Here is a 72,089-nt window from a genome sequence, read left to right on the forward strand (position 1 = left end):
CTTCTTTGCTCACATCGCAGTGCACGTAAGTTGCCACAGCGGGAGAAAGGGATTCCTCAAGCTTTCTGCCAGCTTTCTCCGCAACGTCTGCGATTATGACTTTGGCTCCATGCTTAATGAACAACCGAACAATGGCTTCTCCTATGCCCGCTGCCCCGCCCGTTACTATTGCAACCTTCCCCTCCAATCTGCATGCACCATTCAATTCAACAAATACATAGTTTCAGAAAATTAATGTTACCAAACTGAAAGAAGAAAAAGCTAGAAGGTTAGCATGATTTTTTCCAATGTTCTGATTACCGTCGATCTCCAACATTGGTCAGATCACCAACACAGTCAGTGCCTGCATTAAGCTGTCCGTTAGACGCCATGGTTTTGATTAGGAAGAGAAATAGAAATGGAGAAAGATGGAATTAGTCCCTGCTCTTCTATAGACGCTAAGGAGATGGATAGATACCTATTGTGCCGAACCTGGCGAGCCTTATTTATAGCCTTACAGAGCAAGTTTCATTCCATCGCGGACTAATTTTTCAAACATAACTCTATTCCAATTTGTTTTAATATTTCAGTATATAATATAATCGTCAAAGTCGTAAATTAGGTTCTCGCGTGCTTGACATTCAAACCTAACGGATTCCGGGCATGTCGCCGACGGTATATCGATGGACCGAGGAGAAGACCATATGTAACGACGAGTTATTAATAACATTAATTGAAGTTTCCGTGATCGGAAGGGGAAGAGTGACCGAAATTCTATGCACGAGCTTGAATCTATGTACACTAATAATTGGATTCGAATTTATAGCTTGGTGAACAACATCTAACTACCAGTCAATAAGAACAATTGAAATAAAGCTGAAGTTTCCTGATCCGAATGGCAAAAGTAACACGAATATCTACGCACTACGTTGAATCCATAATAATAATAATAATTGGAATAAGAGTGAGTGAAATATCTCTGCACGAGCTTGACTCGGTACATATTCAAGTCACTTTCAAACATGAAACTTAAAGGGCGTGCTATTGTTTGCGGAACAATATCCATTCACGAGCTTGACTCGGTACACATTCGAGTCACTTTCAAACATGAAACCTTTATCATGTTTCATGTTTAATGAATGTTGCTAAATCCATCCTCATCTTTATCATGTTTTCCTAGGTTTCTAGTTGAATGCTAGTCTTGTTTTTAAAACAATTCCATAAAGCTTAGCTAAATGAAGGCTAATCATAATGCCCATAAAATTAGATGGATTTGTTTTTAAAAATAGTATTAATGAGACTTTTAGTTCATGTTTATAAACTCTGCGTCTAATTGACAAATTAAGCAGCGTGTTGATGAAAAGGGATTAGGCTATGCCCTTCATTTTTATTTTTTTTTCCATGGTAGCATTTAATGTCCCTCACTCTCCCTTTTGCAACCCACTTAGCCCCAAACTCAATGTATTCTATAGAAAGACTTCAAGTTCCTCTATAGAAAAGGTTTGATCGTTGTCCACAACATGATGGATTTGTAATTCTTTTTAAAGTATGATTTTTAATTTGTTATCGAAAATATAATTTTTTGATTTACTTCTAGAATTTCTCAAGACCTCGCTTAGAGGGGTGCAAAAGATCTTACTGCATTGTTTTTTCCCATGGAAAAAGTTCAAGTGATCTCATCTCAAAAAATAAAATTACATCTGTAGATTCCTTTGAGCCTTCAAGTTGGCTAGGCATTTCGAACTCATCCTCAGAACAATAATGAAGAAAACATCTCTTAAGGGCAAAGTCCAAAACTAAATCTATGAGGCCTAAAAGGTCCTCAAATACATCATCAAGTCTCCAAATCATGTAAATATCAAAAATATATAGTAGAGAGGAGTTCAATTTAGATATACTATATAACTAATGTATGATGCTTAGTAAAAGATGAAGAATGTATAAAACCTTTATGTTAGTTGAAATCATGATTCATAATGATATTTTTATAAGTCGCCTTGATTCTCTTCTTTAGTTTTAAAACTATTCCAATATGACTCCAGTCAATATATAGACAGGGAGTTTGCATCTTGGTTACTCTCCCTGAAAACATGATCAAATGTGATATTAGTGAAATGTTCATAGCCTAATTTAATGTTTTGATATATAGGTAGAAGGAGGTATTAATGAGACAATAAATACTAATAATCAAATTTATAGCCAATTGTGAACCCATACACGTGAACCTAAGAGATTCCCCTTTCCCTCTCCAAATGAAGGAGAACATTAGATGTCATCAATTTAAAATAATTGTTGGTGGAAATACCCATGCCAACTTCAGAAGAAATTGAATGGAATCCTAAAATATATAGAATCTCCTTTGCCCCACCCATGGCTGGGTCCCATTGAGCTACCCCACAAAAATATCCAAGGAAAGGGAGTTTTCTTCTTAGTGACACTCAAGAATAGAATCAAATGTGATATGAGCGAAATGTTCATAGCATAATTTAATGTTATAATGTAGAGGAAGAAGGGTGTAGTGATGAGAGGATAAAGGCCAATAATCTAATTTATAACCAATTGTGAATCCCTAAATATGTCAATTTGAGAGATGTCCCTTTCCATATCAAAATGAAGGAGAATTTTAAGTGTCATTAATTTGACACAATTTTTGGTGATACTACCGAGGCCAACTTCAAAAGAAATGTGTGGATCCTAAAATATATAGAATCCCCTTGGACCCACACATGTATGGGTCCCATTGTGTTACCCCATCCAAAAAAGTCAAAGAGGGATCATTAATAATATTTCTTGTAGGTTAGGAATTGGAGATGGGTTTAGGAACTAGAAGAGGTAAAAATTCCAAGATAGCAAGGATATTTATAACTAATAATTGTGGGGATGGAAACTTGTCTTCAATTTTTTTGGGTATTGACGTATCCAATACCCCATACCATAGAGATAGGAAATGCCTTAATCATGTATGGTGCTTAATCAAATATCAAAAAATTATAGAATATTTATGTTAGTTAAGGCCATGATTCATAATATTATTTTCGTAGGCCACCTTGTTCCTCTTCTTTGGTTGTCTAACTCTTGCAATCTGTCACCAATCCATCTTTGGAGAGGGATTTGCTTCTTAGTTACTATCCTTGAGAAAATGATGAGATATGAGATGAGTCAAATGTTCATAGATTAATTTAATGTTCTAATATAGAGGAAAAATAGTATATTTCTAAGAGAATAATCATCAATAATCTAATTTATAATCTATTGTGAATCCCCATATATGTGAATATGAGAGATGCCCCTTTCCATACCCAAATGAATTAAAGATGTAAGTGCGAATAGTTCAACATAATTTTTGGTGGCACCATTAAGGAAAACTTCAAAAAGAAATTGAGTGGATTCCTAAAATATAGAGAATCCCCTCTCGCCCCACCCATGGATTGATCCCCTTGAGTTGCCTCATCAATGAAATTCCAAGAGAATGATGAAAAATATTTCTTGTAGGTTGAGAGTTGGATATGGGTGTAGGAACCGTAGCAGGTACAAATTCCAAGATAGAGAGGATTTATATAGATGACAATTCTTGAGATGGAGACTATTCTTCAAAATTTGCTTGGTTTCAACAAATCCAAATACCCTTACCATCAAGAGAGAAAGAGGCTTCTATTTTTTTGGGTGATGGGTATTCAATAATATTTTAAGAGTCTTATATGGAGATACCTTCCTAGATTAAAAAGGCTCGCATTAACCACTGAATTTCCTTCCTTAGTTGTTTAGTGAAAGAGACGTCTCAGAATATATGATAATTTATTTCACAATGCATGCAATAGATGTTGCATTGTCTAGGAAAGAATAAATATTTCTTTTGAATAATGTCCCAATTTGGTGATTGTATATTCAATAAAACCCACATGAATAACTGGGCTAGGGAGGGAATTTAAGCTTACATATTTTTTTCAACACTAAGGGGAAGGACCTGTCTAATTTTATTGGAAAAGAGTAATATATCTTATGTTTGGAATATATCCCCGACAAGGTTTTTGGGGCCATATCAATTGATATGAGTGATTAATTTCTGAAACAAAGGATTTTTGCAAGCTTTAATATACAATTCTGATAAGGAGGTGAAATACCCTTCAAGATTAATTTCCCTACTACAAATCCAATGAGTTTGACCTATGATGAAATTCCATATCATGATGTGATTGAGGAAATAGAAGCCTTATATTTTGAGCCTTTGAAAGAGATCAACGAGGACAAGGTGATTGTTTTAACACCCATTCCATGGATATTTCTAAATTTGAACTTAAGTTCCATCCTTAATGCACCTAACTAACTATCTTCTAATGATGAGATAGTCTTAAAGGATGGCTTTTAAGATGATGGAGAAATTTTATGATTGTTTTCAAGTTCTCTAAGCCAATACCCTACAGAGTCATTGAGGATGTACTTAAACTTTGTGATAAGAACACATAAATTGTTTACCTACAATAAACACCACACAATTTTCGTAGCTAGGGATTTTGAGAACATGAAAATGCTTTTAGGAGCCATCCCACAAGTGCTCTTGGAATTCCATTTTTTTTTCAAGACCAAATGATGGGGAACCTGAACCAGAGTCCCATCCAATGGACCCCGCATGTTTGGACATATGCCACATATATTGGAACCCGACTTAGTGCTCGTGCAAAATTTGGCACCCCAAAAGGTTACCTATTTCGAACAGATATAGGTGACATCATCCAGCTCTTCTGATAATTATCAAGGGCCTCATCTTGAAACGTGACTATTTTTTTGACACAAAGGTCAATACACCACTTTTGTGTCCTCAACATCTGTTCTCTATTTCCTTCAATATGTAAAAAGGTGGTGTGTTTATTATACATAGCCACGGACCATTCATGCTCCCCTCTCATCATAAGAGACTTCATGTTTTGATTCGATTCAAATGTATTAGAAACCTTTTTTCCAGTTTATCTGGTTGTTAATACAGGACGTAAGAGCCCTTAAATGAATGTCCCCCACATATGGGACTAGGTTAAAATCTTTGTCCATGCGTAGGAAGTATCCATGCAGATAAAGCTCACACATCAGATGTTGGGTTACCAAGTCATGGATTGTTAGTATATGGAGGAACTGTACAGAGTCCTCGATCTCATGACTGACCTCCTTCTTAATACTTCCCAAATAGAAGAAAAGAAATTGTTCATGCAGGAACAAGGCATAACTAGAAGCAGGAGGGTGACATGCCATTACTTGTTGTGCTAAGCTGAACATCTGTTCTTCGTCTGTCTCCAATTCCAGCAGTTTCCCTTCCAATATTTCTACTTTGAGTTTCTACTTCGCATACCTCAGTGGTAATATGTACACTCATTCTATATACTCAAATATATTCTTGGACCCCTTTTACCTCATTCTGGTAATGGATAATGACGAATTTCCAAGTTTGAATCTTGGTTGTTAAAGAGAATTCACGGTCGTTAAACAGGCACTCGATGGAATCCGTTTGGGTGGCAGCAAAGGTTGTAGGCACATCATCCATCTGTGTTGTTTCTTTGGCCACCGTAACCTTAGGCTTCTTAGCCCACCGTTTATACTTTCTCACCTGCTTCTTAAGTCGATGTACCTGTCTTCTCAGCCTTCAAACCTCTGTTTTCAACCTCATCGTGTCTCTGAACTGTAGCTGATATTTTTTTTAAGGGGCGACCTCCTCTATTCCAAAAATTCTATCCATTCCTACTTAACAATCAATTCTTCCGGCCCTGCAGCTGGTTCAACAAGTGGTGGATTACTTGGAGGAGTATCCACTAGCCCATCTACCAGCATTTCCTTACTCGGTTCCCCTTTCTCGGAAGTAATTTCTTCTTCCTTAACAATCAATTCAGCTGGCCCTGCAGTAGGTTCAATAGGTGGTGGTGGGTTACTTGGAGGAGTATCCATCGATCCATCTATTGGGCTTCCTTTACCCCATTCCCCTTTCTCAGAAGCATTCGCTTCTTCCTCCCTTCTAGGCTCCAAGACATCTATTGCCTGAGCAACACCTCCTTCATCCATTTGTTGTTGCCGTTCTCCTACAAGGTGTTCCTCCTCAATCTGTTCTTTGGAATCGCCTTGCTGAGAATCAACATCCAACAAGGTAGCAACTGAACCTTTTACCGAACCATCAAACTTCAAAATGGGAGGGACATAAACCTCCTTTTCTGAACATCGGGGAGAACAAGACACTCTCACTCCTTTTGGTATGCTGGCACAAAAAGGAGAATAAAATATTTTTTCTTCCTGGTCTATATCAGTCCTACCTGTTACCTCGAGTTCCTTCCCTTTATCTACGATAATTCTGCTTTGGTTCGAGGCTCCTTCCTGTGTTTGGTCTTGTCCCGTGGTTGAAACTGGTTCTTATGGGAAAGTGTCAACCTCAAGGCTCGTTATTTCAAAAAATTTCTGGACCAAATGGGTTGGTGGTGGTTCTTGTGTGGCACCACCACCCATATCTAACATTTCCTGAATAGGTGATGCTAACATTGCTCCCTCTTGCACTTCATTAATGAAAGTGGATTCTTGTATCACCGTATCAGTGCCATCCATCGTGTCCATAATTTCCTCCTCCATTGGTTCCACAGTTGAGGTTGGTTCTTGTGAAATAGCCTCGGCTGTGGCACTCACCATTTCTTCCATTTCAAGTTTTTCTTGCTCTGACTCTTCCTCTTCCATTGGCTCCACAGTTGAGTCTGGTTCTTGTGTGATAGCCTCGATTGTAGCATTAACTGTTTCTTCCACTTCAAGATCCTTTTCTTTCTCCATTTCTTCTTCTTCCATTTCCATCTCTTCAGGCTCTTCTTGGTCTACATATTCGTCCTCTATTAGTTCCTCCTCCGCTGGTTCTTCCTCCATTCTCTTCGACTCTTCTTCTATAACAGCTATAGCATCTGCTACTTTCTCTTCTGTTGATTCATGGAACATCACCCAAGGGATTTGAAACCGATTCAATGCATGCATGACCAATAATCGAACTAGCCCATGATTGGTGATGACTGCTACAACCTGTCACGAACGCTGGGTGGACTGTGCCATCAATTGGAGGCTTTTCACCAAAAAGAAGGGCATGTTCAAAGAGAAGACTTCTGACTATGGAAATCAAAGATGAGCTAACACCCTGAAATGGTATTTGAACACAGTGGTGAACGGTCCTTCACAAGTTATGTATTTCATAAAAAAACCCGCTACATTGCCCCACGGATGTGGCAAAGAATTTCGGTCATACCCCAAACCTTTTTGAATGACGCTCTCGCCAGCTTGTAGAAATAATTCTGGGAATTCTAAGAGGGAATTTCTTCGTGAAAACTAGCTCTGTCCTTGCTGATGCAATCCACTAACTTCTACAATAATTTCCTCCATGACAAGGATTTCTAACCCTCTGACTCGAGAGAAGTTCTCATTCAAATTGAGTGTGAATTCCACTGTAATCCCCTCATCGAATCCCTGCAACCTATTAAAGTAGAAATCCTAGCCTGCATTGACAAAAATCTTCCACACCTCTTCATTGTTACGGACCAAGGTGGTATACTTCGGCTCGTGACGCACAACCAACCCACCCATTGTTGTAGAAACGGTAACAACACTTGGACGCAGTCGACTGTTTGGGAGAGAGTAACAACAACCAAATTAACAGTGATGGTAACAACATGGTGGAATCTGGGGTATAAAGGCGGTGAATGCGGTCGATGATTTTTCAAAAAACGTAAAGGATTATGGTGAATCATGGTAAGTGTAATGAAATGATTATGGTAATTAATTCATCTGAATTGAAAAGATTGATTGGTTATCGAATGTACGTAATTCAAATTCCAATGCATCGAGGTAATTAGTACGAAATCACGAAATTTATGGGTGTACCATTCAAAAAAAATTTAATAATGATATATGATATGTCATTATTGTGGTTTTAAATATTCCATCATTTACTTATGATGGGACCCCCCCAACTTAAATGTAGTCATCCACGACATGTAAATGTGTCATCGATGGAGTATTTTAATTGAATCCGTAAAAGTCAATGAAGACATACTTGGTGACCTACCTAGTGGTGGAGTAATGGTAGAGTAACCAACGGAGTAATAGCAGCGATAGAGTAACAACAGTGATGGAGTAACAATAGTGGTGCAGTAACAACATTTGACACTTCGAAAAAATTTCAGGAGTAACAGCAGCGGAGGAGTAACAACATTGACGGAGTAACAACAATGGTATAGTAACAACATCTGACACTTAGAAAATTTTTCAGGAGCAACAGCAGTGGCAGAGTAACAACATCCGACACTTGGAAAAAATTTCAAGAGTAACAACAATGGCAGAGTAATAGCACCAGCAGAGTAATAGTAGTGGCAGAGTAACAACATCTGACACTTAGAAAAAATTTCAGGAGTAATAGCAGTGGCGGAGTAACAACATCTGACACATGGAAATGTTTTCAAGAGTAATAGCAATGGTGGAGTAACACCACTGGTGGAGTAACAACAACAACGGAGTAACAACATCCGACACTTATAAAAAATTTCAAGAGTAACAACATTGTTGGAGTAACAGCACCGACAAAGTAACAACAACGACTATCACTTGGAAAATTTTGTCAGCTCCTCATCATCGAATTTCGCTCATTGTTCCTACAAAAAGACAAACAAGTAAGTAGTAACAGCATATATTTCCTCTTCTTCTTATTCATTTTTAAGAAAAGAATGTAGAGGAAGCATTATCTACACCAACAACCATCAAACCAGATTTATTAGAGAGATGTTTGATGAAGGCATCCTTAGAAGTTGGGCAGTGGTATAATTTCAGACGATGTCCATTCACTAAGAAGGAAGCACGAGTATCATCTATTGTAACCAATCTGACTGTTCCATTGTCAAACACATCATCCACTTCATAGGGTCCCATACAATGAGTGCGAAGCTTCCCTTTAAAATCTTTAAAATGGGAGTCATAGAGTAGTGCCCAATCTCCTTTATGAAACACCTTATTCTTGATAAATTTATTATGCCATTTCATTCTCTGCTGTTGGATAGTAGTATTTTTCTAGACAACCACTGAAAAAATTTCATCCAACTCATTTAGTTTTTCCAATTAGTGTTTCCGGGCCTTTGATAAGTCCAATGATAAGTCCAATCCTACTTCCAAAGCTGTTATGAGTGTGATGATCTCAAGTTCTACCAGAAACAAGGGGGATTTCCCATAGACTAACTCAAATGGTGAAAACCCAGTTGTGTTCTGCCATGTTGTCCTGTATGCCTGGAGAGATTCAGGAAGTTTCTGGGACCAATCCCAACAATGGCTTGCTACAGTCTTTGTCAAGATAGTTTCCAATACCTTGTTTGTAATTTCTACCTGTCCATTCACCTTGGGGTGGTATCGAGTTGTCACCTTATGTTTCACTCCATATTTCTGCATAAGATTTGCTATCATGTTGGATGTGAATTGTGCTCCTCCAACTAAAACAATCTCCTTTGGAGTCCCATACCAAGCAAAAATATCCTCAAAAAAGAAATCTAAAACCACCTGTTATGTTTCTTTCACAATAGCTCTAGCTTCCACCCACTTAGTCACATAATCAGTGCAAACCAGAATGTGAACCTTTTGATGAGAAGGTGGGTTAAAAGGTCTAATGAAGTCAATTTCCCATTTCTCAAAAGGCTTGAGGACTACCTAGCACTTCAATGGCATTTCATATAATTTTCCAGGCTGCCCCATACGTTGACAAATGTCGCATTTTCAGACATAATCTCGAGCATCCCAAAAAATATAAGGCCAATAATATCCCATTTGCAACACCTTGTGGCCTATTATTTAATCTGCAAAATTTCCCCCACAAGAGCCATCATGGACAACCTTCAATATCTCATAAATTTCATCCTCAGATATGCAGCGCCAAATCTACTGATTAGCCCCTGTGTGAAAAAGGTATCCTGCCATCCATGAATATTAGGTATTGTGATGAATAATTCTCTATTGTTCCCTGTATGACAAGTGACGAGGTACCTTCCCTATAGCAATATAGTTAGCAATATCTTCATACCATAGAGTGTTAGCAGAAATTGCAAAAAGATGTTCATCTAGAAAACTATCTGCTATGGATGTACTTTCATCATTATTATCTGGTCTAGATAGAAAATCAACAACCATCTTGTAATATGACCAGGAGTAATGGGTTTATTCATTAGATACCTAATTGTTGTGTAATCAGTGTGTACAAAGGAAGGATACCCAGTAGTATAATGTCGAAACTTGTTGATGGCATAGATGAGAGCAAGAAATTATTTTTCAGTCACTGTGTAGTTTAATTCAACAGGGACCAAGTTCTTTCTAACATAATAAACTGCACATGGCACCTTGTTTACTTATTGTCCCAAAACTACCCTGAATGTTGTCTGAGAGGCGTCATCATGGAGATGAAATGGTAATGTCCAGTCCGGCGCTCGAAGGATCAAAGCTCTACAGAAAAGTTCCTTGATCTTCACAAAGGCTGCATCATAGTCATCTATCTACACAAAATCTACATCTTTTGTCAGTAATTGAAAAAGTGGATGTGTTATCTTAGTAAAATTTTCTGTAAAGCACCTATAATAACCAACGCAACCAATAAAGATGCGTACTTGTGTGGGTGTTTTGGGTATTGTGAAGTGCAATATTACCTTTATCTTAGCTAGGTCCATCTGAATTCCAACAGCTAAAAGAAAATGTCCCAAAACTATTTCCTCCTACATCATCATGTGGTACTTCATTGTACTAAAAGAGACATGCATATGTTTACATCTTTCAAGAACATTTTCTAGACTTGCCAGCCCTTCTTTGAATGAATCCCCGTATGGAGTAAAATCGTCCATATAAATTTCAACACTATCATCTACTAGATTAGAGAAAATCCATAAAATTTCCCTTTGGAATGTTGCGTGCACATTACAAAGACCAAATGGAAGGACTCAGTATACGAAAGTTCCCCAAGGGCACATGAAAGTGGTTTTATCCTAATCCTCGAGAGCTATCTGGATTTGGTTGTACCCACTAAATCCATCAAGGAAGGAGAAGAATGATCCAGGTGGATGTTGGTGGCCACCCACCTATCCCATTTGGACCCCCACAACTGTCTCTTTCAGCTTTTTCAGTTTCCTAAATTGTAGCCCAGTTTACTATTTTTAGCAGTTTTTCAGGTCTTGAACTTCCGGAGCCGTTTTGAGGCCCTAAACAACGTTTTTTTGGGAATCTGGGGCAACATGGGTCCATGGACCCATGTTGCCTCCCAAAGTGGTAGTACTCGGATAGATCTTTCTAACGAGCTATTGTACACGTCAAACGAAGATCGTATGCCAAAGTTACGACCCCGGGAAATTGATGTACCAATTTACCCAAACGGGGCCCACAATTTGGCGTTTCATCTTCTAGGGTTAGGTTTCGGGATGTGAAGGGTTTTCCATTGTTTCTCAACAATAAATAGGCCTTCGAGCCTCATTGTAATACAATTTTTAGAACAGTTCAGAGGCATGTAGCCGCCACATCTCTTCTCAGAGATAAGCTACCATCGCCCTAGCTGGTTTATTTCTATTTTTGTTTGTAAGCATATTTCAGTACTTTCCATTAATGACATGAAGCATTATTTCCACTGTATCTCTGTGTTTATGGTTATTGCATCTCTGTATTTATGGTTATCTCTGTAATCTATTGCGTTCCTGTCTAAATCCAGATCAGTGGTATCAGAGCGGTCTGCTTTTTCTCTGTTTTTCTTTGCATGTCCCCAACGAGGTCGAGATATAAGGAGTTAGGGCTTGAACTGGTCGAACCTTTGCAAGACCAGCCTCGCAAATCCCGACGGCCTCCCATGGCGGATGAGAAGAAAGATGAGGGGGCAGGAGATCCTATCAAAATCTTGCTCGAAGAAGCGCTCGAGCGGCAAAGGAACGTGATGATGGATAGCTTTGCACAGATCCTTCAACGGCTAACCAGAGGCGACACATCGGCTTCCAACAACGACTCTGGAAACGCCACACTGTTTAAGGTACAAGTGAATTTTGAAATCCCCATCTTCGAGGGTCAAATAGACGCAGATGTCGTAGATAAATGGTTAAATCTGCTAGATGGGTATTTTTCTGTTCATGAATTTTCAAATCGGGAAAAGATTGTTTTCGCTCTTCTTAAAGCAGCCCCCCACGTCAAGGACTGGTGGGAAACCTACTGCGAGCAGAAGGATGAAAGTATAGGCTCACTATCTTCAGCCGCACCCACTTGGAATGACTTTCGGGATGCCATCAAGGAGCAGTGCTACCCTGTCGGAAGCTATGAGGACAAGTACATCAAATGGACCACATTGCGGTAGGGACAAGACCAAGATGTGCCAGAGTTCACAAACATTTTTCATACCCTTCGCACACAGTTGGGTATCAAAGATTCTGAGCTGCATCTGGTACTCAAGTACCGTGGCTGCCTGCACAAATACATCTAGGAAGAGATGGTGTTCTTGAACATCTCCTCACTCGGCATAGCACCGATACGCTGTCAAAATCGAACAAAAGTTCAAACAGAAGAAGCGAGACTTTGGATCTGCAAATCCGAAGCCCAAAGGAAAAAGCCAAGGCGGGGTGACCCCAGACAACTCGTTGAAGCCACAGGAAAAGAACAATACCACGAAGCCGAACAAGGACACAGGGAAGTGGTGTGAGTTCCACAAGAGTCCCACTCATAACACAAGTGAGTGTCGGACCATGGAGTCGCTGGTGGCCGAGTTGAAGGCTTCCGAATCAGATGCATGTTCTGACCCTGAGCCAGAACCTGACAAGGGGAATGGCAAAGGGAAGCAGATCATTGATGCAGATCCCAGCGCCACTGTTGCCACTGCCAAGATCCAAAAAGATGAGCCCGAAAATCCAGAGTAAGGGGAGCGTCTTTTCCACTCACAGATGTGGGTGAAGGGTTCGCCGCTACAATTCATTGTCGACAGTGGCAGCCAAAAGAACCTCGTTTCAGTAGAGGTCGTGAAGCGGTTGGGCCTACCGACTACACCACACCCGCAGCCATACAGTATCGGGTGGCTTCACGAAGGACGAGATCTGAAAGTTCTCCAGCAGTGCCGCCTTCCCTACAGCATCAAACCCTTCACTGACGAGGTATTGTGTGATGTTACACCTCTGGATGTTTGTGATGTATTATTAGGCAAGCCATACTTGTGGAGGCGACATGCTGTGTATGAGTCTGGGCCTCGTGCTTTCATTATTTCTTTGAATAATTCATTATACAGGATATCGAAGGTAGCCCCACGTACCGCCACATCTTTGATCACTACCAAGAAAGGCAGCAAGCTCATATCACAGACCAGGAAATTCATTTTTCTGGTTCACTCCCAAAATAAGGGGAAGATCATTGCTACATCCATGACCCCTGCAAAGGATTCCTCCATGCAGCAGCAACAGCAAAGGGATACGGTCATGACAAAACATAGAAACAACTTCTCCTCACCCACATGGGTACCACACAAGTTTCAGGTGGGCAACAAAGTCTGGTTGCATCGACAGAAAGAACGCCTTACCAGAACCCATCAGAAGCTCAGACCACTCCGACATGGTCCTTACAGTAGTACCAAGGCTATGGGGAACAATGCTTTGGAGCACATCATTCCTCCATTCCTTCACTTGCACCAAATGTTCAATGTGGACCATCGTCGACCATGCTTCCCACCATCACTGGACACATCAGAGATTGCAGGACAAGTTCAGCAGATGGAGGAACTCAATGCAATGGGGACGATTGCTTCCTAAGGGGGGAGGAATGATCCAGGTGGATGTTGGTGGCCACCCACCTATCCCATTTGGACCCCCACAACTGTCTCTTTCAGCTTTTTCAGTTTCCTAAATTGTAGCACAGTTTACTATTTTTAGGAGTTTTTCGGGTCCTGAACTTCTGGAGCCGTTTTGAGGCCCTAAACGACGTTTTTTTGGGAATCTGGGGCAACATGGGTCCATGGACCCATGTTGCCTCCCAAAGTGGTAGTACTCGGATAGATATTTCTAATGAGCTATCGTACACGTCAAACGGAGATCGTATGCCAAACTTACGACCCCGGGAAATTGATGTACCAATTTACCCAAACGGGGCCCACAATTTGGCGTTTCATCTTCTAGGGTTAGGTTTCGGGATGTGAAGGGTTTTCCATTGTTTCTCAACAATAAATAGGCCTTCGAGCCTCATTGTAATACAATTTTTAAAACAGTTCAGAGGCATGTAGCCGCCACATCTCTTCTCAGAGATAAGCTACCATCGCCCTAGCTGGTTTATTTCTACTTCTGTTTGTAAGCATATTTCAGTACTTTCCATTAATGAAATGAATCATTATTTCCGCTGTATCTCTGTGTTTATGGTCATTGCATCTCTGTATTTATGGTTATCTCTGTAATCTATTGTGTTCCTGTCTAAATCCAGATCAAAGAACTTCTTCCCAGCCAAAGTATCGAAGACTTGGTCAATGAACGGTAAAGGGAAATGGTATTTTTGTGTCACCTTGTTTAATTCTTTGTAATCTACACATATCTTCCATTTACCATTTTTCTTGGGAACTGTCCCCAACAAGGAGACCCATTGGCTGTCCGAAATGGGGTAAATAAATCCTACATCCAACAACTTTTGAAGTTATTCCTTGACAATGTTTTTCATAGCAGGGTTCATTCTCCTTTGGGGCTATCTCATAGGATGACAATCCTCTTTGATGTATATATGATGGGTACATAGATTGGCAGGAACCCTCTTCATGTCTATATAGTCCCAGGTGAAGGCTTCTTTGTGATTTTGGAGAACATCTAGAAGCTATTTTGTCTAAGACTCTGACAAATTTGGGTTAATATTCAGGGTCTTTCCTAGCTCTGTCTCTACAGAAATGTTGTCATGGGACATAGTTGTAGGCAGTTCTTCAAATCTATTTGATGTTTCAATACTTTCTTGTGTTTCACAGCTCAAGACAGATTCTAGAATTCGCTGATTCGAATCTGAAATAGAATATGGGTTACTAATGAAGGTAGTAATTGTATCATCCTCAGTTTTTGTTTTCAGTTGAAGGGCATGCCCAATAGTAAGAACTGGTATTAATTATTCATCTTTCGGTTTAGACTCTTCCTTTGGTAGAGGTTTCTTACGACAAGATGGTTTCGCTGACAGGCTAGGTTCTGTAGGAGGGTATAGTACAAGGTTTTTAGTAACTTGCCTGTTTGAGATAACAATATTCCTAGAACGACACCTAATGTAAGTGTCTGTGGTTTCCAACCATGGTCTTCCCAGAATCAAGGGATGGCCACTAGCTGGGGACTGCATTTCCAACACTAGGAAATCCACAAGGTAATGCCATGAATCAACTGAGATTGTAATGTCTTCTAACTTTCCTATCGGTTTGACAATATATTTATATGCTAGTTATAACACAGTAGGTGTAGGTTTCATGTTTCAAATACCTAGTGTATGCATGGCTTCAACAGTAATGACATTTATAGCAACACCCAAATCTACCAGTACATTCAAAATTTCTACTCCATTAATTTGTACAATTAGAATTGGGTTGCCCGGATCGCCATATTTCACAGGCATAACCTTTCCCATCATAAAATCTGATAACTTTCCCATCACGTGAATAGTGAGTGGGTCCCTTGATTTCTTTCTAGGCTTTTTAGCACAATATTCCCTAAAAAGTTTTTCATATATAGGTACATCCCTCATAGCGTTTAACAAGGGAATCTTAACAAACATATTTTTTAACTCCCCTAACAAGTAAAACTCAGCTTGAGGGATCCTTTTACTCAAAGCCAATCTTTCAGGATAGGGCGGGTCAACTCGATGTTCTTGAGTAATTAGCAATTGAGCAGGTGTTTGATTTTTACTAGCTTGGTTTGATTTCTCTTCAATTGTTTTTGGTTCTTTAACCTCACTGCCAACTTGTTCAATAATAATAGGTGAGGGTTGAGCATGTACTACCCGCCCGGATCTCAAGCTCATCTCATAAAGTTCTGTTGTAGAGATACTGTATGAAGGTAGGTTGAGGGTGTCAGCTTGTTGAGCCCCTTTATTGTTAGGATTCAGATTAGGTTGGATAGGAAGTTAAGGGTGAACAAGTGGATTACCAAGAGGTATGTTAGAGGGAAACTGAAGTTGTTGTTATGGCATTGACTGGGGAAACTGTCAAGGAGGATAGGGTCCATGTCAGTTCAGGCCCATGAAGAATTCGAACTAGTTTGAGGAGCTCACTGTTGCGAGGGTGGAAACTGATATCGAGGCCATATAGGTGGATAAGGCATGGACTGAGGACCCATATTAAAATTGTTAAAATACTGAGATGGATCCTGAAACATACCTTGATTTATGGTTGGTGGCAGAGGTTGCCATGGCTTTTTGGATCCCATGAAATACAGTTGATCCACCTCTTCGCATGTCCCTTGAAAGGCTGCATTCAATCCTAGCAAGGAGGGGAATGAACTTGTTGCATGAATCAGCTTGCATATTTCACATTCTTCCATGGAGTTCAATGGACCTTCTCTAGGTGGATTCTTCTTTATGCACTTCGGGCAAAATATATCCATAGTCTTTTCCAATTTCATCTGTTTCTGTTTTACTTGCAGTGTGTCCATCTACGTAGATAGGGTACTCAATACATCAGTCCTTAGGTTGTCCAACAGGTTTCCAATTTTTTCTTTCATGACACATCCACTAGATACTTTTGTTGACCAAATTCCTTGTTTATTCCTTGCAACTCCCCTCGAGCACTAGATTCACAGCTCACAGATGGTATCCAATTCCTCTTTTGATATATCTCCCTTTCCTACTATGTTTAATAGTTCAAGAGAGTCTTCTTGAGAAGCCCAGTGAAGGATAATTTTCAAAATGTCCTTATCCAGGTTAGAATGATATGATCTCTGTAGCGTGTACTTAAAACGTTCCACACAATCCTCCATATTCTCATCTTCCTTCTGCATGAACTTAAAATGTTTTTCCTTAATATCCTGAGATTTGCAGTAATCCTAATACTTCTCCAAAAAAGAGGTTTTCATCTCATCCCATGTGCAGATAGTCTTTCGTCCTAGACCCATAAACCATCGTAGGGTTGTCCCTTTTAATGTAGCAGGGAAGATTTTCAGTTTCTAAGCATCAATTATGTAGTCATATCCCCGACACACAATTTCAAATTCAAAAAGGAATGTGTCGGGGTATTTAGTACTCATCCCATGAAAGCTAGGTAAAGCTGTAAAAGGAATGGGATTTTTTGGTGCGCCAGTCCCAAGATCCCCAATTGGAAAGTCAATAGTAGAGGTTGTGGGTAACATGAATATCCTCCAATAATCACTAGGAATTTCAACAGGTTCTGCAGGGAATGATGGAGGGGGTCTTGTCACGGAAGTTCGAGTTGCTTTAACAACACTCCCCTTATCCATTGGTGATATTAATACCCTTACATATCCTTCCTCCCTATCACAATGGCTTGATTCCTCAGACCCCTTTCCTACAACTTCTCCTTCCCTACTAGAATGGGTTGGTTCCTCAAATCTTATTCTTGCAACTTCTTCTTCCTCTGTTATCAGCAACAGTACTTTGTCATTAGGTACACTGCTGCATACTTATTTTGCTACTAGAAGGGTTTTTTGTGTTGAATCAATAGGAGGTACTGTGGATAGAACTAGCTATTCAACCGATTGTCCCCCTGATTTCTTTTGATTCCTTGCCCTCACAACAGCACGAGAAGATGCCTCTGATTCATCTTTTGCGGTGATTTGTTGGATATAAGTGTTCATTCCAAAATATTGTCCTCCTTTCTTCAGGGCTTTTCCTATGTCCCTTTTATTCGAATCTGTGTTCATGCAAGTTGGTGAGAGGGAAATATCTAAATTAAATCGCTATGCTAAGGACCTAGAGCAAGGTGTCAAAAGACCATTCCCTCCCCATGATGAGAGGTTGGGTTTAACAAACAATAAAATAAAACGACTAAAAAGAAATATAGGGCTCAGGACCTGGAGCAAGGTGTCAAAAGACCATTCCTTCCCGAGGATGAGAGACCAAACAAGAAAAGAAAATGGATAAAAGGAAATCTAAAGCTCAGGACCTAGAGGAGGGTGTCAAAAGACCATTCCCTCCCCAAGACAAGAGATTAGGTTTTAACAACTCAGAAAAATTCAGAACAATTAACCAAAATAATAAATTCGGCCCAAAAACAATAAATGGCAACAAAAATCAAAACATTAAGCTGAGGACTTAGAGCAGGGTAACATTTCCCTCCCTAAGATGAGAGATTGATCCTTTGGTCAATACAGATAATGTATTGCACCTTGTTAGCCTTCCCCGACAACAACACCAAAATGTTGGTGTCCGAGTGTGAATTACTATTCCACCTTTTTCCACATTAACTTATTAATCTGGGTGCGTACAATTTTCAAGGTAATGCACAAGGTATATGTAGGGGCAAGGTTACAATCTAACATAAACCAAGGATTCACAACTAAAGACTCAAATCATCGTTGTAACCATATTTAGGAATAAATTGCAGAACTTAAAAAGGCATTCAGAATAATTAAATAAAGAGTTGTAACAACAATAAGAAATTAGCACACAATAATAGAAACAACACACATACAAAAAATATGCAGCACCTGATCAGAAGAGCGGGCCCGAATCTCTAATCAGGGTTGCGTTAACTCACAGCTAAGTAGAGAATAACAAACTTGCTCACATTCGATTAATATATAAGAAATTGTTACAATGTTTGTCTCTGCGCGGCTAATTCCCTCACACAATAACAAAACCCTTTTTTATATAAATTCATGGGAAAGACATATTCCCCCAAATCTGGCAACTAATGCCCAAAAATATACAACTATTTAGAACAACAACTAATTGCCGAGAGAGAGAGAACAATAAAGATCCAAAATAAGACTGGGAGTAGTTGAGAGTTGGTTATGTTGTTGCAACGTTGCCAAACAGCTGTTGTAAATGTGGGACTATTGCTGCGAGCTGTGAATGCGATACCTATTCACCGGAATCTGTGGAAATAACAAAGTTTAGTAGTTCGCATAGGCAAAACCCCCGTGACCTTAATTCATCAATTAAATATTCCAAGAGACGTTAGAAGGGAGGTTTACCTTATAGATTTATCACAATTAATGCATATCATTTGGTGCAAAAAGGATGAAAGGATAGGTGAAAATGTAAGGAAAAGATAGGTAGATTTGGTGCCCAACAACGATGCAAAAATGAACAATTCAATACAAAGGGGCACTGCTAAACTTGTCAAATAAAATTAAGCCATAGGGAGAGCTAGAGAAAGAAAGAGTTTGAATATGGATTCAGAACAACAAAGTAACATGCATCATTCATTGGAACTATTTAGGGCTCATATGTACAGTTATACAATAGTTTAGATTTCAAGTTGGAAATCAAAGATTACTTGGAGCAATTGAGACAAATTTCCACCAAGGAGGATTTGGAGATGAACAAATAGAACATGTATAATTACATTGGTGGTATTTTCCAGATTAGAACAATGCTTCTATTGCTCGAGAAAAATGTGAAAAATGGCCCCAAGTAATTGTATTTGGATGTTATATTGGAGGCTAGATTCTGCATCCAGCCAGACACCATTACGTAATTTGGGGATTTCATCGAATAGTATAAATCTTGGCAACAATATGTGACTGAGAAGCATCAAGTGGAAGTTTTTGAGCTAGAGTTTCCCCCGAAGTCAAGCATCATAGTGTTTTTTCTTGTTAGGTTGTCAAGTTGTCTGTTAAGGAAAACTATAGACTTATAATTTGGTAGACATAAATTATCAACCAGGGGTAGGTAACCTTGTGAGATATTGCACAAAATATATGCAGGATAATACTTTAAGTGTTTTCCTAAACAAAATCACATACACAAAGCTCCATTATCCCCTTTTCTGATCAACACTTAGCACCAAAGGCTATGGAGAAGATTTAATGATCTCTCTATAACTCTGAAAATTGTTGATGCTGATCAGAAAAAAGATAATAGATCAATCAAATGACAATTGAATCCATTCAACAATTTGCAATATAAGATTAAATCCTACTCAAATACTCCAAACATATTCATCACATAAGCTTCACCATTTAATCATCACACATGTGCTGCTACAATTTAGAAAAGAGGAATCAAAAGTTGTGTAAAAACTCTATCAATTCATGAATATAATTAAAAGAACACAATCTGCAACTATGGGAGTTGTGAGTAAAGGGGGCCCTCCCTTACTCACAACTCCTTCAACTGATAATGGAGTTTACACAATGATATCAAAAGACCATGAACATTGTATTAATCTGAACAAGTCTTATAGCAGTATCTAGGTTTGGTATATTCGCCTCTATAAATTAGACATGAAAGTATTTATACAAATATAGAGGCATAAACTTTCCCGAATTAGGAAAACTAAAATACTACAGATATCTACTAATAATAACTATAAAATACAATAAAACTAAGCATGTTGAGTTTGATCCATGACTTAAATCATGGATCAAACTAATCTCGTTGTGTTGTTGGGATTGTTTCCCACTTCGGTCATTCATGAGAAATCTGAAGATCTGGGTAGTTTTGGTGGTAGTTTTGAGGCAGCCAATAGGACACCATCCATGTAGATAGATTTCTTGACAAAACCATGTTTTCGTTCTCTTCGAGGCTGATCGGAACATAGTCAACCATCGAGATCGCTATAGGAAATCAGAGTGGTTACAGGAAATCAACATATCTACAAGAAATCAGTGACTCTGCCGGAAATAACGAAATTTCTTTGGAAGATAGTTGATCTACATATGATTTAGTCAGCACTCTTATAGTTGTAGATAATTCTATTAGGTATCATTTAACTTCAGAAATAATCAAGAATAAAGTGAAACGATAATTTTTAAACTAATTTGCATACCTTAAATCCCACAACAACCTTTTTGTCAAAACACATAGGATATGGAAAAAAGAGAGTCATGAAGGGTCAAAAAGAGTTCAAAATATGGGGGAGCAAGGCCTTATAACATTATAAAAAATGGACAAAATCGGGACTCAACATCTCACCCACACCTAGCTCCTTGCATGTCCCTTATGAAAGAAAAAATGTTGCCGATCAGAAGAAAAATTTATTTTGTGCCCTGTGCAACAGCTACTGCAGCTAGGTGATCCAGTTGCGCCTTACTGGACTCAACGTCCTGAACCCTACCTTAATATTATTCATTCTTCTTCTACAGTGCTTGATCTGAGCCTGGTTTTTCTTCATGGCTAGACATGCCTTCTGATGCTTCACTTTCCACTCCAGTTCTTTCTACAAACATAGGTTGTTCTCCTTTAGAGATTCATTTTCCCTCCGAAGAACCTACTCAGACAAAGTGATCTTAGTGATAGCTTCCTCCATCTCCTTCAGGGACTACTTGTTTTTAGAGGTTTCCTCATCCTCATGCTACACTTGAGAGGACCAAGGCGAACTTGGTTCTTCCCGCTCTCTGCAACCTGTAACTGTTTTCTCCCCACTTTCCTGTGGGTCTTGGAAAGATGCGACCTCCAACTCTTCTTTTTAAACAAATGCAGTTGAATCAATCTTTATTTTTTTCCCCTTACACAAGTCTCAGGGCTCCTTATCTTTCTTCTTAATTTTAATTTATTGCACCTCCTCCTCCAGAGTTTCCTTTATCTTTAGCTTCATTGCCTGGCTTCTCGTAAAATGCCTAGCAAGAGTAGGGATACCTTTTGATAGATTAGGCTTCTTCCCTTTAGTTTCCTTGATCACCATCACCTCCACATCTTTCTTAACCTCCTCTGTTGACTAACCACAGGTTCGAGGTTTCTTTCTCCGCTTCTCTGCTGGTTCTACCTCTTTTGTTTCTGGTAATTCGAGATTTTTCTCATCATCCACAAAGTAATTATCTACTAAAAACTCTTCCCATGTTTTATTTTGTTTCTTCAAAATCTTAGTCATGATAATTTTGACAAGACCATCTTCTCCTCTATATGTGATACCCTCTCCTTGGAATAAGTAGCCATCTTCGACAAATACATTCTAAGATAATATGGTAAATTCAAGGGCTTGTCTCGGAAATGGTCAAGGAGATGAATATGAAACAGGAAAGCTAACCCAAAATGACCTTCACAGGTGATGTAATTCTATAAGAGGAATAAGAGTTGCCGATACTTACTTCTAAGGTAATCCAGCAGAATCCCCTTGTTCCAGTTTGAGTCTGCATTCTCTTTTCTGAGGAAGGGTGCACACTTATCCTTGTTGAATCATTTGTTTTTAAACCAACTCTCTCCTTCTTGTGGAATTCCATAAGCTCGGGCCACCAACTCCTCTATCAATTTGAACTTAATGTTACTCACCTACGCCCAGTCGACATTTAGGTTTTGAGAAAAAGACTTCGTTACTTTGGAATTATGCCTACCAAACTTTAAGAACAGAGGAAACCATCCTGCCTTCTCTAACCTCTTCTTACTCTGTGGGTAAGCATCAAGTAATGCTTGACCCTAAGGTTTGAATCTAACGATGGACCACACTTTCAATAGTGGCTAGGAGTGGGATAGATAAGAGTTCGATCAATTCACTGACATGCCTTTGAGACCAATCAAAATAATCCAAACCCGATAAAACAAAAATGTTTTATTTTAGGAAAGGTGTAGGGTAATAAGAAAATGTTGAACAATGCGGAATGTGATCATGCTTCTCATCATGATTTGTTCTACAGGATAAATCTTGGGAAGATAATCAAAATAATATTTGGGAATGGGAACTTTTGTTATGAAACAACAACTCATCACTACCTTATTCTGCGAGGGTGGTCGTGACTTATATTCATGCAAATTCAAATTTTGTCGTACCATTACCTTTTTACCTTAAGTACTCTGACACCAAATGTACCTGCTCAATCTTACCTTACAACGGTCGAGTACCTTGGGTGACAACTACACTCACTTTGGAATTATAAACCACCTTCGAAACCATATCATGTGCAATATCATGTAATTGTGTAGCCTCAAGTAATAATGAATATGATTAGTACTTGCCAGATTCTTTTTAAAAAAATGTTCTACTGTAGATTCGTTCTCTATGAAATAAGTGCTTTGCTGTAAGAAATACAACTGTTGAACTTTTTTGCAAGAAATCCTTCTGTAGGAAAGCATGTTTTCCCCTTTTATTGTACATTCAACTGCACATGAATATAGGTACTGAGGTCAAATTTGCAGTAATCTTGTTGGATTACTAGCCATTAAGTTCATTTGTTAACCAACGCAAGGTCCATTGCCATTAATGAAAACGAGGACCAAGGTACCTTTGGTGCATCTTATCAGGTGTGAATGTATGAGTTGTGGTCGAACCCCCTGTAGGATCTAGCAGTCAAGGAGCCATGATGAATCTCCATTGTTGTTGATGAGATAGCCTATCATTGAGATATACAAGCTTCAAAGCATCAAAAAGTCTCTAATCTCAAATCCAGATAATTTGTTGATTTCGATGGGCCAAGATCATTGGAAGGAGGGCCTTAAGAGATCCCACATCAATCTAACACTAGAAAACCAAAAATTATCTGAAGATAGAATTTATTTTGAGGATCCAAAGGGCCTACTGTTCTATGATTTTAACAAGCCCACGGAAGTTCATGCTCACAAGATTTCAATTTTAGAGAGTCTAAAATACTGAAAAAGAAGATTCCAAGGGGGCTCATTTTTCATAATTAGTCTATTGGGGCCAGAAAAAAGGAATAAACCTATACCCAATATACTTTCCTTTAATTTTTTACTGAGCATGAGAAGGAAAAAAGTAAGCTCAGTTTATTATGGAAAAAAATCAAGAAGAGGTAGTGAAATGAATTACTCCCTTCCCCACCATTTCCAACTCTTTCTTCTTCACAATCTCGTCCACAAATTCCTCCTTAGATTGGGGCTTCTGATATAGTTTGAGTCTATGCATATTCACCAAGAAGGTAACATTGCCATCATCAATTATATTAACCTGAACAAATCCATTATCATTTTTTTTTCAATTTCATAGGGGCCAAGCCAATGCGTGTTAAATTTCCATTTAAAATTCTTGAATTTTGAATCAAACAACAATGCCCAGTCTCCCTCTTTGAACGGCCTTTTCTTAATCTATCTATCGTGCCATCTAGCTTGTTGTTTTTGGATTAGATTAGTATGCTGAAAAACATCTCGCCTAATCTCATCCAACTCATTAAGCTGCAAGATTCTCTGTTGTTGTGCTTCATCAAGATTTATGCCCAAATATGTTGCCATCTTAAAAGTTTTGATTTGAAATTCAATTTTTAGTGAAACTTGTTTTCCATACACTAATTCATATAGCGAGAAGCTAATGGTGTTTCTCCATGTGATCTTGTAGGCCCATAATGCCTCAGAAATTCAATCAGACCAATCTTTCTTATGTAATTGCATTGTCTTAGTCAGGACTGTCTCCAACACCTTATTTGTTGATTCCACTTGCCCATTGGCTTGTGGATGGTAAGAGGTGGACTTCCCAAGAGTAATCTAATATTTATGTACAATTCCCTACAAAAGCTTTGACACAAACTGAGTACCCTGATCAGTAATAATTTCCCTTGGTACCCCAAATCTTACAAAAATATCAGAAAAAAAGAAATTCTAGCCAATGGGCATTTCCCAACTTGTCCAATACCGTGACATTAAATTCTTGCAGCAGCAAAAGCCACCTAGTAATCTTGCCATTAATGAATTGTTTGTTCATGAGATATCGAATAGCGGAATGATCAATATGTACAAAAACTTCATAAATAGTGATGTAATGTCTAAACTTATTAATAAAATAAGTTATAACAAGGAACTATTTTTTAGTTACAGTGTAATTCAGTTCTGTAGGTGTTAAATTTTTACTAACAAAATAGATAGCATGGGTTACGAGATTTTCCTTTTGGCCCAATACCACTCCTATAGCTGAATCATAGGCATCAGTGGAAATATGAAAGGGAAATTTCTGATCCAGACCTCTCAAGACAGGTACTGAAGAAATTGTTTCCTTGAGTGTATCAAATGCATCTTGACACTCATCACTCCAACGAAATTTAGATTCTTTGGTCAATAATTTAAACAATGGCGAGGATACCTTTGTAAAATTCTCAACAAACCTTTTGTAGTAGCCTGGATGTCTAAGGAAACTTTGAACTCCTTTTTGACTTATTGGTGGGGGCAACTTTTCAATTACTTTGATCTTAGTCTGGTCAACTTTAATTCTTAAAATAGAAACATGATGGCCCAAAACAATACCCTCAGTGATAATCATAAAAAAATTCACTACTCAACGAAAGATTAATTTCTCTACATCTCTGCAAAACTCTCCTAAGATTATGTAGATATTATTCAAAAGTATCACCCATTACTGTAAATTTTTCCATGTAAACCTATACGCAATCATACAAAAGATCATAGAAAATACCAAGTATCGCCCTTTGAAACGTGGCTAGTTCATTGCATAAACCAAATGGTAGTCCCTTATATGCATAGGTTCCCTAAGGTCATCTGAATGTCGTCTTATCCTGGTCCTCTGGAGCTATCCTAATTTGTTTCTACCCACTGAACCCATCTAGGAAATAAAAATACCTCTTTCCTGCTAGAGTGTCCAGCACTTGGTTTATAAAAGGAAAGGGAAAGTCATCTTTTAATGAATATTTTTTTAGTTCCCTATAACCCACACACACTTTCCATTTACCATTATTTTTAGGGATGATAACCAATGGGGATGCCCAATGGATTTCTGAAATAGGATAAATGAACCCTACATTTAACAATTTCTGCAACTCATTTCTTACAATTTCTCTCAAACCGGGGTTCATTGTCATTTGCAGTTGTCTCACAAGCTTGGAATTTCCCTCTATGTAGATATGATTAATGCATGTATCCAGGTGAATACCCCTCATGTTTGTGTATTCCAAAGAAAATATCCAAAAATTATTTCAATGTCTGAATTAATTGTTCTTCCTGTTCAGGAGTTAAGGAATAACTGATATTTAGGGTTTTTCAAGAAGAAATTTCAATTACCTTACCTCTACATTCATTCATTGAATACGTAAGAGATGCGGATAAGAGGGATGAATGTAATTTATTCATTGTAATATATTTATAAGAGTTTTGTAGGTTGGTAATGATATCTAGATTAGGACTAGACTTCCCCTCTAAATGTTGTGAAAAATCATGATTAGAAATATGACAATTTATCATATTTTCCTCCAAAATTTCCTTTAGGCTCATGGCTTGGGATATTGTCAATATTGGGTGAATATCTTCTGAATTATGTTCTTCATCATCCCAATAAGTATTTTTTTGTTTTAGGAGGGGTATAGGTTAATGTGTTTAGTTTCATCCCCATGAATGATGGTCATGTTTCCAAACCTGCACCTATGTAGGCATCAACCATAGCCAACGAAGGTCTCCCCAAGATCAAAGGATTCCTTCCAAATTTGGTCTTAGGTTGAAGAACATATAAATATGTAGGGTGCTGGTAGGAATCTAATGAAATGACAATGTCTTCTAATACACCCTCTAGCTTTACCTTAGACCTGTCTACTAAGTCTAGCATGGTAGGAGTAGGAAGTAAGTCGAAGGATCCTATGTGAGATAATGTCTCCATTTTCATCACATTGATTCCTGCACCTAAATCGATTAAAGTGTTTCTTATTGGATACCCATTGATAAAGGTGGTAACCACAGGGATCCCAGGGTCTACATATTTCTCAGTAATAAATCCAGTGGACATAAGACTTGCAAGTTTTCCACCTACTTGAATTGTAGAATGTTCCTTATTCTGTCTCCCTAGTTTTTTGGTACATATCTCCCTTATTGTTTTGACATAAATAGGGATATCATTAATTTCTTGCAGTAATGGGATCTTAATGCTTACATTTCTTATTTCAAACACAAGATCGAACTCAGGTTGTTTTATTTTGATCTCCAACCTCTCTGGATAAGGAGGTTGAACAATATGAGACAAGGAAGGTTCTTGTGACTTTGGAATGGTTTGTTATGCTGGCTCTGGTGTGTTTTCTATTTCAGGTGTATCCATAATGTATTCCTCTATAATCTCTTCAATTTTTCTAGGTTGAGTCACCACTTTTCCTGATCTGAGTTTGATTTCTTGCAGCAACACAAAAAATTCGTGCAGCACAGGAACATAAATTTCTTATAGAGGCTGTGGTGTAATACAATAGGTAGGAAAAGTTGGATAGGTGGCCACTCCAATATTGTGAGTAGATTGGATCACTTTATTGTTGGGATTGGGTACTGGCTGGGCAGAAAGTTGTGTGGGTCGTGGTTGATTTGGTGGGGCAGGCAACTGAATTTTCTCTTGTTGTGGCTGAACCATTCGCTGTGGCATGCGTTGTGGTGGATAAAGGTTTTGAGGGGGGTAATTTAGTGTAGTAGGATAAGGAAAATGCCCCTGTCAAGGTTGTTGTGGAGGTCACGGCTGCTAGGGCATTAGAATGTTCCACATTTGATTCTAGGCATAAGGAAATTGAGAATGTTGTTATGACATACCTATAGGACATGGTTTCCATGGTTTTTGAGGTGTTATTGAATAGAGTGGATTGACAGCTTCTTGATCTGCTAGATATGATGCTTTAATCTTTGGAAGAGAAGGATACAGATCAGTAGAATGATCAATCTCACAAATACGGCATACCTCTATATTGTCTGTCGGACATTCCTTTGTGGTCCGTGAACCTGACTATGGATTGCAATAAAGTCACTGGTCTAGTGACCCCTGAACATGATTGTGGGTTGTAGTAAACCCAGGTATTGTGTGCCTCGGTGGGCATAGGAATCCTCGACCAGTTAATGGCAGGATATATATTAAATCCTAGAGGTGGCTACTCTCCATCAGGCCTATTAATGCCTTGATGGGATGTACGAGAAATCTTGGAGAGTGGAGTCTCAGTTAGAGCCCAGTGATCTGGCATGGATTGCAGTAAAGCCCAGAGACTGGTGTCTTGGTTATGGCCTAGTGATCCCTAGATTGGACTGTGGATTGCGGTAAATCCTAGACACTAGGAGACAGGAAAATTCCTCACGGTGTAGGTGGATAAATCCAATGCCATCCATGCTTGTTTTGGCCTAGTGATCTAGTGGAGATCATGTTAAAGCCTCTTATTACATGTTTATTGTTTTGGCCTAGTGATCCATTGTGGATTGCAATAAAGCTTGGTTTCTATTGATGAGGATGAGGTGGCTTAGCCTGGGGATTGCCTGGTTGGTTCTTTTAGTTTGAGTCCCACATTCATGCTTGGGATATGGCATAGGGGTGATTAGTTGAAGAGATATGTGGCTCAACCAATCTATCATCGGGTTGAACTTGGTAGTCCCATGCTGGGTTGGATATTGCATTCATTAATAAGAGGTTCTTTCCTTGGTATCTTATGTCTAAATGTACTCATTTATCTGTGGATTTTATGGCTGATGTATACTTGGTATTTCTGTTGTTATTATGTTTCTTATGAATATGTATTATAATAGTGATGATGTATGCTCTCTTCATGTTTTGATTTGTGAATGAATGAACAATGCATCTATGTCCTAATAGATGATAATGCAGCTAATGATATAAGGAAGTAATCCTTTTTTGCAATTTTTAGATAAGTATGAGACCTATATGCTCAGATCTGTTTTTTAAACATGTAGATTACATATTTGTGACATTTTTACGAAATGCATGTGATTACTAGTAGTGGTCCAACCTAGTCCTTGTTAAGGTTTTTGCAAATGTATCATGATTTTGTTGTGTAAATTCATTTCTGGAGGTGTCATTGAGTTATGGGCGGTGTCCTAGGCTTTGGTATTGAAAAAGTGGCACAAATCTCAGAGTCACAGGCACAAGTTTGATGAGAAAAGTCCCCAGACGCATATATACCCATGTTTTGGGTGCGCCTGGAGCCTCCCAGATGCACCCTGGTCCATATCAAGGGAGTGTCCAGGGGTTTAATGGTCTAAAACTTCAGTTGGTCTCCCAGGCTGGTTACTTGTGTTAGTGTTGGTATCTTCATCCCTCTGTCAGAGATCAAATTCTCTTGTTGCATTGCATATTAGCTGTCTCGCTCAGTCAGCTGCATTCCATTAGGAGCATGGATCATCTGACGGTAGTGGCTTCTCCTACAATTTCCCTCATGTCATTTACCTTCTGGCTCATGTTTACTCACTAATATCATGTATTGTCACTTTTTGTCTTAAAAATTGCAAAAGTATTTTCTAGGGTTTCATTGTCATTTAGGTCTAGGGTTTCATTAGGATTTCATCAAAAAGGGTTTCAAAATGTCCAATAACAACCAGCAGACACATGAGGAGGTTCCAGCACCAATAAATTCATAATCACTTGCTTAGAAAAGCATAGTATTATAGGTTTTTGTTGTATAAATTCATGTAATTTTAGTTCTCTTGTATGTAAGTCACTTCAGCGGCAACCCTGGCCACCTTGCCAAGCTTCAGCTGCTCCATCACCTACAAGGCGAACAAAAAATCAAAGCATTCAATTCATCACAGGCAAAAATAAAGCAAATTGCCCAAAAACATAGTTTGAAAAGCAAGTCAAATGCAAACATTACAAAGTGGGTTTTTGATAAGTGAAAAATTAAAATCTCTTGTATATAACTCATTGGTCATGTTCAAAGAGCTCATTTGCATTCAAAGAAGACATATTAAGCAAGAGAAGGTCGTGTTGGAGAAAGGAAGCAAGTTTGAAGCAAAACTGTGCAAATCCAAAGGTGCGACACATTGGTGAGAGGCGCGGCGCATAGAGAAGGCGCGACTCATTGGGCCGACATCTACAGTGTAAAAAATACACTGGCGCAACATATATAAAGGGCACAATGCGTTGGGTTTGTGGCGTTGCGCATAGAGCCGCAAGCCTGATTCCACCTATAAACTCTCTCAAATTTCCAAAATCACTCAATCTTATGGTGTGCAAGTAAGTCAAGCCTTTTTCCTTGCTAGTGAAAGAGTTTTTCTTAAAATTTATGGTGGCTTAGTGTGAAAAATCTCAAACCCTACCTCTTTGCAATTTTTCTCAAAAACAATTGCCTAGGGTTTGTATTTATGTTTTTGCTGCCAAGTTCACTCCACCACTCCCTTACTCTTTGACTCCTCCATTTATTTCCCAGTTTCATCAACTCATTCCCTAATCCCCATATCCCTAAATTCACTAACCCCATATCCCTAAGTCCTACTATCCCAAACCCTAGTTAAAAATTCCCAAACCCTAATTGCTGTCCCAAGAGCTTCATGTCACCATTTGGTTGAGTGTACCATCATTCAGAGGGTTTTCATCATCATGTCAGGTTCCAATGGGTCATTTTACACCTTGTTCATGCTTCAGTTGTGCCTAGGTAAGGTTCATTTCCCTCTCCTAGGGTTTTGAAGGTAATTTCTCTTGGATGGTCAAATCATCAGAAAAATTTGTATTCTGATCTTCATACACCTTCCCCTATCCTTAATGCACCTTATTAAACACTTCCCATCATTGATATCCCTCAAATTCCTCATTTTCGCACAAACCCTAGTTTCTTGCTACAACTTGACAATTTTCTAGGCTAGGCCTTTGTTTTTCCCTTTTGGACCCCTTCCCCTCAATCAATATTTGAAATTCCACTTTCCCCTACTTCCTAACATCCCTCCCTACTTCCAAAAATTTTCTCAAGAATTTAGGAGCCCCTTATCCCTTTCATTTCGCTTCATTTCTACAAATCCCCTTGTTCCACACATCGGGATAGGTTTTACTCCAATGATGTTTCTGAGCAAGAAAAGATGAATTTTGGAAAATTGAGAGAGTTTTTTATCCCAAATAGGTCAGGGAAAAAAAATCCTCCTTCACTTTTTACACAGGTGTCATGGTTTTAGAGAAATGTCAAACATACAGTTACCTCAGGAGAATTGATGCACCTCTGAAGTGACTTTTGGAAAATCAATATTTCTCCTAGCTTGGTTTGCCAAATGACTTTCTTGATGAGTCAAATGATAACTAGACACAAATATATTTCCAATGAACTATCATGAGATCAATTTGGATTTGAGTAAGACCATCAAAAGTTTACCGCAAAAACACTCTTCCTTGAGGTAGCCTCATTTGGCACATTTTGACCTGTCTTGGGAGATTTCATTTTTGATAGGGAAAATGAACTCCAAATTGAAAAATTGTAGTTTGGTTGGGAATTAGACTCAAAAATATTTCCAACGAACTATCCCACGCCAAATTTGGACACCGGGAAGGCCCTCAAAACTTGTCTGCAAAAAGGCGTTATGCATAGAAATTTTTAACACATGGTTTTCTGCTCTATGCGCCGCGCCACGTGGCGCTCACTTTTGCTAGGAGCCTCCAAAGCACAAAAACTCAGAATTTTTGGATTTTTCATGAAAAAATATGTTTTCCTACCAATTCCCAAGAAATTTTGATAGGTTTTGAGCCCCCAAAAAGGTCAAAAACACTCCAAAAGTGCCCTTACTACCCCTATTTTGACACACAAGAAGCAGTGTTGGGAGAACTGACTTTTGGAGGGGCAAATAGAGGCCAAATTGAAAACTTCCACTTGGGTTGGAAGTTAGACAGGAAGAAATTTCCAACAAGCACTCTTAGAGCTCAATTTGACATTAGGAAGGCCTCCAAAAGTGGGTCCAAACAGGTGCTACACATAGAGAATCAGGTGTGACGCATAGAGGAAAAATTGCCAGTTTGACCAAGTTTTGCTCTGTTTTTCGCCCAGCTTTGGCTAGTTTGACTTTTTCACTTTCTTAATGGAAAATTTGTGATGTAATTTGATGTACATTGATGGATCGTGATGTAAATATGTTAAATTTTCACTTGTAGAGGTAGATTCATCAGTTTAAAGGTTGTTTGAAACTGAATGAATCAGTTCCCTTGTTTCTAGAGGCATGCTGTTCTGTTGCCTAATTTCTAGTTCTCAGTTTAGAATTAGTTGAAACAGCTCCTAAACATGTGTGAGATACCCCTAGAGGCAAGGATGAGCTATTTTTTTCTATATTATGTTGTTTTTCAGTCATTAGCATGGTTGGACTTTTGAGAAAGCCTTGAGCTTCATTGTACATTCATATCAGTATTTTGGCTAAGGAATTGAGACCAGGGTTTGCAGCACTCTTTGGGATCCATGTCACAATTTGTCTTGGTACAGTGCTTTTCTTTGTAATTGTGAATTTTCTTATATGTCATGTATGCCATTCTCTATCTTGTTCCTTCTGAACTAAACAAACAAGAGTGTAAGTAGAATCCATTGAAAGTGCAGTGCTCTACTTGAAGTTTGCTTTAGTTTCTTGATGTTTTCAGCTGTTTAGGGAGGATCCATGATTTATCTTGCCCTCTTCAACACCTCACCTGCCTATTCCTTCCATCTCATTCAATTTTAAGTGCCAAAAACAATTGCCTACCTTTCCCCATTGAGATATCTGTAGGACTGAGCCTCAATCCCCACACCCAAAATCTACCTTTCCATCTGAGCCAACAAAACTCCATTTTATCAAATCAAACTCTCTTGCACTTATACGTAGCCTAAGATCAGTAGATATTTTAGTCATCTCAAGCCCTCATCAATCATAATTTTCTAAGATTTACCCGGAGAGAGCCCTCCCCTGACCTAGTAGGGCTAGCTACCATGCTGAGCGTGGTTTGATGTTGGCCCTAGATCCTACCTTTTCAGCCTAAGGTAAATCTAGGCTCTAACAACTTGAGTGGTTGGGATGGATCCTCAAAGTTTGTTGCTGATGTGGAAGGACTGTGTGATATGTCTCTGTCGATTCCACTTCCTTAAGGTTATCTAGGAGGTTGAATCCCATCATAGCGACTTCTCGTCACATGTGGACGGGTACTTGGGAAAATGTGGGAGGTGAGTGTTACATGTTGGTTGTAATTTTTAACACAAGAGATTAGACACATTCTTTGGAACAAACAAATAAGTTGACACTTTGAGGCATACAATTATGATGTATACAAAGCACTTTCACGACAGGGGGACAGAGAGTGAGCCTCTAGAAGAAAATTAATAGTACTACCCTAAAAGAGACACAAAAGAGGATAAAATGATCATGATTTAGTCCGAAAAATATTTCACAAGAATACCACAATCATACAATTAAATAAAACACACCTTCTACAAGATAAGTACCAAAGCCATCGAAATAGTTCAATTTCCTTAGTACATGTGAGAAAAACATATACCACAAACATATAAAGAATAGTCTTACTATATTTACGATACATGCATGAGAATTTTTTGGCTCATCGAGCTTCATATATTAAGTGGAAGTTCCAAGATATACAAGTACATTTATGCCTTAATAGCCCTAATAGTGGAACATTAAGGCAACACTTGCTTCTCCAAAGAAAGATATTCTCTCCTATGCCAATGCGAGAGAAGCCAAGGTGAAAGTTCATGTCCAAAAAGTCCCATTGCTTGAGTTATGACGTTGTTTTAATAATAAATGAGGTGACTCTTCACCTCCCATGTGACTGTTGACCTCCCTCATGACTCTTGAGTTTCTAAAATGACTTTGAATTCTTACATGACTTTAGAAATCAGTAGTAACTCTTCATATTCAATCATTAGGGGAATTTTGAGGTCTAAAATGGGCCTCCTAAGGAAATTATAAAACAATAGTGGAAAAATAAAATAAGATTACACTACATCATCAAATTTTAGAAGGAAAAAAGAAATACCTATTTTTTCAACTCGTATTTTCAACTTATCTTCCAATGGGTTTGCTCAAATTTCGAGTGGAAACACTCGTTGGATGAATAATTTGATTCCTCATCCAAGGGGTATGCCTGTTCCATATTTTCAGTGGACCCTACTACATGAAAAATAAGAAATAAATGAAAAATGCAATTGCAATCAAATTTTTTAATGTATTTCTCATTTTTCGTGTAGCAGGGTCCATCGAAAGTATGGAACAATTGTACTCCTTGGATGAGGAATTGAATTTTTTATCCGAGTTCTCCCACTCGAAATTTGAGTAAAAAATTCGGGAGATAAGTTGAAAATACGAGTTGAAAAAGTAGTCTTATTATTTTATTATTTTTTAATAATTTTATTCTTTTACTCCAAAAATCATGAATCATTCCCCATGGTTGACATCATCATCTTGAATCCTATTGGTTCTTATAAATTTTATTTTGGTTATACATTTTTCTTATGAGGCCCATTTTAGACCTCAAAAGTTATCTAATGGTGGGACCCTGGTCTTCCACCCATTTTACATTATATAATTACTTTCCACAAATGATGTGGCAAGACATTATGACGCATGTGACTCTTGGGAGGACTCTCGACAATGATGACATGGAACTTCATGATGATGTGGCATTGCCAAGCTGCTCCTTTTCTTCTTTATTTGTATCTTCATTATGGATCTTGCATGCTATTTGTATTCATCCTCTAAGGGGCTGATTGATATGGATTCTTCATGTGATCATGATATTTGATATTCTGTCAGAAGATAGTGTCTCTTCATCTTCTCTTCAATGATTAGCTTTGTCTTTGCGACTAGAAAGGTGTCTTCTAGCAGGGTCTCATTCTTCGTTTCCTTCATCATCATGCTATCATAACATGATATGATTCCTACAACTGAGATCTACTCATGACAAGATAACATCATTCCAATAAATCCATAGTCTAACATGCTTCATGAAAACCATTAATGGAGTTGGAAACGGGTGATAGTCTAAGATACCCGCTCAAGGGGCTAGGCTGGAGGCTTGAAGCTTGAGGTTTTCCACTACGTAGTTTTAGAGGGATAAAAGCCTAGGGCTTGTGAAGTTGTACGGTTCAAGAGCTCAAGTTGAGGCTTGTTTCTTGAGATTACGTAGAGCATAGAAGACACTAACTGAAGGTAGAGACTTGTCACACGAAATGAGTCGTTCTTGCCGATAAGATCGACCTCCCTAGTATCTAATGATATCTAGTGACAAGCAAGCCAATCAAAAGCTATCTATCTCTAAATATGCAATTTATAAACAAAGGCAAACAAGTGTTTTAGGCCTACCTTAGGTCCAATGCAAGTTTGTGGAAGCCTTTCTCCTTTGATCCAAATGAGCTCCCTTGTAGCGAATCTGCAAGCACAAACAAGCAAACAAATTAAATAGCACCTGAAAAACCAATGTAATAAAGCATAGTTAACATGATGATCAAGGAAGTCATGAAACAAATGACATAAGACAATTTGTTGAGAAAAATGAATCTGATTGTATTAATTCAAATCAAATAAGAACTTTACAACCTGTGCCTTGATGTTGTACAAGCTCCTCCCAAGGTCTAACAAGAAGTATCCTCTACTTTGACAAGTTTCACTCTCTTCCCAATGAAGCCAAAAGGTATGCGGTCTCTCCTCTAAAGCTCAACTAGGAAGTCTCAATTCCACCAGCATTTACCCTAAAAAATGTTCAGCTTCTAACCTCCTTAGCAACTGGCCCAATGCCTTAATTTATAGTGCAATGGAGGGAAGTTACTAGGTCCTCCTTCAAAGGGATAAATCCCTCCTTCAAAGGGATAGCTCCTCTCATCAAGGGATTAACTCCTTCTCTTTTGGGATGCATGAACCACCTAAGAGCGAACAATCCACGTCAAAATTCCTTCTAGAATCATCTAGAATTAACCCAAAGTGAGTTTTTTAGAATAAACTTGCGCCTTTTTGACTTTCACAGGGGTCCGCACCCACTCCTTTAGGGACAGAGCGGGCAGGTCCGCAGGTATTGTGAACAGGGGGTGCAGGATGGCAGGCAACAGTAAGAGAAAGTGCGGAACCAGAGCTTTGTTGATTTTCAATGTCTTTCTCTCATTTTCAAAGCTTGACTTGAAGACTTGAGGTCTGAGACTTGCTTAGGAGGACAGTACAAGTGATCATAGACCCATACTGACTGCAAATAGTCATGGTGACGGTATTTTCGTGTAACAGATTTCCCCCTAAAGTGAAAAGTCTGTAGTAGATGAGGATTTCATTTATCATTTAGGAAGAGTGAAGTACTTTATCATTTTGAGGATCATCTTGTCGAGATCCCGGTTGGAACTTGTAAAAACATTCAATGCAATATATATATATATATATATATATGAGATCATATCATCACTGAGGTAGGCATTCCCATACTCAGATCAAAACTGACTAGAAAACTAACTACTGCTCTAATATAGGAATGATCTTGTAATACATCACAAGTATAGACACATGTAGACACAATATTGACGCAACCATCTATTTATGAATATTCCACAGTATAATGAATACAAAATTCCTCGCAGCCTGGATCGTGGAAACTAGATCCAGGGTCTTCATTTCTACTTCCCGAAACAATACGATTCTATCCATGTGAAAGAATGTGTTGAAGTCGAACATGGTAGAAACCACTTGATTACCAGTCAATGATGTAAACTGTTAACAAGTGTGAGAGAAACCACCAATAATGTCAATGGCTCTCAAAGTACTCAGTACAATCCATGAGATCTGAATAGATGTGTTGATGTCGAACATGTCACAGAGTCCTTTGATCGAAGGTCAATGATGCAACCTATCGTCGAAGGCGAGAAGCCTGCCATTGAGGCATGCAGATCCCGAGGTACTGATGATTTCTAGATCATCTTTCTAGATAATGAGTTGAAGTCGATAGAATGCGATCCGTTGTAGGCAAGCCCACAACATGAAATCATAGATCAAGTTGAAGAAATTTAGTTGCAAGGACTGACTCAAGGATGGTCAAGATGGATGACAGATATTTTGCAGATGAATGGCTTATTTGCACTGACCTCTTGAACACATAACTACACGGCAGATGGTTTGGTGACAATTGACCCAAAGTTAATACCCAGAAACCGGCTGAAGACTTTCAATGTGGTTTGATCAAGTGTTAGGCAAAGGATTTCCCAACCTAGGTGAATAAAAGTTTCGTGTTCAAGAGTGGTTACAAAGTATGACAAACAGGCTCATTTTTCTCTCTTTTCCCCCACCATTTCTGGCAAGTACCTCTTTATTTTTGACAAGCTTGAGGAGGATAACATTTGCTTGATTATAAGCTCATCCTTCGGATGAGTCCAACTTAGTTTAAATTCGAACCCTAAGAAGGAGTGGTCCGTTCCTATTTTTAATTGAACAGGTCCTTTACTGTTAAATTTTAACGACTCCAGTATAGGAGAAACTTGGTGTTTTTCAATTTTAGAGAGTCTGAAAAAACTTAGGAAGACTCCATGGTTGACCTTTTTCATAAATTTGTCTCCCAAGCCTGAAAAAGTATAAAATAATACCTGAGAGAACCTCTTGATCATTATGACCAAGGAGTACTTTTCGTAATTAGTGCCTCTGATCCGAAAAAGTAAAAAAGCGATCAATGACACGTCGTTTTATAACCAATATCGAATTTGAAACGACAAAAATCTGGCAATCTTTTCATGCTTTTTACATTCAGAAAAAGAGCTGTAAGTGGACTATCTTTTTAGTTCTGTTTTAACGAGTTTAAAAAGAAAAACTCGGTGATTTTTTCATGTTTTAGGAGTCAGAAAAGAGCTTAAAGGTGACTCTAATGTTTTTTCCATTGAAAATGACCGATTTTGCCTGAAAAATCCATTATCCTGAACAAAAACTCAAACATTACTCATACCTGTTTAAAATGGATAAAAATGCTGCAAAATTTACCTTTCTAAAGTGAAACATAAAAAAATTAACAATTAATTTATTCAAAAAACTTATAAAAATGGCTTTCGTCAATTCATTTTTACCATTTGAGATTTGGGTGAGAAAATAGAGATTTTGGTCAGAATCTTCCCGTGAAGATTGCAGAAAATCCGTCCGTCGGAGTTGAGCGCCGTCTCCTCCAGGTAATCCACATCATCCTACTCTTCAATTTTATCCATTTCAATTTGTTTTTAAGGGTTTCATTTCATTTTTTAGAGGATTTTTAGGCTAGAAACACGCGCGCAGGGGTCCGCGGGCATAACACAGGCAGCCTGCGGACCCAGACTTTTTCTCAATGGGGAAAAAGTCAGTGGTCCACACCTGCCGTTAAGGAAAGGTGTATACCCACGCACTGTCTCTAACAGAGAGGTGCGGTCCCCGCAGCAAGGGTTTTTAACCCTAAATTTCTCAAAATTCACCCAAACAATTCAATTTTTTGCATTCTAACTCGCCTTTTTGTTGGATGTAGAGTATACATCATGCTTGATTGGCGAGAATGGGAGCATGAGGATGTAGATCTTGCCACGTTAAATCACCAACCTTCGATTGATGCATTGAAGGCATGCAGCTTGTACAAATTCTGGGCCATACCTGGCATGAGGGCCCAGGTGGACTTCTTGCAGTGGTTGGTAGACAGGTGGAGCATACAGGACCAGTGTTTCTTCATTGGTGGTCACCAGCTTGAAATGGAGCTGACAGACATATACTTTTTGACTAGTTTTCCTAAGAGAGGTCAAGACTTGACTTTATTCGGGACTAGGCCAGGTGGCCAATTTGTCGATAGCCTCCGACTAGAGTTCTATAACAACCAGACTAGAGACAAAGGAATACACATCAAAACCATATCCCATCCTGAACTCATGGTGATCACATTTACTGTTACCAGGCTCTGTGGGAGCGCCACACTACATATAGCCACTGGATCCCAGATTTGGATGGCAGTTGACTACTTTTGAGGCACCATCTTCAACTGGTGTGATGCTGTGTTGGCTAATGTAAAAGGCCAATGGACCAGAGCCAAGAACGAACAACTTAAGACCTTTGGATATGGTGCTTTAGTTGTGAGCTTTGGTCTAGAAAGGGTCCCAATGTTGGTCCCGCAGCACCTCACTGTTGGAGTTGGACTTCCTCGAGAGCCCAAATTGATGCGATAGGTTGCAGTTATGGCCCATCATCCTGATGAGGGGACAGAGTTCGTTTGATTCAAACCTGAGTATTTCCATTGGTTGGAAAACCAGGTTTTTGCTATTCAAGACTTTCCTTACGCTAGGGTAGATTTTCACGGTGACCCAGACATGGCTCTTCCACTAGGAGAGCAATGGGATGACTCAGGTAAAATCATTTTCAACATTTTCCTATTTTAATTTTTTTTTGTTTTTATATCGTCCCAAAATTGATAGTAAAAAGTTTCAAATGCAGATGTGGGTCCACAACGACTAGCCGCTCTCCGGCCTTATGAGAGGAAACAAGCAACTACAATGGCACCAGCCCCACAGGACGAATCAACAGAGACCTTGGCCGAATTGGAGAGTCATCTAGAGCCTTTGACAGGAGACATTCCAGAGACCAGCATAGATGACATTCCTCGTCGACTACAGCGCTATGTGATTGGGGTCCCAGGACCTTTTAGGACATTCCTTTTTAAGGTGGCCCGTACAATGGTTTCTTATCGAGATCATCACCAGTGATAGGATGATCGCCTATTGTAGACACATATGACATTTTTGCTTTTTGTACTTATCATTTTTGCCGATCATAAGGTGTTTTTCAACCTATGATCGAGGATGATGTATATTTTGACACACTCCTATATTATACTATATCACTATTACCGACTTATCTTGTAGAACATGTTATGGAATGTTTTTAAATTTACATGTATGATTATTGCAAATGTCTACTTAACATTCGAGAAGCAATTGCATCTGCTAATGTATTTAAAGATCTTGGAATATGTTGATATTCAATATAATCAAATTCATGTTCCAAGAGATGCACTCTCAAAAATAATCTCAATAATACTAGATTTATAATGGCGTATACTCTATTAAGTTGTAATACAACGAGTTCAGAATCTAACCTCACTATCAAACTCTAAATCCCGAATGAACTAGATTCAGATAATAACTCAATCACTACACTATATTCAGCAATGTTGTTCGTTTTTTGACCGAGGCTTACCCCATGCATAGATATCAACTCATCAGAGGGCGAATAGATAACCCAAGTTGTGGAAGAAATGTTCCGTGTATTACGACAAGCACCATTAGCATAACGAATGTATGTTTGGAGAGGCATCGACATCTGCAATATCAAGAGTAAAACCAAGATAAGTAGGAATAATGACGAAAAACACTCTCTAAGCTAAGCACACTTTTTAAACTAAACACACCAGCTAGAAAGAAATCTAACCTAACTAAAAATCTCCACACCCATTTTAAGCATAATACCTCTTCAGATAAATACCATTTTTGGGTTTACCTAAAGAGTCCCCGTCAAAGTCTACCAATTCATAGGCCCCTTTTGCTAGCTTTCGCTTGACAACATAGGGACCATGCCACATAGGTAAGAATTTTCCAGCGCCTAATTTATCATTTGCTTGATCATACAATAAGACTAGGTCTCCTTCCAAAAAATTTCGAGGGGTCACATTTCGATCATACTGAGCTTTAATACGTTTTGCATGAGTTTCGATCGCCAATGCAGCATCACATCGATTCTCATCTAGCTGAGCCAAGTATAACAAACATTTTTCCTCTTTGGAAGTGGCCGAAAGTAACTCGATGTCCATTTGCAATGACGGGATTTCGCATTCAATGGGTAACACAGCTTCCAGACCATAAACTAGTTGGAAAGGAGTGAACCCTGTTGATGTTTTTACTGAGGTTCGATACACCCAAAGCGCTGAAAATAGCATGTTATGCCAATTTGACCGATGAATCACAATGATTCGTCAGATCATGATGACTAGAACTTTGTTGATGGATTCAACCAGATCGTTAGCTTGTGGATAATAAGGAGTTGAACTATCATGATGCAAGCCAAGCTGGCCTGTAAGTTCAGTCATCATAACATTTCGAAAATGACGCCCATGATCAGTGATAATCACTTTTGTAACACCAAACCTAGCAATTATATGATTGAACATGAAAATCGCAGTTGTTTTGCCGTCTGCCTCAAATGTAGGCATCGCCTCGGCCGACTTGGTAAAATAATCTACCGCAAGGATGATATATGCATGCCCCCCGGCCGAGTGAGGGTTACATGTAATAAAATCGATACCCCATTTTGCAAACGGGCCAACGGAAATTATAGGGTGGATAGGAGCAGGTGGAGCGCGCATCTTTCGATCAAAAATATGGCAGTTGTGGCATTTTCGGATAGCGTTAATACAATTTTTAAACAAGGACAGCCAGTAGTAGCCAGAGTGCAATATCTTTTGGGTTGTGGCATACCCAGAAATATGACCACCACACGCTCCAGAGTGACAGTCATTTAGAACTCTTTCAACTTCCTCGTGATTTAAACAACGTTGAAAAACAAAGTCTGCCCCACGACGATAAAGAGTATCTTCGATAATTCTGAATTGTTGGGACTGGAATCGTATTTTCCGACGTTCTGACCTTAATATTTCTGGCTGAAAGGATTGGGTCTGGAGATAAATGATGATATCCCCATACCACGGATCTAAAGTGCTGATTAGAAACAAGGATTCGTCCGCAATGGGCTCCTCCGCCATAGTTTCCGTGTCAACATGCGGGAAGCCACACATTAACTCCACAAAAACTAAAGATTTCTTCGACTTAGACTTTTCAAATTCCAAGTTGAACTCCTGAAGGATTACAATCCATTTGGAGTACTTTCCCCCTAGCAATTTCTTGGTTAAAATATAGTCATAGGGTTGTAATCATAAATTACTGTAGTTTTACGTCGTAAAATGTAATGACGAAAACGTTGGACATCTTGAACAGCTGCCAATGCCAATTTCTCCACATGTGAGTATTTTAGCTCAGTTGGATTTAAAGTTCGACTAAGGTAATATATCACATGTTCAGTACCGAATTCATCTTCCTGAACTAACACCATTCCAATGGTGGAATGGGAGGCGGCGAGATACAAGAAGTAGTCCTGGTTGTAGTTGGGAGGATGCAATAACAGTGCATGGGTCAACGCATGTTATAGTGCATCAAAACATTTCTCAGCTACCTCATCCCAAAAGAATGGAGTATTCTGTTTCAACAACCAGGTAAAACCCTTTGTAATCTTGGCGTAGTTAGGAATGAATCGACGTAAAAAGTTTGCTTTCCCTTGCAAACTTTGGAGTTGGCGAAGACTCGAAGGAGGAGGCAGTTTGACAATAGCTTCAACCTTCGAGGGATCGACGTGAATGCTGGCCTTCGAAACAACAAACCCCAGTAACCGACCCGTTTCTATACAGAAAACACACTTGTGTGGATTCAACCTAATCCGATAATGCCTACACCTCATAAAGATTGCTCGTAAATGGATGAGATGATCAGCTCGAAGTAATGAATGAGCAAGAAAATCATCGAGGTAGGGTTGCACAATGTGCTTGATGTCATGAAACGCATAAGACATGGCCCTTTGAAAAGTTGCCCCGGCGTTCTTGGGCCCAAGAGGTAATTTGCAATAAGCAAATGTCCCCCATGGATAAATGAAAGCCGTTTTTCGTTGATCGGCAGGTAGAATATTGATTTGATTGTATCCGAAAAACCATCCATGAAGGAGAATATTTCGCTGCCGACACAATCATCAATGATTCGATCGATATAGGGAGTTGGGTAATTGTCCTTTGGACAGGCTCGATTAATGTCCCTATAATCGATACATATTCTTATTATCCCTTGCTTTTGTTAACAGGAACAATATTCGATACCCAATCCGTTAACGGAAAGGATAAATGAAACCTACTTTGAGTAATTTTTCAACTTCTGCTTTAATAGCAACAGCTTTTTGCGGGTGGATATGATGAAAACGTTGCCGGACAGGTTTAGCGTCCGAGTAAGTTTTGATTTCATGAACAACAATTGCGGGGTCAATTCCTGGCATTTCCTCATATGACCAGGTAAAGATGTCACGGAATTCTTGAAATAGGGCCTTATATATTTGATTTTCATCTCCCGTACACGAGGCACCTATATGAATGTTTTCAACAATTCCAGGCTTAACCGAAATGTCAATAATAATAGTTCGAGAAATGTTTCCCAAATTTAACTCGGAATCAGGATTTTTTATTGGATTATAAGGTTCCTTGACATATTCAATCGTAAAAATTCATGAAAAATCATTTTCAAAACGATCAGTCTCGGGTAAAAACAAAGATCTATGATGGAGATCTTCCCATGGTAAATCATCGACACATAGGATTTCACGAATTTTCTCATCAGTGTGAACAAGTTCGGAAAACGTTGTTGAATCTGAGTTTGATGTGAAAAGTGATTCCTCATGGACCACATTCATTAAGTCAATTTTGGTTGAAGATGGGTCAGAAAACGACTGCACGGCCTGATACGCAATTTCTTATGGACTCAAAGGCATAACATCACCAAATGAGTCTATCTCAGATTAGGAAGGTACGATCCAAAGATCATCATAAACAATGGTGTCTGATGAAATCATATGAATGGTTGTAGTAGAAGACGATGTGTTGATCGGAGGAAAAGGAAAAGTTCCCAGTAAACCAGCATCTTTAACTAGTCCTACTCCAACATCCTTATACGGGATAGTCATTTTGCCGACATGCTGAATACTTTCAAAAGAGGCTGGGTCGGATGAAAAGTAAGTCAGCTGGTCTATAGTTACGATATTTCCATTATCAGGGAACTTTATAAGCTGAAAGAGTGATGAAACGACAACTGTCATAGCGTAAGACCAACTACGACCCAAGAGAAGGTTGTAATCTAGAGGGGCATCAACCACCTCCACATCTAGATTAACAGTTTTGCCTTCTACCCCTATAGGTAAATCCTGTAGAATGCCAAAAGGATGAAACCCACGGCCACCAAAGGGCTTTAGAATTGTCGGGGATTGATTTAGTGAAGGAGAAGCAAGCGATCTCCAACACTGTATCGACATAATACATGTTGAGGCTCCCTCATCAATCACAGTCCTATAAATAGGTCTATTCTTGACTAACACTGGGATCTAGAAAGCCATTTGATGAGGTAAGCGCGATGTACTATTTTCTAGATCGAAAATTATAAGGTTCGAGTCCTGAATGTCAACAGCTCCTATAGCCGACAATAATAATTTACGATGTGCTAGACATGATTGCAGCACTTCCAAAGCCGACATTGCTGAAGGTGAAACAACTAAATCTTCAACAATGTTATAGTTCTGAGCCACTCTCGCATGTGGATTGAAAGCTGACTTTCAAAGTATACCCTTGGCAGGCGGTTTGATTACTAAGTCTGGGTTAGGTTTCTTGATCTGTAGTGGATCGGAACTGGGAGCTGAGGTTGATGGGTTAGAATGAGAAGATTCTGCTTCTTTACCATCAACAGGACTTTTACTTCCATAATCATGCGATCGAGTCGCAATCCTAACATGGGACATCATCAATATGGGTTCTTCATTGGCATTTGAGGAAGAACCTATCATCTTACTGTCTTGACTTGGAAAAGGATCCTTCAAAACAACAGGCGTTTGGGAACCTTTGACCATTTTCGCAACCTCTACACGATGGGGTCAGTCTCTTGTAAAATGCTCTTCGTCACAAATGAGATAAGGATAACGAGGTTTGCGTTTCTCATCATTTGTTTCCACTTTTTCTGGTTTCTCTTTCAAATTTTTATCTATTTTATTTTTCTTCTTCCCTTTCTTCTTACCACCGAATTTTGATTTGGCTGTAGATGACTCTACAACATGAATATCGGCGGAAATTTCCACGGAAGAATCTCCTGTCGGGGAATCTGGCAAGGTTATGATAGGAGAAGAATTCCTGGAAGACTTCTTCTTGCTTTTGGTATTAACCGTACCAATCATACCATCAGCGGCATGAGACGCTGAAGGAGTTGCAACGATTTGATTTTGCTTAGGAGGATCGGGGATTTTCTCGTGTAACGTACCTAACTGTGTATAAACTAAGTCAAGGTACTGTGCTTGAGCAATTACTTGCTCCTCAGTAATGACTCCGGCCTTAGCTACATCCTCAGTGATCTTTGGCAATAAATATTTTACAAACCATTCAGCTAAGATCTAATCCGGAATAAAAACCTTCACTAAACGTCATCGACGTCTCCATTCATGAATGTGATCTGAAATGTAGGTGGACGTTGACTGCTTTAATGACATTAATAATTATGTGCCAGTGTCATATTTGACAGGCAACTGAAAATGAATTAAAAATGAAGTAGCTAACTCACCAAAGTTATAAAAAGTGGCTCGCGGTAACTCAATGTACCACTTAGCCGCAAGACCAATTAGAGTGCACTGTAAAAGCCTTAAATGGGTTGAATCATCTTAAATGGAATTAGACGCACACCAGAGGTGATAAGTCATCACATGGTTCGACGGATCCTCTCCTAATTTGCCTTCAAACTTAGGAATATCACTAGGCAACTTATTCGGCATTGGCGGCCAAAACGGAAGATAGTTAATGGGATCATTCGTTAGGCGCGACAAGTCAAGCAAGTCCAAAGTTGCGATAAATGGTAACTGACGATTAGGGTCCCTAAAACTCTGGGTCATGAGACCAACCCCAGGAGGAAGATATCTAGGATAACTAGGAATTGGGATTGCATTTGGGATATTGCATCCTCCCGGAAAACCAAGATTAACCAGACCATATTGGGGTTGTTGAGGTTGTTGATACGTATACTCAGGGTACAGTTGATACTGATAGACTGGCTGCTGCACAACTGGACCGAATTGGTACTGTCCCTTGTACAGTTGATAAGTAAATTGAGGTTGACTTGTGACAACCGTACTTGAACCAGGTTGTCCTACAGGCATCTGAACGGAAGTTTGAATTGTGGATCCAAATTGAGGTAAAGATGTGTGAGGAGTTGATATAGGAACAATAGAAACCAGAGCTGTCGATACTCCAGAAGTAGGTGGGGTAGATTGAATAGATGTTGCAGTAGTTGCAACAGCCGTTTGAGGCAGAGTACAAGGTGTACTAGGCCCAGGCTGAGAAACTACAGAAGGTACAGAAGTTGGAATAGTTGACTAGACAGGTTGCTGGGGTGAACCAGAAACTAAGGGTTGTCCAGTTTGAGATGAAAATTGTACATTCGGTTGCAAGATCTGTTGAGTTTGAGATGGATCCCACACTAAGTTCATTCTGGGGTACAGACCCATAATAGGTTGAGAATATTGAGTACCATAACCAGGTTGAGGGTAGGGTTGATAATTCAGAGGTACATTTCCAGTTCCTTGAACATATGATTGACCGGAAGGTGGTTGGAAGCCTTGGTTCGAGTACTGACCTTGGGGTTGATAACCTTGAGGCACGTACTGATACTGGGGTTGACCTTGAGAAACATATTGATACTGGGGTTGACCTTGAGGTACATATTGAGTCTAGGGTTGACCTTGAGGAACGTACTGTCCCATAGGTATGTACTGTCCTTGAGGTTGCCCCCTAGGCGCAAATTGGGTACCTTGAGGTTTCCCTCTAGGTGATAATTGAGGATTTTGAGGCTACCCCCTAGGCGGTAACTGGCCACCTTGAGGTTGAGGATTAGGAATAGTACCTGACATCATGAGAATATCTTCTACACTCAATGGCTTAGTAGCATTATTTCCAGTTAATAACCCTTGTTCAATGGGTTGAGGAGATGCTCCCGAAAAAGTACTAGTAAGTGACTGATACTCAGAGGGAACAGAAGGACCGCCGTACAAAATGGATTCTGGAGATTGAGAAAACATGGACGACTGTCTTGACATATTTAATGGAGGATAGTAACCTCTAGGTGTTGGGTGATAAAGAATACGAGGTGGTGAAAAACTTAGTCCCGGGTTTTCCAAAAAATTAGTCAATGAAAGATACCAAGCACTGCTCCTAGGTGGACTGTAAAAGATTGATTCATGCTCCATAAGCTCTATAACACGTTGATTTTCAGGGATAGGGATGCCTACTTCTTCTTTCGAGGTAGAAATTTCTTCAATAGCTATAAGTCCAGAAGGAAGATTTTGGGTAATTGTTCTTTCTACACTGGGTGAACCAGGACCACTAGAAGTTGGAGAGTTAGATCCCGATGTTGGAGTAGCAGCAAATTCACTTTCAGGTTTGGATATTTCAGGTTCCTCACCTATATCACTAGTAGATGAAAATTTACTAGTAATTTAGGAAACAGACACAGATTGTGGATTATAATCTGCTACTAAAGCTTGAAAATCAGGATGTACCACCAAATAAGACTCTCCTTCTTCAGGTGACCCAACTCTACTGTCTCTAGGAGTGACGAGGGCTCTCAACCCTTCAGGCCGGCTCGATGAAAACTCAGGAGGTTGGCCCTGAAGTCTACGAGACTTCCTCGGTAATTCAGCCACGATTAAATATTTTAACTACTTCACATGCAAACAAAGTAAAATTTCAATGAAAACCACCTAAAGCCTCTAAAGAACCAAACAAATTTGAATCACACGCCTAAAGAATCTAGGAGATCAAACCACACACAAACAATAACTTTCCATACTGAAAACACTTGTTGGTGATGAAATCCAACATCGCAGAGTTCAATACAGAAATGGTGGTTGGAACAGTTACCCCGGCAACCTGCTTAATGAATAGACTAGCACAAGTTCCTCCACTAAACTGTCTCGAGTGAAGAGAACCCCCAGAAAATCCAAGTGAGTCTAGCCAACGTCTACTCCAGGTACAGTGGGATCTTCCCACCACTGTCACCTTAGGAAGAATCCTATAGAATATGGTCACTATGGTTACCAACGGAAACAAATATACATGGGGGAACAGTCTACGATCCGATATGCACGCAAGGGCAGAGTAACAAGCTCAATCCCCTTGAAGGCTCCTTGACATAATCCAAGGTTTACCAACAAGTGATCCCAGGCTCCTCGACAATGGTTAATCCGAGGTTTACCGTTTTTAATACGTGAAAATATGGCGTCGTTCCCAATGAGGAAGGATTGATTCCCACACTGGTTCGAACACGATCTCGTGCTTCTCCTTTAAGAGGAGCTTTCCTAGAGCATAGATGCAACAATTGGATTTTTCTCCTTCCGCAAGATACAACTACTTGTTTGTTTTAATGTCTTGGAGAGTTAATTACTCCCTACTCCAAGACACTAGCCTAAGCTATGTTGGTGTAATAGAGCCCTAGAAATAAAAATATTACTAGATAGATTTTACTTTAAGCGTTATTTTTATTGGTTTTTGTTTAAGTCAAGAGGTGCGGAGATGAAACTCGTGGTGTGAAGACTCGACTCGAAATCACTAAAAAATGCACTTAAGATGATTAAGCAATCTTTTCCCTTCAATGAATTTCTAGCTAGGAAAGAGTTTGAGAATGCAAATGCTTGTAAACACAAATCTTTCTTAACCAACAAATTAAAAGAAGAGATTTTGTCTTTTCCAATGCACTCAAAATGAGACAACTAGTTATTTTCACAAAAATTTCCCTTTTCTTTCAAACAATCGAATACTACAAAAACAATTTTTTTCCAAAAGGTATTTTTTATTTTTTATAAAACAGTCAAAACTATGAAAAATCTAATCTTGAGATCTATAAACTATAAAAAAACTATTTGAAGTAAAAGCTTATAAGATGTCTTTTCAAGGATGTTTTACTTAGCTATAAGCGAACTAAGGACTAATTTTTCCAAAATCACAAATCAGTCAAAAAACAACCAATTTTTGTTTTCTTTTCTAAAAATGAAATCCAAATTTTAACACAAGTGACTTTTCGAAGTTTCGCAAAGAGGAGCACAAGATGGATTCCTCAACAAAGGTAGATTTTGCAAATGGTCAGACTCGTAAGAAGGCCAGTAAAATCCAAGGTAATCCAAGGCTTCGAAGGCTTCTAAGCTTTGAGCTACTACAAGACCAAAATGAAAATCAAGCCTGGCAACCAAAACTTCTAGGAATTTCACCTAAAACCCTAACACCAATGGAATTAACCTAAGAAAAGTTCCTGACAAGTCACATGCAGGTCTGGGCAGGGGATAACAACATCTAAACAAAAGCTAAGCTGACTAAAAGAGAAAATCTTAAGTTTTCCAAAATTTTGACAGGGTCCGCCGGTCCGCAGACCACGCAGGTGCGGTATCGCTCTATGTGTAAAGAAAAAGTGCGGACAGGTCTGCACTGTGTTACAAGAAGAGGGTGCGGTCCTCTCCCAAAAGAATGAAAAACAAAAAATAATCCAAGATCTACTAAATCTACCCAATTCCACACACAACAAGCCAAAAACAAAAACAAAAACACAGTTTCTCAAGTCAAAGTAAAGCAAATCAAGAAATCAAGTCCCCAGTGGAGTCACCATTTTGTCACACGGAATGAGTCGTTCTTGCAGACAATATCGACCTCCCTAGTATCTAATGATATCTAGTGACAATCAAGCCAATCAAAAACTATCTTTCTCTAAATATGCAATTTGTAAACAAAGGCAAACAAGTGTTTTAGGCCTACCTTGGGTCCAATGCAAGTTTGTGGAAGCCTCGCTCCTTTGATCCAAATGAGCTCCCTTGTAGTGAATCTGCAAGCACAAACAAGCAAACAAATTAAATAGCACCTGAAAAACCAATGTAATAAAGCATACTTAACATGATGATCAAGGAATTCATGAAACAAATGACATAAGACAATTTGTTGAGAAAAATGAATCTGATTGTATTAATTCAAATCAAAGAAGAACTTTACAACCTGTGCCTTGATGCTGTACAAGCTCCTCCCAGGGTCCAACAAGAAGTCTCCTCTACTTTGACAAGTTTCACTCTCTTCCCATTGAAGCCAAAAGGTATGTGATCTCTCCTCTCAAGCTCAACTAGGAAGTCTCAATTCCACCAGCATTTACCCTCAAAAATGTTGAGCTTCTAACCCCTTAGTAACCAGCCGAATGCCTTAATGTATAGTGCAATGGAGGGAAGTTACTAGGTCCTCCTTCAAAGGGATAAAGCCCTCCTTCAAAGGGATAGCTCCTCTCATCAAGGGATTAGCTCCTTCTCTTTTGGGATGCATGAACCACCTAAGAGCGAACAATCCACGTCAAAATTCCTTCTAGAATCATCTAGAATTAACCCAAAGTGAGTTTTTTAGAATAAAATTGCGCCTTTTTTACTTTCACAGGGGTTACACCCACTGCTTTAGGGACAGAGCGGGCAGGTCCGCAAGTATTGTGAACAGGGGGTACGGGACCGCAGGCAATAGTGAGAGAAAGTGCGGAACCAGAGATTTGTTGATTTTCAATGTCTTTCTCTCATTTTCAAAGCTTGATTTGAAGAGCTGAGGTCTGAGACTTGCTTAGGAGGATAGTACAAGTGATGATAGACCCATACTGACTGCAAATAGTCATGGTGACGATATTTTTTTGTAACAAGACTGCACAATTTTTGAGGTCAAGGATGTAGTATTGAGCCTTGAGACTACACAATGCATCGTTCTAGAGGGATATTGATCAGTGGATTGCACATTTTTGCAACTCAAGGATTCAGGGATGTAACTTAATGATCGATATTATTCAATGTCTAGCAAGAGACTGGCTAGGAGTCAGGGTTGTGCAGTTCTGAAGTTGAATGGGTCAGGGATGGGCACTGAGACTATGTAGTGTGCAATCTCCGAAGTTAAGGATCGCACATTGTTCAGTTCCAAGATCTAAGGTTGAAGCTTGAGGACTGAGACTACATAGTACATAATTTAGGATGGTTGAGTGAGACCAAGTTGCTCGGGCCAGAACTTTTGCAGGTATGGCTAAGTGTGGGATCAATAAGGCCAAAGTGAAAAAGGACAAGACTTGAATTAGATCACACAATTAGAAAAAATTATACTGATGAATTTATCACTTAGAACACATGAAAAAAATACTTCACTCAATGCGATGACATTGTGATGGCTTACTCCAAGTGTGACACAAAAGGTACACTTTGTGACAATGGTGATGACACTTGTGCGACAATTGTAGAAATTCCCAATCTAGATCAACAAATTATGTAATATACTAGAACACAATACAAGATCTACTTCTACAACACTTTGCGGAAGTTTAATCGAATTGAGAAAGATCGAGAGAACACATATAACTGAGAATGAGAAATCAACCACACATAACACAGAAGAAATAACCCGGGGAAAGCCTCAGCCTAAAACCCCAACTCTGTATTATCATACAAGTCGAAATCTTGTTCAAGTTACAAAAAGAATCAACTATCAAGCTATCCTATGCTCTCTGCAATCAAACAATACAGCTCACAGACTGAATAGACACTGTATATGTCCTCCTCAAGCCCTAGAAATTCCCAATCTAGATCAAAAGATTATGCAATATACTAGAACACAATACAAGATTTACTTCTACAACACTTTGCGGAAGTTTAATCGAATTGAGCAAGATCGAGAGAACACATATAACTGAGAATGAGAAATCAACCACACATAACACAGAAGAAATAACCTGGGGAAAGCCTCAGCCTAAAACCCCAACTCTCCATTATCATACAAGTCGAAATCTTGTTCAAGTTACAAAAAGAATCAGCTCCCAAGCTATCCTACGCTCTCTGTAATCAAACAATACAGCTCACAGACTAAATAGACACTGTATATGTTCTCCTCAAGCCCTACAAGCCTCCTATTTCCTTGCGCAATTTTCTTGGGGTCCAGTGATGTCACATGTGTGAATTGGCCTCATCACACTCACTAAACCGAAAGAAGTAACTGTGCAATCCTCAAGGAAAGAATTCCATTTGCATGCAAGGAATATTCACAATGAAATATTCTAGAAACTGATAGTACACTACCCCTCCATCTGATCTCAACTAGGTCTCTATCTAAATTGACATGCATGAGTTATTTATGAGAGAATACTCAGTTATCTGAAGTGTAGTAGTTACATGCATGCAGGGATTAACTAACTAAACTTACATTAATTCAACAAACTGTTTGAATTAATCTAACTGGACTTGACTCAGTTAACTAAGTCAACTAATTACAACTCAAATTACAACTCACTCTTATCTCTTTAACAGATGGATAAATTCCTCAATTAATGGAGAAATTGTCGCATGCCCCCACATAGACTTCAAGTTTGATTTTCCTTAACTAATTAACTCAAGATGAATTAATTAATTAATTTTCAAATTGCCGCTAAGATCAAATTCGAATTTTACTTCAGTATTTTAGTTCAGGGACTGACTAAAATAGAAAGGTATCCCGAAATGCTATTTATAGAATGCTATTTTTAGCACTTCCATTTTTCCATCCATTGTTGCTAAGATCAACACTGGTTGATCTGCTATTTATAGCAGTGCTATTTTTAGCAATTCTATTTTTAGCATTTCTTGTTGCTATTTTCAACAACAATGCTTGAACCTTTGTGAATGAGTGTTATACATGTATATATGACAAGAATAAGTCATTGACACCAAGATTACCCCTTGAAACAAACCAAAACTACATTTGTGCAATGTGCAATGATTTTCATGCCAAAAGACAACATTTGCGATGACACTTGCAAAATGTGAATGACATTGAAAGCGACACATGCCAGAGTGAAGATAACATGAAAGAAACACTTATTGAGGTGAAGAAAAAGGAATGTGACAGTCATAAACATGAAAGTGACACTTGCAAAAGAGAATGTACAAAAAAGAGATACAAATAAAATCACAACCAAAAGTGAGAGACTATAAAATAAAAGTGCACTTTGAATTTCATCATAGGTTGAACATCACAAAGACACTATCTTTATGGACTATGATATGCCTGTTCAATATTGTGTAAAAAACTGTGCTCACGAACTTGTTACAGATTAAACATGTGTATGCATGTGACTTCGACACTCAAAAATCGAGAAGAAGACTTAAAAACTTAGCATAACATTCATTGATAATGAGGTGCATAGATCGTTAGATCCCCAGTAGGCTCCAAAATTGACGTGTAGGAAATATTTTGGAGGATGTTGATCACAATGTCAATACTTGGTGACGCACTGGCTAAACTCCAACTTCACTGCTAAGGTTTTATGCTTAAGTTTAAAGCCTCAACCTTTAAGGAAGTATTGATTCATCACATGGATTACCTTGGTTTCCCCATTTGACCAGGTTATGGATATAGTTTCCTCTATTCCTTTTCTTTGCTAAACACTTTGAAAAATCATTGCAGCTCACAATTGTTTTGATTCAGGAGAAGGGTAATATAAATTATGATTTTAATATAATCAGAGTATTATTTTTCATCTCTGGTGTTGCTCTAGAAAAAACCCCGACGGAGTCACTTTAGGAACATAAGAATTACTTCATTTCTATTAAGCCTGGACAGTACCCCGATGGAGTTGCTTGATTCACCTCCCTACGCAGGAAGCCTTTCTCTTCTTTCACCATTTATTTATTTTATTTATAGGACTGTGCTTGGACACTTATTTATTTCATTGGGGCAGAATAGGGATCATGACTTATTGAGAGAAGAATAGTTTTTTCCTTTAGAGAAGGCTATAAATACCTCTGATACTAGTTTTACTCGGTACTAATTTTCCCATTTACCTTCTTCTACTCAATTGGAACAATAAGAAAAATGCCATTTAATTACAACATTGAGTCAGTGAATGAATATCCTAGAATAGATACAGACTTTATGACCCGACCAAAGGTTGTTTGATCAAATGGATCATATTTTTCCATTCAGACATCATTGACTTTAAATATATGTAAACCTAATATAGATAAGACTATAACAGATAAGCCAAGCATTGTTCACCGTCACAATTTTCCTTTTCAAGTTTTTCCACATTGTCTTCTGAGCCAAGTGAGAGAATTTTCATTCAAAGTCAAAAGAAAGACAAGACATAACTAAAAGAAAAAGAAAAAACAAGTAGAAGTAAAACTTAAATAAAAATAAGCTAAGAGACAAACAAAACAAACAAACAAATTCAATGACTAGTGCAAGGTGACATGGAAAATTATGCAATGTGACTAAGGGACTAAATGCACCTAAACATACTCTTAACCTAATGGGATAGAAGGTTAGGGCTAATTATAATGGAATTTCCAATGTAGCCCTAGTAACCACTCCCAACCTTCAATCACAAATATAAAAGAAATTAGAAGTAATATAGAGCATTGCACAAAAGAAAATACTACAACTTGATAAACCTTCACAATGAAGTGAAGGTCTTACTCATAAAAAAAGTATGTGCCATAAATACTAGCTTTAACCAGTTTCAATCTTTACCTTTTTGATTGAAATAATGATCATACAAACCTTGAAGGTGGCTTGTAGAAGTACACTCATTCATGTTTTAAGGTTTCGAAAACATAAAAAATGATCGAAACTTATTGTTTGCAATGAAGCTTGCGATGTAAGATGTCTCTAACCATTCAATTGTTTGATCTTGATATTCAAAACAATCAATTTGAAAACCTGGAAGAGGAAATGGATTTTGAATTAACACATTAGAGTCGCAAAGAGATTCTTCTGAGGGGAATTCAATCTGATCTAGCCCAGAAACTTAGCCAAGATGGTGAGAACCTGAGATAACCATCAGCTCATGACGAAGTTCCTCAACTATCTGAAAGGATTATAAATCGTGAAAGAATAAACTAATAAGATCATAAGATTCAATAAAATCAATTAATGCAAAAATATCATGACTAGATTGGTGACTATAAGATACTTGATTCTCCATCGGTCCCCTTTATATCAGATTAGACATCATGCTAGAAATATGAAAGTTTAATGTATTTAAGACAATTACTGACATCGAAAATTCAGGAAACCAATTAAGATACAGGTTTGGTGACAAATTGAAAGAAAAATTCAATTTAGATCAAGTATTCATATCAACACAAGGGTCTTGATTCACTAAATTACTGAAACGTTTACCATCACTCAAGAAGAGATATTGTGCAAAAGAGATTATAATGTCAATGAAATGCACAAAAATTATAGGAAGGTGGTCGGTCTCGGAAGTATCTAACAGAGAGATCCTTCAACCCAAAATGACCTTTATCTTGATAAATTGAAGGCGAGCTTTGAAACTATGGGGATCCATGAGAGATGTGATTTCCAACCCTCAGTGTTATGCAAGGGATTCCAATGATGAATAATCATTAACCAAACAAGAATCCTTCATCTGATCATAAATGTTGTCTTGAGGATCATGAAGATCATCTTGAAATATCGAGAGTCATTCAAGAATGGACTCAAAACTAGTGTATAGATGTTAAACCAAGATATAAGCATGGAGATATGGATCCAACGTAGTTCAAAGATGTCAATAGTATTGCGAGAACCTGACATAACCATCATCAAGGGAAGAAGTATCTTGACTTCTTGATAGGTTTTTAAACCTTTTGATTGTGGATCATTGAATTTGGGTGGCTTAGAAAAATTAACAGGGATATATGCACCACAACCATCAAATATATCAATGAAAATATTTTTAATGCTACTGATTTAATCCGACTAAAGATTAGACATATCATATTATTGATGGATAGAAAATTGAGATGCATCAATCATAAAACTCCCTTGAGCATTTAGAATTATGACATCTTCCTCCTGGCATATGAAATATTTAAAATTGAACAAATCACAAGTAATAAATTCAATATTTTCATCCTCTGACCATAAGGCCATAAAATCTTCTACCTTAATACAACCATGACTAGTTGGATAAATATTTAAAGTATTTAGAGAGGCGTTTTGTATCATAAACTTATCGCACATGTCTGGGTCGAATGAGCAGATTGCTCACAATGTGCTAAAGGTGGGCAAAGATGAAAAGTCTCACGCGGAGAAACACCAATTGTAAAATTAGATTGAGTTTGTAAGAGAAGTGGATCAACATGCATGTTATTCCCCATGAGACTATATTCATCATCATAATGATCAAAGATATGTATACTAGTGCAACATTTAGATTGATCTCACTTTTCTACCAAATATTCAAAATCTTAACAAATTGTTTCTTCAAATTTGATATCTACATATGCATGTCTCGAGGAAATTTCAAAATCATTCTAGATTGAAAGAGAATCCCATAGCATAGATGATTATTACAAGCTATGAGAAGCAGATTCTAAATCAACATTGTAAATCTATGCCTTCAAAAGAAGAAAAGATACCATTTGATATACTTAGATATCCATCACTGGATGTATTAATGGAAACGTGGATGTCATATTGATGGTTTTCCAAAGTCTCAACATTAATGAAGGATTTGAAACAATTTGAAAGGTTCAAGATTTCAATATTGGTGATAATCCATAAATGCTACATTTTCATCCCGAAAGAGGGAATAAAGGTGGAACATGTCTTCAGCACTTTGCTCCTTTAGTTGTGAAATGCAACTACCTTGTTCTTGATTACTACTTGAAAAAAAAAGTTGAACATCATTAAGAGTTGAAGTATGTTGATCAAGCGGATCATGAAACAAGGAACCATGAGATGTAGATGGTAGAGGTTGAAAAACATCTCTTGATGAAATTATGTTTTCAATTGGAATGAATTCAATATTAAGATTATGTGGTTGGAAAACTAAAGGATTAACTTTTACTTTAGGCTTGAGGTAATTTCTAAAGCATTCCAAGTCCTCCTCCATAGGATATGAATCATGGGAATTGGATCAAGTTTTAATGGATGGAAAAAAAATTCGATTTTCATATTTCTTGACATTAACATCATCACTAGGAAGCACCCAAATTGGTATTAAAAAGGGAGGAGGACAAGGAAAAAATGAAATAGTGGGCTCCTCCTCACAGATTTGGGGTGTCTTGTGATCAACATAAGTTGGGGGAGTAGAAAAATTTAAGGGTTCAGATGCAAATGATTTCATGGAAAGAAGAATCAAGCTCTGAAACTTTTCACTGATAAAATTTGAATTAGTGACTCCATTGGGAAATTCGAAGCAAAGGTGAAAAAGCAGTTAAAAAAATCGTCTATAGATTCACCATATTTCAATATGAGTAGATCAATCCTATTACATACATCTTGATAATCATACTTATCAAAGGCTTAGTGAAGCTCCTTGAAAAATGAATAAAATGAATGAATGGAAGTGGAAGGTAAAGTATGACACCACTTTTTAAATCGACCTTCAAGAGTGAGGGTGAATAATATACAAAAAAAATCAATTTCATTATATTTGCAAGAACCAAGAAAATTAGATATATGTTTGGCTATGAATGTACAACCCTCACCATCAAACTTGAATTGAGACAAGTCATGAAATTGTTCCACGGAGATGAAACATTTACCAAGGGATAGGTTAGAAAAACATTTCGGGATTATGATTTGGGAAAGATCCATGTAATATTAGAGATTCAAAATAGACTCAACAAACATATCTTGTCATCTAGCCCTCCTTCTAGTGCCAACTGTTGATGATGCTGGAAATATGTCAAACAAGGGGGTCTCCCCAATGTGAAGTCCCAACTAGACCTCACACTATTTGGTGTAGGATCCCCAACTAGATACATAGTCGGTCACCATTGTCCTTAGGGATTTTCCTTGCCTGCAATTATTAACATAAGAGGTTACACAACATTCTTTGGAATAAACAATTAAGTTGACACTGTGAGGAATACAATTGTGATGTATACAAAATACTTTCATGGTAGGGGGAGAGAGAGTTAGCCTTTAAAAGAAATTTAATAGGACTATCCTAAAAGAGACACACAAGAGAATAAGAGGATCACAATTTAATCTGCAAAGTATTTCATAAGACAACGACGATAATAAAACCAAATACAACGCACATTCAACAATATAAGTACCAAAGCCACTGAAATATTTCAATTTCCTTAGTACATGTGAGCAAAGAATATACTGAAAACATATAAATAATAGTCTTACTATATTTATAATACATGCATGAAAATGTGTTTTCTCATCGAGCTTCAAATATTAAGTGGAAGTTCCAAGATATAAAAGTACAATGAATGAGGGTGTTTTTATAACAAATGAGGTGACTCTTCACCTCCCATGTGACTCAACCTCCCTCATGACTCTTGAGATTCTACAATGTCTTTTCCAATTCTTACATGACCTTTGGGATTCTACATTACTTTAGAAATCAATCATGACTCTACATATTCCATGTGGGACCCTTTGTATTCCACCCATTTTACATTACATAATTACTTTCTACAAATGATGTTGTAAGACACTATGACTCATGTGACTCTTAATAGGACACTTGACAATGATGACATGGAACTTCATGATGATGTGGCATTTCCAAGATGCTCTTTTTGCTTCGTTATTTGCAACTTCATGATGGATCTTGAATTTTATTTACATTCATCCTCTAAAGGGATAATTGATATGGAGTCTTCATCCGATCATGATCTTTGATCTTCTATCAGAAATTGTTGTCTATTCATCTTCTCTTCAGTGATAAACTTTGTCTTTGCAGCTACAAAGGTGTCTTCTAGTAGGGTATCATTTTCATTTCCTTCATCATCATCCTGTCATAACATGATATGGTACCTGCAACTAAGATCCACTCATGACAAGATGCCATTAGTACGATAAATCCACATTCTAACATGCTTCATGAAAACTATTAAATAAGATAGAACCAGGTGATATAATGAGATACATGTTCAAGGATTGCACAATTGTGTAGTTCAGGAGATCATGGTCCAGGGTCGGGCCTTGATACTGTGTAATGTGCCATTGAGGATGACTATGGAAAGAAAACTGCGCAATTTAGGGGCTCAAGGGTACATGATGGAGGCTTGAGGCTTGAGGTTTCCCACTACACAATTCTAAAGGGACAAAGACATAGGGCTTCCACAATTACATAGCTCAAGAGCTGAAGTCTTAGGCTTGTTACTTGAGACTACGTAGTGTGTAGAAGAGGTTGAATGAAGGTAGAGACTACACAGTTTTGTAAGTCAAGGAGGAAGTCTTGATCCTTGAGACCTTACAATTCAAAGTTATAGAGGGATAATGATCAGTGGATTGCATAGTTTCACATATAAAGGAATCATGGATACAACTTGATGACTAATACTACGCAATGCAAATCAAGAGATTGGCTAGGAGGAAGGGCGACATAGTTCCAGATCTCAAGGTGTCAACGTTGAGCACTGAGACTGCATAGTGCACAATTACGGAAGGAAATTGCTGCGCATTACATAGTTCCAAGATGAATTGTTGAAGCTTGATGATTGAGGCTACATAGTGTGCAGTTCAAGAATGCTGAGTGGGACCAAGTTACTAAGGCAGGTACTTTTCCAGCTTTGGCTAAGTGTGGGATCAGTGAGGCCAAAGTGAACAAGGACAAGACTTGAGCATGATCACACACTTATAACAATTTATGACACAATATTTATCACTGGTAGCACGTTAACAACATACTTCCCTTATTGTGACGACTCCCCCTAAGTGCAACAAAAAAGGTACACTTTGCGACGACAGTGATGACACTTGTGTGATAATGTTTGAAATTTTGGGAATGAGTTCAATACATGTCTATATGATAATAATAACTCATTGAAACCAATGTTACCCCTTTAAATAGACCAAAGGTACATTTCTGTGATGCGCGATTCTTTTCATGCCAAAAGAGGACATTTATGATGACATTTTCAAAATGTGAACGACATTGAAGTTGAAAAATTTCAGAGTGAAGATAACATGAAAGCGACACTTATTGAAGTGAACATGAGTGAAATTGATAGTCATAAACATGAAAGTGACACTTGCAAAAACAAAGGTGCACAGAAGTGATAGAAGTACAATCACAACCAAATGTGAGAGACTATTGACTAAAAGTGTGCACTAACTATCGTCATAGGTTGAAAATTGCACAAGCACTATCTTGACAGACTCTACTATGCTTGTTCAAGCTGGTGTAAAAGAATGCACTCACGAACTTGTTAGACACTGAACATTTGTATGTAAGTGACTTCGACACTCATAAACTAAGAAGAAGACTTAAACACTTAGCATAATATTCATTGATAATGAGGCGAATAGATCATTAGATCCTCAATAGGCTCCAAAATTTGCATGTAGGAAAAGTTTTGGAGGGTGTTGATTGCAACATCAATACCTTTGTCAAAACCTTGCCTCCACTTCCTCTATGTTTAATAATGTTCAATATTATATAATATTATGTAATATCTATATTTTTCTCTATTCATTTCTTTCTTTTTCCCTCCTCTATCATTCCCTTCCTCTCTCTCTCCGCCGCTTCCTCCCTCTCTCTGTCTCTATCTTATCCCCTCTCTCATCCCCCACTATCTATGTCTATATCTCCCTCCATCTCTCCTTCTATGTCTCTCTGTCTCAACCCCCCAAACAAACATGCTCTCTCTCTCTCTCCATATTTATCTATCTCATCCTCCCTCCCTCTCTCTATCTCTCACTTATTCTCTCTGGCCCCCCTCTATCTATATCTCTTTCTCCCTTAGTCTCTTTTTCTTGGTCTATCTATCTCACCCCCAAAACATACAAACTTTATCTCCATATATATTTGTCCCTATCTCTCTCCCTCTCCCTTTCCATCTCTCTCTTCCCTTTATCTCTCTCTCTCTCTCTCTTACGCTTCTTTCCCTCTCTCTCCTTGTCTCTCTCTTCCTTCCGCTATTCTCTCCCCCTCACTCTCTCTCCAACTCTCCCTTGTCATTTCCTCTCTCTCTATATCCACCTTTCTATCTCTATGTATTCCTTATTCTCTTCCTCATTTTTTTGTCTCTTTCCATGTCTCCTTCTCCCTCTCAAGTCCTCTCTCTCTTCCTTCCTCTCTCCCCATTTCTCTCTTTTTCTCTCCCACCTCCCTATGTCTTGTTAGAAAATTATATATTACAAAGCAATGGAACACATAAAATATTGCAAAAATATAAACACAGAAAACACATAAAACAAGAGAGACACAGATATACGTGGTTCACCTAGTTTGGGCTACGTCCACAGAGAAACAACCAGTCCTTATTTTTATATTATCTAGGAAACTGAAGAGATACAATCTACAACAGATCCGTTGTAACTCCCTCTTCGCTCTCAATCTCCTCTCTCTTCCTCACTCAGAATACAGATATACATAGACGCAATACAATTCCCTCATATATAGTGAGGGGTTGCCTTTTAGGGCAAAAAACCCTAAATTAAACATAACTTCTACGGTTAGATCATCCGCCTAATCAACGACCTAGATTGAATAGAAATTACTATACTTTTACAAGGCAATTTTACATCTATTTTTAGCTTTGGGGGCGCTTCCCTTGAACCCCCACCGGGGGACCGCTGGCCCCTGGACCCCCGCAAGGGGGACAAGCCCCCCCCCCCCCCCCCCCCCCCCCCGCATGGAGGGGTGTACAATCTTCCTGGGGTATACATCCGGTTGAAACCTTTGAATACATAAGATAATCAAGCTCCACACCCAACATGTCTCCCCCCCATTAATGTCTATATTCCCTCCAACTTTGTCATTATATCCCTCCCTCTCTCCTCTCTCTCTCACTCTCTCCACCCTCCATCTTTTTGTGTCCCTCTCTCTCTCTCATTCTCCTCTCATTTTCTCTCTCTTCCCTCCTCTCGTCTCTCCCTCACTCTATCTCCATCTCTCCATTGTCATCCACTCTCTCTCTCTGCTTTTATCAATCTATGTCATATCTCTCTCTCTCTCCCTCTCTCTTTCTCTCTATCAAGTCTTGTCACTCTCTTCCTTCCTCTTTCTCGATTCTCTCCCACCTCTCTTTATCTCTTCCCCCATCATTGTTTCTCTATCTCGCCTTCTCTCTCTCCCCTCCAATTCTATTGTTATCTCTCTCCTTCTCTCTCTCACTCTCTCTCACCCTCCACCTTTGTGCCTCCCCCCCTCTCTCTCGCTTCACCTTCTCTCCCTCTCTCGCTCCTCTCCTTCTCTCTCTTCCCTCCTCTCTTCTCTCCCTCACTCTCTCTCCATCTCTCCCTTGTCACTCCCTCTCTCTTTTTCTCTCCACCTCTATCTTTGTATGTCTTTTTTATTCCCTCCCTCACTCTACCCCTCCAACTCTATCTCTCTCTTCCACCAACTCAATCTCTCTCTGTCCCTCTCCCCCCTTCTCTCTATTTTTCTTGTTCTCTCTCGCCCCCTCTCTCCCCCCCTACTCTCTTCGTCTCTTTGCCCTCCAACTTTGTCACCATATCCTTCCCTTTCTCTATCTCTCTCTCCCTCTCTCCCCCTCTCTCTCTCTCTCTCTTTGTTCCTCTCTATTTTTCCCTCTCTCTCCCCCTTCCATCCATATCATCAAGAATTTTCACTTTGTGCAATGAATAACATTTGTAAGGTGTAATACTTATAATGAAGAGGATTATTATTATAATATATTGGAATAATAGAATCAGTATTGTTGATTATTATACCAATAATAATATATAAAGGAATAACCTATTAAATAAACAATAGTATGTTAACTTTACATTATAGACAAACCAATTTCCTCTGATTAAATTGGTAGCTTTATACATTACAATTTATATATATATATATATATATATATATATATATATATATTATTTTTTCTTCTCTGAAATGGGTTATGGTTTTTGGGCGTATGGTATTGATAGGCCATGGTATTGGCCTATGATATTGTATGAAAATATATTTACAAAATTAATAATATCCATGCCTATGGTATTATAACAAAATTAATAATATCCATGGTAAAGTGGGGTGAATTAATTAAATTTAATAATAGTTACAAAATCATTATTAGTCCCTGCTAAGGCAAGACTCCGACCTTTGCACAATATAATGTCGTGTTAATAATTACCTTACATATTTTATGCCATAATTTACGAATATGGTTGCAATCACACATGATTTTTAGATATTTGTGTAGTGATTTTTTATTCCTAAGATTTCAAAGAAAACACCTAAAAATAAAATCCTTAAACATATCTCATACTTAGCTAAATAACATATTTACCATCCATTACTTCTCACCATTATTTAAGCAGGTCATTGCATAAAAAGGATAAGAATAATGTGTAGATAAATATACTTACATTATTGATGTTTTCATAAGCACTTATGTAGGAGCAAAACTGTAAATGTGTAGAATTACTAGTGGTTACTACCCACCAAAATTTAAGCAAATTCTTTTTCATGAGTAGACAATTTATTTATCCACTTCACATCTCAATTTATTAGTTATTGCCAAAGCAAATCTATAAAATGATTTTCCTATAAACCACTATTAATTTAGCATTACCCAATGTAAATTATAATTATTTATGCAATTGTTCCCATAGCATAATTTCCAAATTAAATTAAAGATTACAAAACAAAATTACAATATAACAAATTAAATTTTATTATTTTTATTACATTTCATTTTTTATTTATAAACACTACCACATCTAGTAATAATAAATTCTATATTACCTATTATTATTTTTTAATTAAACTAATATATAAACTTTAAACATCTTCCCTATACTTAAACGGCAGAGGGCCTCTCTCACAACCGACTTAAAATTGTTTAGGATGGCTATCCTCAGCCCTTTGGAAAGGTGTCACACATGGCATACACCATACTCACACATACAACAACAAAACAAAAGTTAAGGACATGGATGGAAGCATGAGGTGGAGGAAAATGGCTTACATTGGTATAGGCTATTCTTAAGTCGATTGTAGATTTACTGAATATTTTGGAATCAGATAGAAAATTTAGCGCACTCATATCCGTGGGATTCCCAAATAATCAGAAAATCTGCCATCAACTTAAATTCACCGATTGACATATAGAAAAAAAAAACAATCGCCAACGTAACTCTATTCCAATTTGTTTTAATATTTCAGTATATAATATAATCGTTAAAGTCGTAAATTAGCTTCTCGCGTGCTTGACATTCAAACCTAACGGATTCAGGGCATGTCTCCGACGGTATATCGATGGACCGAGGAGAAGACCATATCTAGCGACGAGTCACTAAGAAACATTAAGTGAAATATCTCTGCAGGAGCTTGACTCGGTACATATTCAAGTCACTTTCAAACATGAAACTTAAAGGGCGTGCTATTGTTTGTGGAGCAATATCCATTCACGAGCTTGACTCGGTACACATTCGACTCACTTTCAAACATGAAACCTTCATATCCGTATTTTTTATTTTGTTCGTGTATTTTTAGTGAGAAAAGAATCATTTCGATGCGAAGGATGGAATATGGTTTATTTGTTTTATCATTTTTTTAATGGGGAGTTTTTTCTTATCATGAGTTTAAAATATGTTGATTTATATCTATCTTCAAGATCATAGTAAGTTTTTTATCGTCAATTTATGTTTTTCTAAATGCTATAGTTACAATTAAGTTTTTCATGAAAATATATTCTAAAAAGTTTGAATCAAGTCATTTTCTCTAGTTTTTCATCTTCATGCATAAAATCCTGGTAAGTGGTCAGTTTGGATTTAATTTTCAATTTTTTTTTTTCAATGTTAAATTTTTTTGGTGTATTAGTGTGAAAGCTCTTAAGAATTTTTATTTGCTTGTTGAGATCATAAAAACTCTTCACCATAAGAATTATATCATCAACATAGATAAGGATGATCACGATATAGCTAAAGTTATGCTAATACAACCTACCTTTTTCATGAAACACTTTAATTTGCTAATCTATATGCCAAAAATCATCCTTTTATGACTACTATATTAGGATTCATATATTTTCGGTAGCCATCAATGTTCCAAAATGTGGCTATAAAGTTCTTGTACAACCTTAACATGACATCTCTCAACTTGAAAGTGACTTGGAGCTCCTTTAGTCTATTCAAAAGCTTAGTATTGAACATTGTGTCAAATGATTTTCTATAGTTAAATAAGTTGCATAGGAGATTTATTATTATTATTATTTTGAAACTCCTCTACAATATCCTAATTGTAATAAGGTGGACCATAATTTAATGATTGTTGCTAAATCCATCCTCATCTTTATCATTTTTTCATGGGTTTCTATTTGAATGCTAGTATTGTTTCTAAAACAATTCCATAAAGCTTAGCTAAATGATAGATAATCATAACAGTCATAAAATTAGATGGATTTCTTTTGTCCCCACTTTTAAAAATAATATTAATGAGACTTTAAGTTCATGTTTATAAAATCCCTAGCTAATTGACAAATTAATCAGCTTGTGTATGTAAGGGATTAGGACATGCCCTTCATCTTTTAATTGTTTTGCATGGTAGCATTCAATGTTCCTTCACTCTCCCTTTTGCAACCCACTTAGCCCCAAACTCGATGTCTTTTAAAGAAAGACTTCAAGTTTCTCTATAGAAAAGGTTTGAGTGTTGTCCATGACATCATGGATTCATAATTATTCTTAAACTATTGACTTTTAGTTTCTTACTAAAACATATTGTTTTGGTTTACTTCTAGAATTTCTCAAGATCTATCTTAGAGGGGTGCAAAAGATCTTATTGCATTCTTTTTTCCCACGAAAAAAAATTCAAGTAATTTCATTTCAAATAAGAAAATTACATTTGTAGATTCCTTTGAGCATTCAAGTTGGCTAGGCCTATCGAAGTCATCCTCAAAACAATAATGAATAAGGCATCCCTTAAAGGGTAGAGTCCAAAAATAAATCTATGAGGCCTAAAACATCCTTAAATACATCATCAAGTGTTCAAATCATGTAAATATCAAAAATATATAGTAGATCGAAGTTCAATTTAGATATACTATATAAATAATGTATGATGCTTAGTAAAATATGAAGAACGTATAAAACCTTTATGTTAGTTGAAACCATGATTATAATAATAATTTGATAGTTGTCTTGGTCCTCTTCTTTGGTTTTATAATTATTCCAATCTAACTGGAGTCCATCTTTAGAGAGGGATTTTACATCTTGGTTACTCTCCTTGCAAACATGGTCAAATGTGATATCAGTGAAATGTTCGTAGCTTAATTTAATGTTTCGATATATTGGCAGAAGGAGGTGGTTATAAGACAATAAACACTAATATTTAAATTTATAACCAATTATGAACCCCATATCCATGAACCTAAGAGATTCCCCTTTCCTTTTCCAAATGAAGGAGAACTTTAAATGACATCAGTTTAACATAATTGTTGGTGGAAATACCCATGCCAACTTCAGAAGAAATTGAATGGAATCCTAAATATATATAGAATCCCCTTGGCCCCACCAATGGATGAATTCCATTGAGCTACGCCTCAAAAATATACAAGGAAAGGGAGTTTCTTCTTGGTGACAGTCCTCGAGAATGTGATCAAATGCGATATGAGTTAAATGTTCATAAAATAATTTAATGTTCTAATGTAGAGGTAGATGGGTGTAGTGATGAGAGGATAAAGGCCAATAATCTAATTTATAATCAATTGTGAATCCCCAAATATGTCAATTTGAGATATGCCCCTATCCATATCAAAACAAAGGAGAAGTTTAAGTTCCATCAATTTGACATATTTTTTGGTGATACTACTGAGATCAACTTCAAAAGAAATGTGTGGATCCTAAAATATATAGAATTTCCTTGGCCCCACCCATGTATGGGTCCCATTGTGTTGCCCCATCAAAGAAAGTCAAAGGAGAATCAGGAAAAATATTTCTTGTACATTAGGAGTCGGAGATGGGTTTAGGAACTAGATGAGATAAAAATTCCAAGATAGAAAGGATATTTATAACTAATAATTATGGGGATGGAGGCTGGTCTTCAATTTCTTTTTGGTCTTGACATATCCAATATCCGATACCATAGAGATAGGAAATGCCTTAATCATGTATGATTCTTAATCAAATATTAAAAAAGTATAAAATATTTATGTTAGTTAAAGCCATGATTCATAATATTATTTTCACAGGCCACCTTGGTCATCCTCCCTGGTTGTCTAACTATTGCAATCTATCACAAATCCATATTTGGAGGGGGATTTTCTTCTTAGTTACTATCCTTGAAACAATGATGAAATGTCAGATGAATGAAATGTTCTTAGATTGATTTAATTTTTTAATATAGATGAAAAAAAGTATAGTTCGAAGATAATAAATGCCAATAATCTAATTTATAACTTATTGTGAAGCCTCGTATATGTGAATATGAGATATGCCCCTTTCCCTAGCCAAATTAATTAAAAATATAAGTGCCAATAGTTCAACATAATTTTTGGTGGAACCAATAAGGAAAACTTCAAAAGAAATTGAGTGGAATCCTAAAATATATAGAATCCCCTTTGGTCCCACCCATGGATTGATCCCCTTGAGTTGACTCATCAATGAAAGCCCAAGGGAATCATGAACAATATTTATTATAGGTTGAGAGTTGGATATGTATTTAGGAACCATATGAGGTAAAACTTCCAAGATAGAGAGGATTTATATAACTGATAATTGTGGAGATGGAGACTAGCCTTTACAAATTACTTGGTTTCAGCAAATCCAAATACCCTATACCATCAAGAGAGAAAGAGCTTTGTATTTTTTTTTGTAGATGGGTATTTAATAATATTTTATGATAATATTCTATGGAGATACCTTCCTAGATAAAAAAAGGCTCCCACTGACCATTGAATTTCCTTGCTTAGTTCTTTAGTGAAAGAGAGGTCTAGGAATATATGAGAATTTATTTCACAATCCATGCAATAGATGTTGCATTGTCTAGGAGAAAACAAATATTTCTTTTGAATAGTGTCCCAATTTGGTGATTTTCAATTGAGTAAAATCCACATGAATAATTGGGCTAGGGAGGGAATTTAAGCTTACATATTTTTTTCACCAATAAGGGGAAGGACCAATCCAATTTTATTGGAAAAGAGTAGTATATCTTATGTTTGGAATATATTCCCGACAAGGCTTTTGGGACCATATCAATTGATTTCACTAATTAATTTCTGAAACAACGGTTTTTTTAAAGCTTTAAAATACAATTCCTACAAGGGGGTGAAATACCCTTCAAGAGTAATTTCTCTACTACAAATCCAATGAGTTTGACCTATGACGAAATTCCATGTCATGATGTGATTGAGGAAATAGAAGCATTCTGTTTTGACCCTTTGAAAGAGCAAAACAAGGAGAAGTTGGTTATTTTAACACTTATTCCATGAATATTTCTGAATTTGAAGTTGAGATCCATACTTAATGCACCACAATAACTATTTTCTTATGATTAGATAAGCTTAAAGGATGGCTTTCAAGATGATGGAGAAATTTTGTGATTTGTTTCAAGCACTTTAATCCAATACCCTATAGAGTCATTGAGGATGTACTTAACCTTTGTGATATGAGCACATAAATGATTTACCTACATTAATCTCCACACAATTTTAGTAGCTAGGGATTATTACAACATCAAAATTCTTTTAGGACCCATCCCACTAGTGCCCTTGGAATTCCCATTTTGTTTCAAGACTACAATCCTAGTGGAGTTTTGTATTCATAGCCAATGCATCGAAAGAAAAAGGTAGATGATATATTTTATTTAAAATTCCATAACGAGTTGAGGCTATATATATGCCTTTAGGAATTCAGGAAAGAGATGACCAATATACTAAAATTTCCTCAAAGATAATGTTTACTGGCACCAACTGTCGCACCTAGTAGAGACATTTTTTACACAAAAGATAAATATTTGATTCTATTTTTTCCCAATAAATATAGTAAGTAATTTTTCCTATAGTTTTTTTTCTTAAGAGTAAAACCCATAAATTTGAAGTTATTCCCAATATCCAGAATTTGGAAGTCAAGAAGCTATAAAATTTAATATTTTTTGCAATAGCTAGTCCCAAAGAGGGCATAATGGATTAGGAGTTGCTTATACACATGCCTATGACTCTCTTGAAGGTGCTACGAATATCTTCCAATTTTAAAATATATCTTATATTTTTTTCATATAAAATTTGTATATTATGAATACCAAGAAAATGCTAGATGAATTATGTATTACTTGTAGTGATTTATTTCAATTCATCCCTAGCCAACACAAAAAAATTTAGTTTTCTTAGTACTAAAATGACTAAGATTAAACAAAACAAAAAAAGTGGAGAAAGGGGAAGCCCGTATATTTATTCTCAGTCCACATTGAAAAAGGAATGGTTGACCCACTAATTAGTATGACAAAATATGTAGAGCTAATTTAATTTATGACCTAGGAAAAAAAATACATGATAGAATCCAAGATGAATAGAGAACAGTTGAATATATAACAATCCGACATGGTAATAAAACTTAGAATGATTGAAATTGCATGTTATTTCTTTCAAATTCCTTGTGGGAATGGAATGGATACCTTCTTATGTTATACTAATTGTTTCATGTATTTTTCCCACCTTAAAAAAAATAACATTATTTTAGGAAATGTGTTCACAATGGATCTCTTTGACTTGAGAGGCAGTGATCGTAGAAATTATTTTGTAAATTGATTTTTAGAGAGAGATAGGACTATATTTTTCAAAAGTAGAGGGGTTTTATCACTTTGGGATGTAAGAAATAAAAGTTTCATTGAAATTACCAATAATGTATCATGCAGTTGTAGAGTATTCAACCACTTTTAGGATATTAGACACCAAAATTTTATAGCATCGAGTATAAAATTATATTAGGAATCTATCTAGCCTTAGAAACGTATAATTTTTAAATTATGAAAAAATCCTTGTAGCTCCTTCAGTATGATCTCTGAAGTTAATTGGATGTTCCCATCTAGATTAATAAATCAAAGGAAGTGGGAGGCCACTTCAGGAGGCGTCCTCCAGTATTCTTTGAATCACTTCTTAAAGTGAGAAATTCCTTCTCTAGGTAGTTTCTAAAATGAGGAGGCTTTATATTCATGTAGTCAATATAAGGCCCATATTATGTTAACAAATTTCATATTATTTGCAAACAGGTGGAAGAACCTTGTATTTTTATCCCCTTCCTTGAGAAAAATAGTCATGCTTGTAATTATATATTCTTGTTCTGAAACTGAAATTATATCTTTTTGTCACTCCTATAGTGATTTGAGAAGGCACTTCTATTAATATGATAGGAACATCACACCATTATTATTGATAGTTTATTGCAATTGAGTTTCAATGTCCTCTAAGTATTTTTTGTCCCTCTTATTTTTCCTTTTGGTATAGGCTATGATGAATAATTTTAAATGATTTATATTTTATTATAATTGTAAGGGAGGGGAATACAAAGTGGAGCATGGAGGTAAGGGTCTCCAATATTTCTTTATTTCTTAAAAAAGAGCAAGGTCCTCCAACTATCTAGAGTTCATATTAAATTAACTAGGAGGCTTATTTGAAGAGAGAATTAGTTCTAAAAGGATGGGGAAACGGTATGAACCTCCTCCAAGAGATGCTAATTTCCTTATGAAAACATTTTATTTTAGAATTCCCTTATAAATTAGGAATCTACAAGTCCTTTTTCCACTATGGGATCACATGTTCCCTTATTCCTTTAGGTAGGTGATATCATTGCTAGTTAATGTCAAGCACTTTAGAATATTGAGAAATATGAATAAAAATACAACAATATTAAATAAGTAACCTTGTTATATTATCCTCCTATCCATATAAAAATAATATTTAATGAAAGTAGGAAATAGATAAGAGAAAGGAGAGTAAACCCCAAATAGATGGAAACATCCATAGAAAAATATTGGCTTTGTTATTATTTAGAAATATCTAGTATTGCACTTTAGAGAACCTCCAAATATCATTTTCCCTTTACAAATATAATACTCTTTCCTACATTCATGTCTCTGATGGTTCTCTCTTACCTCTATTATATACCAAGGGATATAGAGGAATTGCTTCCCAATAATACATGTGGGGTAAATGTAATTTCACCTCTTTAAATTATAAATGACAACAATACTTTGTGATGAATGTGGCATAGCTCTTTTACATAATATTATAACTTCTCTCACCATAACACTAGACATTATTACCTTCCAAAGTGGCACATTCCAACTCTCCCCTTAATAATGAATGGGGAGAAGAAACGCTTATGGAGAAAGATGGAATTACATCAACACTCTCCCTTAATAACAACTTCTTGTAAAAATTTCTGTTTTCCCACCCCGGTTTTCAGTTTCTCCTTATTTCTCCCATGTAGTTAAATGCCCATTCCCATAACCATACATTTAACAGACTGAAAAAAAAAAAAATATTGCTAAAAACACAAATTCTGGAAATTTTTCAGAATGCTGGAAATTGCAGAATTAAAAATCAGCAATTAAAAACAGCCATTAAAACACTGATATTTGTGGTCAACTTGACCCTGGAAAAACCCCCTACAACTCTTGGGGAAAACCAGTTTGAGAGCTCTTCTTTATTTCTGAAAATTGCCTTTTTACAGTGAGAATTATTCAACAAAAAATCAGCAAGCAAATTTACAACTTATCTCCTTTCCCATGCCTCACAGCAATCTGGAAATTACAGCAAACAGGACAGCAATAAATGTTGTACGACCTCCGTTTTGTGTGCAGAAAAATCAGCAAACTGCTCCTCGATTTTTGTGCAAAAATCTGCCTTTCACTATGTGCTGAATCAGCTGTACAAATCTGCTCAACTGCTGCCTTGGAATGTGTGCCAAGCTGCTGTCTCCTTCTCCTCCCTGCTCAGAAATCTCTCTTGCTCTCTTGCTCTCCTTCTCCCAATCTGCTCATGAAAGAATGAATGACCTTTTCCTCCTTTTCCTCCTTTAATATAACTCCAAGTGACTTTTGGGTGATCCAAGTGACTTTTGGGTGATCTCTAAATCCAATGGCTGAAATAGATTTAGATCAATGGTTGAGATTAAATGCTCATTTAAATCTCACTTTCTATTTTTTAATTCACCCCACTTTAATAAAGACCCACTTAATCATTTATTTCCAAAGTCACTTTTCCTTTCTAATTTTTCATTGACTTTATAAAAGTCACTTTAAAATTAGACTTAATAACTTTATCACTTAAAGTCACTTTTAAATTAGATTTAACTTTATAAAATTATAAAGTCACTTTAGGAGAAAAATTAAATTCTTTTGGACACTTTTCCCTAGGCCAAAGATCAAAGCCTAAGGGAACCACCTGTCCTCCGGTACCAAATTTCAACACTCCCTCTTACCGAGGAAGGTGTTCCTCACCACACCCATCTTGTCTCTGAAGTAGACATGCTTGCCCCGTGGTAAGGCTTTGGTAAGGATATCTGCAACCTGCTCATCAGTGGAAATATACTCAAGCTTCACAGCTCCCTTCTGAACATAGTCTCTGATGAAATGATATCTGATCCCGATATGCTTTGACCTGTCATGAAATACTGGATTCTCCGTGAGTTT

At 37.6% G+C, this 72,089-nt stretch overlaps 1 protein-coding gene across 1 annotated transcript in view; it reads right to left on the minus strand.

The window, feature by feature from the left end:
• LOC149210228 (short-chain dehydrogenase reductase 2a-like) overlaps nt 1-448 on the minus strand; it is a 1,216-nt gene extending 768 nt beyond the window's left edge. The window contains exons 1-2 of the mRNA XM_089394384.1: nt 301-448; nt 1-188 (exon numbers count right to left, since the gene is read on the minus strand). The exon at nt 1-188 is cut by the window's left edge and continues 768 nt beyond it. Coding sequence (XP_089250510.1) covers nt 1-188; nt 301-371 — 259 coding nt within the window. The 5' untranslated portion in view covers nt 372-448. The remainder of the gene's footprint in view (nt 189-300) is intronic.
• Between the last annotated feature and the right edge of the window lie 71,641 nt (nt 449-72,089).

Source organism: Pinus tabuliformis, chromosome 1_2 (assembly GCF_031772625.1).
Source record: "Pinus tabuliformis cultivar Carrire ecotype Pingquan chromosome 1_2, CPIR1, whole genome shotgun sequence".
NCBI lineage: Eukaryota > Viridiplantae > Streptophyta > Pinopsida > Pinales > Pinaceae > Pinus > Pinus tabuliformis.